The 72,089-nt window shown below is 38.5% G+C and overlaps 3 protein-coding genes and 1 pseudogene across 9 annotated transcripts in view; 2 read left to right on the top strand and 2 right to left on the bottom strand.

Moving 5' to 3' along the window:
• Positions 1-5,945, top strand: part of LOC148876719 (uncharacterized) — a 21,883-nt gene extending 15,938 nt beyond the window's left edge. Inside the window, exon 2 of the mRNA XM_088965580.1 lies at positions 5,736-5,945. Coding sequence (XP_088821706.1) covers positions 5,736-5,742 — 7 coding nt within the window. The 3' untranslated portion in view covers positions 5,743-5,945. The remainder of the gene's footprint in view (positions 1-5,735) is intronic.
• Positions 5,946-14,708: 8,763 nt separating this feature from the next.
• On the top strand, positions 14,709-17,559 carry LOC148876718 (F-box protein FBW2-like). Of its 4 annotated transcripts, none has more exons than XM_088965496.1 (3): positions 14,709-15,195; positions 16,184-16,497; positions 16,715-17,559. In XM_088965496.1, exons 2-3 carry the CDS (start codon positions 16,193-16,195, stop codon positions 17,358-17,360), a joined length of 951 nt encoding a protein of 316 aa, XP_088821622.1. In that variant the 5' UTR covers positions 14,709-15,195; positions 16,184-16,192; the 3' UTR covers positions 17,361-17,559. The 4 variants fall into 4 exon arrangements, with proteins under 4 accessions (XP_088821622.1, XP_088821631.1, XP_088821616.1 ...); XM_088965505.1 differs by having other exon boundaries at positions 14,808-15,136; XM_088965490.1 differs by having other exon boundaries at positions 14,808-15,830.
• A 5,125-nt stretch (positions 17,560-22,684) lies between these two features.
• On the bottom strand, positions 22,685-55,314 carry LOC148876717 (ATP synthase subunit B). Of its 4 annotated transcripts, none has more exons than XM_088965464.1 (14): positions 55,004-55,314; positions 52,534-52,599; positions 52,405-52,453; positions 45,058-45,203; positions 40,654-40,755; positions 40,248-40,340; positions 40,058-40,167; positions 39,871-39,952; positions 26,454-26,546; positions 24,882-24,946; positions 24,450-24,462; positions 24,274-24,354; positions 23,275-23,383; positions 22,685-23,181 (listed from the first exon to the last, which is right to left on the bottom strand). In XM_088965464.1, the coding sequence occupies exons 1-14, from the start codon at positions 55,121-55,123 to the stop codon at positions 23,060-23,062; spliced, it is 1,251 nt and encodes a 416-aa protein (XP_088821590.1). In that variant the 5' UTR covers positions 55,124-55,314; the 3' UTR covers positions 22,685-23,059. The 4 variants fall into 4 exon arrangements, with proteins under 4 accessions (XP_088821590.1, XP_088821575.1, XP_088821584.1 ...); XM_088965449.1 differs by having other exon boundaries at positions 26,439-26,546; positions 55,004-55,312; XM_088965458.1 differs by having other exon boundaries at positions 26,439-26,546; positions 40,058-40,161; positions 55,004-55,312.
• Positions 55,315-60,930: 5,616 nt separating this feature from the next.
• LOC148876716 (1-Cys peroxiredoxin PER1 pseudogene) lies at positions 60,931-61,359 on the bottom strand (annotated as a pseudogene).
• Positions 61,360-72,089: the final 10,730 nt, after the last annotated feature.

The raw sequence follows: 72,089 nt of genomic DNA, 5'->3' as shown, positions 1-72,089 counted from the left end.
CAGCCAAAAAGGGGCAAGACTATGTGGAGATGCTTAAGGTCCGTTGTGTGATGGTCATTGTGGGAAGAAAGGAACTTAAGGATTTTCTCAGAAAAGGAGAGAAGGGCTGAAAACCTGATGGAGTTGATTCATGTGAGGGTGGTACAGTGGCTGAAATCTTCAGAGTTGTTTATAGACTTTACAGTGGATGATCTTCTGAGAAAATGGGGAGAGATTTCCAAGTGTACCCAGGTCAAAATAGGCCAGAGTGTGTCCTGGATTCCCCCTCCCTTTGACTTTGTAAAACTGAACTTTGATGGTAGTAGTAGAGGGAACCCAGGGATGTTAGGAATTGGGGGTGTGTTTAGGGACGAGAATGGGACTGTTTTTGCTTTGCTCTCAGGCCCAATTGGGATGGGTGATTCTCTCATAGCTGAAATCTATGCTGTTGTGGAAGGTGTCCTAAGAGCTAAGGAAATGAACATTAGAAGACTTGTAATTGAAGGGGACTCGAAGGTGGTAGTAGGGTGGTTGAAAGAAGACAAGGCTGGGTTATGGGCTTACAGAAATGAAAAGAAAAAGTACAGGTGGATGGTTAAGGACATGGATGCCAAACTCAGCTGGGTGAAGAGATGCTAACTCCTTTGCAGATGGGTTAGCTAAGCAGGGGGTGGTTAGGGAATCTATTTTCTGGGCTCAGTTATAACTATAGTTTGTATGGGGCTTCTAGCCTCAATAGGGAGTTAAGAAAGTTTAGCTCTCCCTTTGTGTACCTTATTGTCAGATTATTTTATTAATGAAATTGTTTTTTTTTTATCAATAACACAATTCATTAATTCATTAATTATCACAATACTTACAGAGAGGAAGACACATTTCTCATCTTCCAGCTACACCAAGAGCCCCAAAAGAGGAAACAAGAGAGAAAGAGAGAACAGAAAAAGAAGAAAAAGATGTGAAATAAATCACATCTCTGCCCAGAACATGACATCCCTGTCCACCCCTTGTTTAGCTAGCCCATCAGCAAAAGAATTAGCTGACCTATTTACCCAAGTGATTTTAACTTCCATTTCTCGAACCAGCCATCTTAATTTTCTCTTCAAATTACTATAACTCCATAAGCCGTTGTCTTCTTTGTTCAGCCACCCAACTACCACCTCCGAGTCCCCTTCAATCATGAGTTTTCTAATTTTCATCTCCCTAGCTTTCTGACACCTTTCAAAACTGTGTGGATCTCAGCTCTGAGAGAGTCACCCACACCAATTGGGTCTGAAAACATGGCAAAAACAACCCCATTCTCATCCCTGAAGACATCCCTAATCCCTGATTGTCCGGGGTTCCCTTTACTACTACCATCAAAGTTTAGTTTCATGAAACCCACAGGTGGGGGAGTCCAAGACACACTTCTCCCTACTTTAATCTGGGTACAGCTAGCAATCTTGCCCCACTTCCTTAGCAAGTCATCTACTGAATATTCTGTGAGCAGCTCTAGTGACTTCATCCACTGAATAACACTTATGTGGATCAGGGCCTTCAATTCTTAAGCCCCTCTCTTTACATCAGAGAAGATTTTGGAATTTTTTTCTTTCCACAAAGACCAGCATACTGCTGCCCTCAGTCCTCTCCACATAGTCCTTCCCCTTTTTGTATGCCACCTGAAGAAAGGAGCACAATGGCCTTGCAAATTTGATGGCGGGATCCAAGTACACCCCAAAAGAGATAAAGCCCACTCCCAAATAGACTTTGCAAATTGGTAAGACACCAGAAGATGAAAACCGGTCTCCCCATCAGCATTACAAAGAACACACCAATGAGGGGACAAACAAGTATTGGGTCTCTTCTTTTGGAGCAGATCGTCAGTGTTGAATCTTTCCAAAAAGGCTTCCCACAAAAACTATCAACCTTAGGAGGAATTGGTCTACACCAAACCTCATTATCAGGGAAGGTGGGGGGGAGGGTTACAGGATTTGAGGGCTGGCAAAGCACTTTAAAAGAAGAGGCACAGGAGAAAAAGCCAGTAGGGGTGGGGGTCCAGATTCTAGAGTCATCCTTAGAAGGGTCCAAGAAAACATTATCAAGAAAAGGAGGAGACTCGAAATACTGTCTAGGTTGGAGTCTCGCACAGCCCTTTTCAGACCCAAATTCCAACCAAAAATAGATAAAGAAGAGGAAGGAGGACACTGGCTTATTCTTAAAATCAGAAAGTGCATACAAGGAAGGAAATTGGTCCTTAAGAGGTGCATTCCCCATTGGCTTATTCTTAAAATCAGAAAGTGCATACAAAGAAGGAGGTGCATTAATGAAATTGTTGTTATTGATAAAAAAAAGATGCCAGGGTTTGAGGATGTATCACAGGCGGTGGAGGTAGGTTGATTTTGGTCATCAGCAATCCAGGCCAACTCCAATTTCCTTTGCGGCTCCAAATCTAAGTATCACAATTCCTCTATCTTCCACTATAGAAGAAATATCTCCCATGCCCTCCATTGTTGAGCCTTCTCCCCCATTGGATGATCTTGATCTTGTAATTGCAGCCCGTAAAGGGAAGCACCATTGTACCTCATCTATAGCCCATTGTATTTCTCAGTTTTTGTCTTATGATCATTTATCTCCATCCTATAAGTCCTTTTTGGCCTCTATTGCTGCTATTCCCATTCCCATAACAGTGTAGGAAGCGTTGTCAGTACCTAAGTGGAAGGATGCAATTAGGGCTGCAAGTCGGGCCGAGTTAGGTTGGTTGAATCCAACCCTAGTCCAACCCTAAGTTCTAAACCCCAACCCAACCCAACCCAACCTTCTTCCCATCCCTTAAAACCTCATAAATTTCTCGATTTTAGATCTTAACTCAACTTTCACTACATATATTAATCCTATGTTTCATTAGTATTTGTTTGTTGACATTTTTTTTTGTACACGGGTTTTCATCAGCACCGGTCGGTTTCGGGTTGTACAAATTCATAAACCGATGGTTTGGTCGGTTTCGGTTTTCTTGTGTGAAAAATGAAACCGACCCGACCCGAACCGACTTAGTTCCTACTTAACTAAAAACTGAAATATCTGAAAATGTATATTCCAATATCTATATCTAAAAAATATATATTATGAAATGTCAGATATATATTTCCAAAAAATATATATTCCAATATATTTGTATGTATATTTTTGTTTATATATATATATATATTTCTAAAATACATATTTCAGTTTTAAATATATTTCCAGAAAACTAGGTGGCCATGGGGGGCATGGATGAACTTAGAGCCGAAACCGACCCAAACCAACCCAACCCAACTCAAACCGACCAGGTCGGTTTTGCTTAACACTGGGTCGATTTCGGTTTCCATCTCAGGTAACCCGACCAGGTTGGGTTGGTTGGAAAAACCTCAGTAAATCGACCCAACCCGACCCGTGAACAACCCTATTAGAAATAATGAGTTATGGCTTACAATATATCTTTCTTGGGTAGCAAACAACATAGAGGAGATGAATAAAATTTTCGGAAAAACATAAAATAATATTATTAAGGTTTTAGCCTTTCTGATTAGGATTAAGTGAAGTGATTATCTTAAAAGGTACTATGTAGTGGGGGCTATACAAATATCATGCATCTAAACACATCAATACATATAACATATATTTATATATGGCATGTACTATAGAGTCGGGTTCAGTTTGGGTCTGGTTGGCTATGGGGTTAACCCTAACCCAACTCGAAGTAAAGTCGGGTTCATGAATTTCAACCCTAACTCTAACCTGAACATCAACCCAACCTAACCCAACCCAATTTTTTTGGGTTGGGTTCGGGCTAACATAACCCAAGTTGCAGCCTTAGATGCAGTGCAGGTAAAGATGAATGCTCTTCTAAAGAACAATACATGGGAGTTAGTTGAGCAGCCTAAAGGAAAGAAACTAGTTGGGTTCAGATGGGTGTTTACAGCAAAACATAATGTTAATGGCTTTGCTGAAAGATATAATGTCAGATTAGTTGCCAAGGGGTTTCCACAGACATATGGCATAGACTATTTGGAGACCTTTGTACTAGTGGCCAAGATGAATACTATTAGAGCCCTACTACCCCTTGTAGAAAATTTCTCATGGCCATTGTTTCAGATGGATGTCAAAAATGCCTTCCTCAATGGTGATTTGCAAGAGGAGGGGAGAAGGTCTGCTACCTGAATAAAGCATTATATGGACTGAAACAGTCTCCAAGAGTGTGGTTTGACAGATTTAGATAGGCCCATGATAAATTTGGCTCTATTCAAGCTGAATCAGATCACACCCTTTTCATTAAGAAAAATGATTCCTCCTTGACCTTACTTGTATATGTGGATGATATTGTGGTGATAGGGAGTGATACTCGTGAGATTGACCCTCTTAAGCAATTGCTTCACCAAGAATTTGAGGTCAAAGATTTGGGAGAACTACAATATTTCTTGGGCATTGATGTAGCACGGTCTAAATACGGGATTTTCGTTTCCCAAAGTATTTTCTCGACTTTTTGGAAGAAACTAGGAAGATAGGTGTTAAACCTACTGAGACACCTATTGAACAAAATCATAAGATAAGTGTAGAAGGTGGAGAGCCCCTTAAAGACAAGGTTATGTTTCAACAGTTGGTTGGGAAACTCTTTTATCTTTGCCTCACACAACCGGGCATTTCTTATGCGGTCAGTGTTGTTAGCCAATATATGCATTCCCCCAGAACCACTCATCTTGCAATTGAGAGGATCCTTGCTTATTTGAAGAGATGTCCAGGTGGAGGCATACTCTTCAAAGATAATGGTCACATGAAAATAAAAGTCTACACAGATGTTGATTGGGCTGGGCATGTTGATGATAGGAGATCCACCTCTAGGTATTGTGCTTTTGTAGGACGAAATCTTGTCTCTTAGAAAAGCAAGAAGCAAAATGTTGCTCGTTCTAGTGCCAAAGCTGAATATATAGCTATGGCGAATGGTGTGGCTTAGGATTATGGCTGAGATTATTTGAGGAATTGGGTTTTACTTGTGAGAGGCCCCTGATGCTATACTATGATAATTAGGTTGCTATTAACATTGCCTATAATCCAGTTCAACATGACAGAACTAAGCATATTGAAGTGGATTGACACTTTATCAGAAAGAGTTGCCCCTGACATGCAGCTTGCTGATTTTTTCACTAAGGCAGTGCCAAAGACCAAGTTGGAGGCAGATTTACGCAAATTGGGAATGATTGATATCTACTTTCAACTTAATGGAAGGGATTATGAGGCCATTTGTTAACATCGGAAGTGGCTGAACTGAATGAGCTTTGTCTTTTTGTGGCTGAAATATTAAAATAAAAAAATTAAAAGTAAAATATTCAAGGATATAGTAATCAATCCAACTTTAGCTTCAGCCATTAAGGAGCCCAGTCTCCTTAAAAACTTATTCACTAAAAGACAGCCATTTCAGCTGTTATCAAACTACCTCTACAAGGACATGAATAGTCTTACCAAGTGAGAAGAGGATAAAAAATTAATAATTTCTAGCACTTTTGCCTAAGTGTCCTCTCAGATTGAAAAGTCCATGTTTTTACCACTGCACCAAGCAAATGGCCCTTTTGCTTAAAAGTTAGGTATACCATACAGGTTGCCATGCATCCTAATGAAATTTCTCACATCAGACAATTTTATTTAGTTTCTCATAGCAACTCTGCATTCTATTTGTAATGGTTAACTTGGTTTTGCTTGATACACTGCACAGTTTGAATAATGGAATTTTCTTTCTGCAACCTTTACAGGGACTAGGGTGATGAATCAGTTTGGGTGGACATTTGCTGGTAAGTTTAGGACTGACATTAGAATATAAGATGAAAGCATGGAAAATTACGTTATTGTGATGTGTTTGTTTTGGTGATACACATTAGTGTAAATTGTCTCTTTGTAGTCTTGTAGTACTGATCTGCAGTGCAAATCAAGTTTTTTACATCACTGAATTTCATTCTTGTTAATGGTCTTGATGTCTTGATGTCTCGATGTCCTATTGCATAACCAAGAGTTCTTTTTTTTTTTTTTATCAGCGAGTTATTTTTTTTCTTCTGAATTGTTAATGGATTGGAAGTAAATGTGTCTTTTCGTACCTTTTAGTAGCAGAGGAAGGATGTAAATTAAATAGCACAATAATTATGGTTTTTAGTAGATTTTGAAATTTATCAAGAATCACTTGGAGAGGCAATTTGGATTTTGGAGTGTCGTTTTATTTCAGTCTTACGATTTGTTGAAGTCCAAATTTATGTGTTAGAAATTAGAATAGGAGTTAACCAAATCTAAGTCTGAGTTGCAAATTGATTTTAGAGGTTATGGTTTAACATATGTCTGTCTTGCTTCCATGAGCCAATTGATTTCGGATTTCTTGGTTACTGAGAATTAGTACTGTTATCTCAGTGGCTTCAGCAGTTTGAACTAGAGGAAGAGGAAGAAGAAGAAGAAGAAGAAGAAAAGGAACAGTCGAATTTGATAGCCTAACCCTATCAGTCTACCCTAATATGAATTAGCCTCTAATTAGTTGTACAAAGACTAAACTTCACCCCCCCCCCCCCCACTTAAGTATGGGATATGAAGTCTCTATTAAAACTTCCACATAAGCACATAACTTAACAGAAATAAAATGACTAATCTACCCTTATTCAGCTAGCTCTAACACTCCCTCTCAATCTGGAGAATATATGTCATATAATCCCAGTTTGTTACATATATAGTTCACTCTCTCTGAGCTTAAGCCTTTTGTAAACAAATTTGCCCATTGATCACCTCAACTCACATGTTCTGTGCTTATCTCTCTAGTAAGGACCTTCTCCCTCACAAAGTAGCAATTAATCTTTATGTGCTTTGTTCTCTCATGAAAAACATGGTTAGATGAGATGTGAAGTGCAGCTTGATTGTCACAGTACAATTTCATAGGTCTTTCCATAGAGAACCCGATTTCTTGTAGGAGATTCCTTAGCCATACTAATTCACATGTAGTGTGTGCCATGGCTCTGTATTCGGCTTCAACACTGCTCATTGCCACAATCATCTGTTTCTTATTCTTCCATGTCACAAGATTTCCTCCAAGAAATGTGCAGTAATCTGTAGTAGATCTTCTATCAGACACAGAGCCTGTCCAATCTGCATCTGTTTACCCAATTACCTCAAGTCTTCCTCCTGGTTTGTATAATAACCCATGGCCTGGAGCTCCCTTTAGGTACCTTACAATTCTAAGAACTGCATCCCAGTGAAGTATCCGAGGGTTCTGCATAAATTGGCTCATCACACAAATTGCAAAGGAGATGTTTGGTCTTGTGATAGTCAAATAGTTTAGCTTTCCCACTAACCGTCTATACCTTCTAGGATAATCAAATATTTCCCCTGTATCACTGCTCAACTTAGCATTTGGCTCCATGGGAGTTTCAGTTGGTTTTACACTTAATAGTCCTGTTTCATCCAGCAGATCAAGAACATATTTTTTTTTGTACAGGTTTACACATTGTTTTGATTTAGCAACTTCTATACCCAAGAAATACCTCAATGTCCTAATGTCTTTTGTTTGAAAATAGTTTTATAGAAAGACTTTTAGTTTATCGATTCCCTATTTGCTACTATTAATTATGACAATATCATTCACATAGACCACTAATAAAATCTTTCTGGCTTCTGAATCATAGCTGAACACCGAGTGGTCAACCTGACATTGTGTCATTCCAAAATTCTTCACCACTTCACTAAACTTCTCAAACCAAGCACACGACGATTGTTTCAACCCATAAATTGCTTTTTTCAATCTGCACACCTTACCATCCTCCCCCTGAGTAACAATGTCAGGTGGTTGCTCCATATATACCTCCTCCATAAGGTCACCATGAAGGAAGACATTTTAATGTCAAGTTGAAACAATGGCCAATCATACATAATTGCCAGGGGAATTAAGACACGAACAGAGCCAATCTTAGCCACTGGAGAGGTCTCCATTATAGTCCACCCCATACAATTGTGAATAACCTTTATCAACAAGTCAGATGCTCTACACTACCATCCGGCAAGTATTTAACAGTATACTCATTTACAACCCACAACATGCTTATCGGGAGGAAAAGTAGAGAGCTCCCACGTTTGAGTATGCTAAAGGATAGAGAGTTTCTCCTCCATTGCCTGTCACTACCCAAGTGAGTTAAGAGCCTCTTGAACATTCTTAGGTATAAAAATAGATGATAATAGTGAAAAAAAATAGATGATAACAGTGAAACAAACTAGCGATGTGAAGCGGAAAGGCGAAAGACTTAAACAAAATTGAAAATGGGATGGTGGGTATAACTATGTTTACCTTTTCGTAAATCAATGGGAAGATCAAGTCCTAAGGGTTCTGGGACAGGAGCAACAACAGGATCCACAGACAAGGTAGAAGTTGGAGGAGGAGCTGGTGTCTGTCAATGAATATACACATGCCGAGAGGAGGAGCTGGTGTCAGTAGGGATCTGCACTGGAGGAGGTGAAGGGTCAACCCCAATTAGAACAACCGGAACGGGATCACGGACTGTAAGAGGAAGAGGAAGCAAAGGTGGAAACATCAATGCTTCAGGTCCCGAGAAGAAGGGGACAGACTCAAAAAAGGTGACATAAGACAGATATAACACTTATGAGTAATGGAATTGTAACACTTTTGCTCTTTTTGAGTCTGAGAGTAGCCAAGAAAGACACTTAATAGAATGTGCATCCAGTTTGTCTATCCCAGGGCTTAGATTGTGAACAAAGAACACACAACCAAAGATGCAGAGTGTTAATGGAAAGGGAGACAAGGTGGGGAACAAAATAAAAAAGGGAGACCGACCATGAAGAATGAAGGAGGGCACCCGATTAATAAAGAAACACGCAGTAAGTACAACATCACTCCAAAATAGTTTAGGAACACTCATATGATGAAGAATAGACCGAGTAGTTTCAAGGAGATGACGGTTCTTTCGTTCAGCCACCCCATTTTGTTGAAGAGTGGATGCACATGAAGTTTGATGAATGATGTCATGCTGTTCTAAATACTGTTGAAAGGAAGTAAGAAAGTATTCACGACCATTATCTGGATGAAGAACTTTGATTGGAACACCAAATTGTATACGTATTTCAGTATGAATTTTTTGAAAAATGGAAAATAATTCACTCATTTCTTTCATTAAATAAATCCATGTCATCCTTGAACAATCATCAATAAAAGTGACAAAATACTTGTAACCATTATAAGACTATTTTAATCGGACCCTAAACATCTGGATGAACCAAAGCAAAAAGACTCAATATACGACTATCAACTCTAGGACTAAAGGGAACCCGACGATATCTCCCATACTGACACGACTCACACTGTAAAGATAACAAATGACTCAAAGACGAAACCAGTATCTTGAGTGCCTTGAGATATGGATGTTCTAGTCGACAATGCCATTGTAGAGGAGTGAGTGGAGTTTGAAGTGCAACTGACGGTCCACCACCATCAAGGTAATACAATCTACCAGCCTCATGCCCCCCACCAATCTTCTTCCCCGTCTTGAGATCCTGAAAAACACAAGGAATGGAAAAATGTAATAAAACAATTAAGAGTCTTGGTTAATTTACTAACATACATAAAATTGAATGGAAACTTAGGGACATATATAATAGATGATAAAGAAAGAGAAACTATATCAACATTACCAACACCACACAGATGGGAGAAGAGGAACCGTTGGTAAGGGTAACGGTTTGAGATGTGAAAGTTTCAGAGAGGGAAGAGAACACATCTGGAGTCCCGGTCATGTGATCAGAGGCTCTAGAGTCAATAATCCAAGAAGAGGGTTTGGATGCCAGACAAGCTATACCTGAGTGGGCAAGGGTGGTTGTAGTATGCTGTGAAGTAGACTGGAGGAACCTCTCATACTCGGTGCGTGGTACACTCACCATCTCCTTCCCGGAAACATATGTAGATGTGGAAGGTGTTAGGTCTGCCTGTTGGTTATCACTGACATCAACCCCACTAGCTACTGTATGATTAGCCTATGTAGAAGGGCCATGGAGATCATAACAGAAATTCATGAATGTCCGTCCCTACTACAATGGGTAAATTTCCTTGTAGAGTTACTTTTTCCTTTACCACGACCTCCCTTTGAGTCACGACCACCATCACGGCCAAATACGGAACCACCACGACCTCCTCGGGAAGCATGTCCTCCCCCTCTAGTACCACATCCACCTTCTTTGCTATCACAAATGCTGATTTGTCAGACTGTGTGGGATTCTCTGTAGATCCCAAAGAAATCCTACGAAACTGTGCAAAAACTTCCTCAAGTGTAGGAAGAGTAGAGCCTCCCAATATTTGGGCCATAACTGGTTCATATTCTGATTTCAACCCCACTAAGAACCTAGTGACATCTAGTTGTTACTAAACCTTAATATCTAGAGTGAGGGGATGATAGACATTGAGTTCATTTCTGAGGTTCTTCATACTGGCATAATACTCTTCTAGGGTTTTATTCCCTTGTTGCATATTAAAATACTCCTGATAGAGCTGATATACCCTTGTAGTATTATCCTGTCCAAAATAAAGCTTCTTGGCATGTTCTCATTTGTCCTTAATTGTATTTAAGAACATAAATTTGGCACTTATTTTGGGTTCCATACTATTCCATAACCATGTCATGATTTGGGCATTTTTCTGTTCCCAGTCATCAAACCCTGGAGAGTCAACTGATGGTTTATCTTCCTTCACGTGTTTCACCTTCCTCTTTGCCTTGAGGAAAACTTCTGCCACTGACTTGGCCCATGGCACATAATTCTCACTATTAAGTTTAATGGAGGTCATCTGCACACCCAAATAATTGGAGGGGATTATCACACTCGGTTTCTGATCACTAGAACCACCTCTCGTTGCTGTCAGTATGTCTCCCCCACTGCTATCTCTAATGATGAACTGTCAGTCACCAACCAAATACTATAGCAGCCAAGGCAACATTACATCAGTCTCTAAACTCTACGTTCACAAGAAGTCACAATCAGTCACCACTGTGCACAAACTATCATTCAGATTAAGAACAAAAGGTAAACCAACATTCAGATAACACTAACAAGGCAGAAAAATTGACGTAGGCAATTCGACCATTCCTTCCAGCCCCAAAAAAAAAAACAACTTTTGTTCTTGCTCACACCACTACTGATTACATGGAGCCATAAATCACCACTACAGTAATTCAACAATTTTTTTTTAAAGGTCACTACCAGTTCAAAGACATCAACGACAACCACTACAGTAACCCTTACACCATTCGGTCACTGTAAACACAACTTGTTTTTGGGCCTTTTGCCAAGAATCAAGGCTACAAATAACCTAGTTCTTTAAGTTTTGATCAGTCCGAGCAGATTTTTGAGGGTTTTCCAACCTAAAAACACCAATAACACAAAAAAAAAAAAGGATAACCAACCTTGATGGAGAGATTCAGTCGACCATCCACTTATTTCTGGAGTTATTCTCTTGAAATGCAATCAAGTTCTGAGCAGAGAAAGAGAGGCCAAAGTGTTCTCAGACCTAGGTCGAGTCCGTGTTCTCCATTTGCAGTCCAGAGAGAAGAAAAAGAAGTCACAAACAGAAAGGAGCAGCAGTCACGAGCAGAGATTTAAAGAGCAACGTCCTTCTCTGATACCATGTTATCTCAGTGGCTTCAGCAGCTTGAACCAGAGGAAGAAGAAGAATAAGAAGAAAATGAACAGTCGAATCTGATAGTTTAAACCCTATCAGTTGACCCTAATATGAGTTAATCTCTAATTAGTTGTACAAAGACTAAACTGCCCCCCCCCCCCCCTTAAGTATGTGACAGGAAGTCTCTATTAAAACTGCCACATAAACACATAACTTAATAGAAATAAAATGACTAATCTATGCTTATTCGGCTAGCTCTAACAGGTACCTTAAGAAACAACTGACGAAAATGCAACAAGGCTCACTTGACATCCCGGGACTCTCGTCTCAAAAGTATGAGGCACAATTTTATAATCAAAAGATCCAACTTATTATTTCTGTTTATTTAGGTAACTGTTCTTTTATTATATAGTTAACAAATAAAGGACTCTCAAGTGGTTTATGCTGTGTTGTCACAAAATATTGTGGACCTCACATTTCTTTTCATAGCAAGGAGCGAATGTCGCAAGTTTTTGCTTGATTGAAAAAGATACTTTATCGAGTCTGTATCGCAAAAAGTACATGGTTTTTACATTGTGATTACGCCATATTTTTAGAAGACATGATAAAATGATTTTCATTGACAATCTCTATCACCGTTGCTATCCCAGTTCCCAAGAAGGAGCTTTCTTTTCTTTATATTTTCATATGACCGACACCCTTGCATCTCCCTCTACCACACCATTGGCTTCTGTTTCTATCAGCAAAATCAAACCAAGGACCATTCTGCTTCTATACTGTATAGTGGAGACGGCTATTCCTCTTTACTCTCTCCTCTATCTTGGCCTTGAATGGGCCAACTTTGCTTCTACATGCACCATACCATGAGCAATAATGAGCCTTCTCCTGGAACGTTGATATTGAGTCGCGTTTCAAAGAGAGGATGGTCAGAGAAAAGCGAGGTGACACCATGGGCTTTGCGTGGTATGTAAATCATTATTTGTCCAATGAGACTAATTCATATGTAATCCCTCAAATGGTTTTTTCTTTTCTGTATTACTTCTACCTCTGCCAAAAGTTTAAAGAGATCTTACATATTTTGTTCCCAACAATTCTCACTTATTAAGGCTCATTTTGGAAGGAGTACAAATACAAATATGTAGAGTGCAAATACATACAGAATAGTATAAAATATAAGGTTTTGCGCTCTAAATATTCGTATTTGTACTCCTTCCAAACTGAGCTAAATAAAAAATGACAACAAAAATTTAGCACAGGATCAGGATGGCCCATTAGGGATAGTGCAGAAAATAAGTCTGTATAATCCTACTTAAATCCATCTTTTCATGAGTGAACAGAAATACATTAAATCGTTTTGGCAACTAATCCTTCCTGGTTTCAACCGCTCTAATAGCCTAATGGCTCCATCAGTTCTAGTGCTACGAAATCTTTCAGCTGGTCTAACATCTGACGATCAATAACATTACAAGGCAATTCTACCCAATTTTCCACTGGCTGATGGTAAGGGTGGATGATCGGTCAGGCAACGTTTGGGCCCTTTTTGGTTTTTTTTTTTTTTTTGTAAAAGAAACAATTCATTAGGGAAAAAACAGAATACGAGGACCAAATAAAAAGACTAACAAAAACCACAGCATAAGATTCATCCAAACCATCCTCGACTGATACTATTTTGAATACCTTCATGGTTCATACAACCAGGGAGGAGCCGCTCCATACAAGCCATTCCTTGTCTCCCCAGTCCCCAACCTCTGAGTCTTTTAAAAACCGATATGTTTACAATCATCACTGCCATTCTTATTTAAGGAAATCTCTTAATGGAGTCTTAAAATTTGTTTTTGGATAGATAATGGAGTCTCAAGTAAGGAACTTCCCTACACAACCCCGTCTATTTGTAATATCATATGACGAATCCTGTCGCAAAGTCTAAGACTCTGCACGAGACATGGAACCCATAGGATTTTCGCTCCTAAATGGCTAAATCATATATATATATATATATATATATATATATATTCTCTTTGGTATTAAAACTCAATAGTACTTAAAAAAAACCCCACACTTATCCCCAACAGCCAGCACAGTGATCTCACAACATTCCATTTTGATAAATGGTTGACCCTAACTCACAAGTGCTTGTCTTAGATGACAAAGCGTGGCCATTTACAAAATAAGAATACTTTTGGTCTTTTCACTGGTGATGTCCTTGATCTATCAAAGAATGAGATGTCCCAAATCAATAATAATACCCTTTCCTAATGACTCCTGTTACTGAGAAAGCTAGGATTGGACGAAATGTATCTTTACCCTGTTCAATTTATGACATGGCCCTGATGAGTTTGCTCCCAACTTCCTCAAAGCTTGTATTGACTTGCTCAACAAATTTTATGCGTTTATTCTATGTCAGATGTACGATGAATAAATAAAAATTGATTATTTTATGGACCACGTTAACAGGGCACTTTCAAGAGTCTAAGGGTTAACCTTTTGGGGTTTCTGGATTTGGGGGAGTCCCCCATAGGCTAGTCAATTCAGGTTCTTATGAACTAAAAAATACTCCAAATCAAGGGTTTTTGGTTGTGAGTGTTCATCTCTGTTTGCTTTGGCATGAAATGAACTGAAATCGTTTTCTAAATTCATCTATTAATAATCTATAGTTTTCTAAACCATTTGCAATTTTGCACCAAAGTAAATTATTGGGGGCTCAATAGCTGAAATACTGTCTGAAAATTTTTTTAAACATTATTTTTTAAACCATTTGCAATTTTGCACCAAAGTAAATTAATGGGGGCTCAATAGCTGAAATACTCTGTCTGAAATTTTGGAAACAAACGGAATATTAATAGATAAATAGAGGGAGTGTCTCAGGGTCAGCACAACACATGGACCAAGTAAACGAAGGCAAGAAAAATGAGCTGGATGGGAAGTTAATATCGTCTCTGTTATAAAGTATTTCTGAAAACCATCTTCCACACCAAACAGAACCCATTTCTGAACCAAGTACCACCAACTAATTAACCTTCGTAGTTAAGATATTGCAGTCATCACGGTGCAGTAAATCGTACCGCCTCTGATCTACCGACTCGTGTCGGTGTACCCCGTGTTGGGAACCCATGGGTAACCGATTACCAAGAACTTTCTTCCCTCGCTCAATTTTTTCATCACGGAAATAGGAATAAACCCTATTCAGAAGAGAAGAGAAAAGAAAAGAAATAAAATAAAATACAGAATTGGTTTAACAAAGGGAACTGTTTTAACCACCATTACTCCTCTTTATTTTCTTTTGATTATGATTATATTTTATTGTTTTACAGGGAGACTGGTAGAGTAAACTCAAGGTTCCCCATTTGTCATCATCTCCTTTAATTTTCTCTTTCTTACATTTTTCTTCTTTGGGTCTTGTTGCTTTTGGTCTTGTTTTTTCTTTTGTTGTTGTTCAGAGTTTAGCTGTGGGTTGGTGCATCTCTCTCTCTCTCTCCCCACCCCCCCTTTTCATCTCAGGCGGATAAACCGGTGAGTTTTGCAGATCCAAAGAACCACAGCCGGGTGAAAAAAAGCTGTTCGGTTTTTTGGTATGCCGAATTAATGATGCATTTCTTCATTTCTTTCTGGGTGCCAAAGATTTTTTCTGTATTCTTTCTGAAGGTCATCTTTGAAGGTGTTGAGCAACAGAAATAACATTTGCTTTGTGGTGTTGAAGAACGAAAAGACATTTTATTTTCCTCCTTTTCTCTTCAATGCCACTAACTTATGATGTTGGTGTTGTTGTTCCTGTTGCTTGCTTGCTACAATTGCATTTATTACTGTATAAATGTTCTCTTCATCTTTTTTCTTTCCCTTCTAATCTTGGTTGGAATTGATCGATAAGGGCGTTTATTATTGCTTTCTTGTATGTATATATGTATGTACTTCTGGTTTCTTGCTCAGTTTTCTTGTCCAGACAGACCACAGATTTTGACTGGCAGAGTAGTAGGGTTCAGTTTTTCCAACTATTCTCTTATGTTCCCCTCCATAGGCGTGAACTCCCATCTGGGCTCTTGTTTATTGCGAAAGAAAAGTCTTTATTTTCTTTAAAGCAGATTCATTTCTCTTGTACGTAGTATTAATTGTGATGCTGGGACTAAGGAGAAGGAGAAGAAAGGGGGTTTTGGTTTCCTCCCCTGTTTTGTGTTTCCCAGGTTTCTTGATCTGTTCTTCAGACTCATTGGTTTGTATCTCATGCATAGACTTCCAGTTTTTTTTCTTCCTTTTTCTTGTATTTTTCTTTTCTTCTTTTACATGTTCTATGAAACATCTTATTATTTTTTTTTCTCGTGGATCCTTGATGATTGGAGTACGTTGAAGTTCCTGTTCTTTTGGGAACATAGATCCTTTCTTCATCTGTAATAGTATTTGATTAATGATGAATCTTCTCTGTTTAGGTTATTTCTTGAATATGAATAGTGATTTGTTAACAATTTTCTTTTTATTGATCTTTTTTTTCTGTTTTTAATTACTTGAGCAAAGGGGCTTGTTAGGAGTGTTGCATGTCGGTTCTTGACATTTCCCTTTGTTTTGAAGGAAAATTCGATGGAGGAAGGCGAGTTCCGGAGCTGGGATGAACTAATACCGGACGCGCTGGGGCTAATCTTCAAGAACCTTTCTCTTCAAGAGACACTGACTGTGATTCCAAGGGTTTGCAGATCCTGGAACAGAGCAGTAATGGGGCCTTACTGCTGGCAGGAGATCGACATTAAGGAGTGGAGCCTCCATTGCCAACCTGAGCAGCTGGATCGAATGCTTAAAATGTTGATCAGAAGAAGCTGTGGTTCTCTCCGCAAGCTCTGTGTATCCGGCCTTCCCAATGAACGCATTTTGTCCTTTATCGCGGACCAGTAAGCGGACCACTTCTGTGAACTCATCCTGCTGATCTTTTTTAAGTCCTCTACTTATTCAAAAATCAAGTGATTCCTTTTCAACTCCCAGGATTAGGCAGAGATTTTAGATGAACCCATTAGCCCAATTTTGGTTTCTTCTTCTCTTATTATTTTCTTTTGCTAGCTTAATCCATGGATTTGTTGATTTGGGTTTTGTTCTAATCCGTTTTGCAAGTGCCGGCTCCCTTCAAACCTTGCAGCTGCCGAGAAGTGAAATAAGTGATTCAATGGTGGAACAGGTAGCAGATAGGCTGTCTACAATTTCGTTTCTGGACCTCAGCTACTGTGGGAAGATTGGTGCCCGTGCTCTGGAGGCGATTGGGAAGCACTGTAAATTGCTGGTGGGGTTGAGACGGGTCATGCACCCATTGGAGGTTGAAGACAGATTCTCACAAGATGACGAGGCCCATGCCATTGCCACTACAATGCCCAAGCTCAAGCACCTTGAGATGGCCTACCTTCTCATCACTACAGAAGGTGTGCTTGAGATCCTCTCAAACTGCCGGGAGCTTGAATTCCTGGACATCAGAGGGTGTTGGGATGTGAAACTTGATGAGAAATTCCTCAAAGAAAAGTACTCCGGATTGAAGGTTCTGGGACCCCTGATCGTTGATTGTTACGAGAGGACTTGCTGGGATGTTTGCTCGGATTACTCAGACTCTTCTAGTTACTTGGACTGGGACTTTGTTGCTGGTGAACTGTATGATGGAGAGAGCTCTGATGGGGTTTGGGATGATGAGCAAAGGTTTGAGGAGTTGGAGCTGAGGTTCTACCAAGGATTTGAGGAAGATGCTGCTTTTGAATGGCCCCAGTCTCCTTGATTGCTCTTGCCTCTTGCTGCTGCTTCCATTTTCCAGTGGAAGGTTAGAGAGATTCTACCAATGCAATTTACCCCTAAATCTACTCTACTTGCAATCACTGTCACTATTACTTAGCTGCCACTTCTACTTTTGCTTGGGACCTTTATTGATAGGTTTTAAGGATGTAAGCGTTGCCATATAAAAGTGCGTGCTTTGTATCTTTGATTCTCTTCTCAATTTCCCATTAAAAACAGGTTTATTCAATTAACCAAGGCAAAATATCATCACCCAACAGTCTTCTCCGTTGAACGAGCCTCAACCTGCTTTACTTATTGAGCTAGACAATAAATAAACAAAGGAATAAAGTCAAGTGGGAATCCATTAATGGTTATTGTTATTTCATGTTGGATCTAGCTAGCATTTGCATTTCATGATGTATATTTTGGCCGGTTTTGCCTTGAAGTTTTTAATCTCTCCTGTTTTGCCCAGGTTGTGTAAATATAGTCATCACTCAATCACTCGCTCTGATGTGTGATTCCTTCTTTTAGCTCTTGATAAGATTCCCAAAGAGAAAAAGTGATCTCGTGTTTAGTCTCTATTCTCTAATGGTGGATGGTGGTGGTGGTGGGTCCTTCTCCCTATATTATGATTTCATACATATTTCATATAAATATATATTTTTTTGCACCAGAGCTCTTATCCAGTCCCCTCTGCTTGAAATTGAAATTAAATTGGACTTAGGTAGGGTGGTTAGGGGTAATTTGGGTTGAAAAATGATCAACTGGTCTTGTAATAACCTTTTTTTTTTTAAATACTGGAATGGAATATTTTCAAACATATAGAATTTGTTGCGTCAAATGTAGTTCTTGAACTACAACTTGTGTTTGAGTTTGAACCTTTGGTGTCCATTGTCCAACTCGCTTTAAATGGTCTAGGCTTTATGATAGGTCTAATTTAATTGCTACTCAAGTCATTCACCTTGGGTAATTTCTGTCGTGTCAACCAACTGCAACCAGGTGGTAGACGCCTAGACCGAAACAAACTCCTGATAAATATTTATTTCTGATGTGTCCCATTCACTTTCAGATATTTACTCTCAGGATATGTTTCAATCAAGGATACTCCTGGAATAGGTGATGTTTAGAAAATAAGGTAGAAGAAAACCTCCAAGTACATTTCAGTTTCAACTTACAAAGACGGAAAATTATTTCAGTTGTGGACCAGTGGGACCACAGTTGGGAAAACCTGTAGACCCTGTTTCCTTTTTGGTAAGTTATTTATTCGAGTAATTATATTTTTTCATGTTCTTTTATTTCTTATGTAAATAAGAAATTATTATTTTAATTATAAAAATTTATTATTAAAAGAGATATTTTTGAACCATTTAAGTATTGATAAATTTTCCTCTAAAAGTTATTTAGGAGAGAATTGGATCAACTGAATATGATGGCTGTGGAACCAATAATAAGTTTCCACGCCATTAATAAATTCATGGGCCTCACTGTGATAGGTGTGGGGCCTATGTGTTTTTTATTACTGATGTGGAATTTTATCATTGGTTTCACAGCATGCGGAACCGTTATTGTGTTTAATCAAATCGTGTTCTAGGAAATGGGTGATTAAACTTTTCTTAATGGTCATATAAATCTAAAAAAAAAGGTCTTTTTTCAAAATCCAAACAAAAAAAAAAGAACGCCCCCTTAATATTTTTAATTTACTGTCATATTAATTAATGGATAAGTTCTGGTAAAGACGGTGAAATAGTATCCAGTTCCCACCGAGTTGGGAGTTGGGACGGCCTCTCTTCTTCCATGCAACAAGTTGGCCCAGATGGAATACGAAAGATCGGACATTTTCTTTTTTTCTTTTTTTTTTTTTTTGATACACTTTTCAGGACATTTCATACTACCTCCTCCCTTACTACCACACCCACAATGACAATCTGTTTTCTGGGTTGTCTGCCTATTGTAATTTTTTATAAGTACTGACTGTACTTTCCATTGTAAAAATTAAGGCTGTCTGGTTGCCGTGCAAAATTATTTGCATTGATGCAAAATAATGATAATGCAAATTCTGATTTTTCTTTTTTTTTTTTTTTTAATTTTACCTTATTTTATTTAACTGCAATGCAAATGAAGAAAAATAAAGTCTAACAAGTCAAATCTAAAATAAAATTAAACAAAAAAAAATTGTATTATTTTCATTTGCACTTCCTTACATTTTTATTAGTGCAAATAAAATTGCACTTCAACCAAATGCAGTCCAAGGTACAAAGGTTTTCTCATTTTCTATTGTAAGACTTAAATGGGGTTAGGTAAACATACCCCGAGGCTCTGGAAATGACTTAAACATATTCCCTAGGGGTTTAAAGTGTACTTAAACATATCTGAACTTAAAAGCATACTATGTTATTAAAAATGCACCATCACGTGATGGGCTTGTTTTCTACACCCACTTCCTGTATCATCTTCACCACCCTTCCAATGCCATGAAGGGTCGTTTGGTGGGGAACAAACTGGTGCAGAGGAAGCGGATATTAAGGAGTAAGAACCTTGTAAATTTCCTCCTTGAAGCACAAGTTTGGGATTGAGCACATGTTTATCCAATGGTGGTTCAGACCCACTCCACCAAGTCTTTTTCTCCAAATCCGGGGTCAACATTGGAGTCTGAAACACTGAAGCTGTATATGTCGCCATTCTCATTCACAAGAAGCGTGTAAGAAACAACAAATCATTCAGACAAAGAGATAACAAAGATGTGGAGAAAAAAAGAACAAAAGGAAATTATTTTTCTTGAATGGATCATAAGCAAACCCGTGTAACCACTAACCAACACAAGTTAAACCAGTAATTATTAGTCCAAGCTTAAAGCAAACCCCAATCCAGAAGATAGGCCGCTGTAAAAAGAGCTTTCAAATGAAAAGCAATTATTAGATGAACGTGGACAGTGGACACAGCCTCTGGGGACAGTTGCTTGAATTCTCTCCTCTCCTCCCTCAACCAATTCTTTTGGTACCGGACAAAGCCTCTAACAATCACCGCTACATCAGATCAACCAATCTCTACATCAGGAACAAGTGCACAAAGTCAGCATTGCCACTTGTGCCATGTTAGAAAAGAGTATGGCTTCTTTCTTTATTGGATACAACTAAGTTGTCACACTTACAAGCGAAGAAGGAATTTGTCTGGGTATTTTTTTCAGCATCTCTTTCGCTACAAATGTCTTCTGCCTAATCTTGGATTCTGCGTGGGTTTCCTGTCTGTCAAAATGGTAACGAGGTACGTTTAAGTCTTGTGATAAAATTCAGGGTATGTTTAAATCAATTTCTCAAATATAAGAACAAATGTTTAAGGTGGTATTTGGAATCATTGCTGTTTGTTGATAAAAAAAAACACTGACGTTTTTGAAAAAAAGCACAATGATCCCAAGTCTCTGACCCTTTTTCCTTTAATCTTTTCGATATTTCTGGGGCTTCTTCCAGCACTAGTTCCAATCTATTTGAAAAGAAATGTAAGTAGATGAGGCAGCAAAGAGTTAATATCTGTCTCCTTAAATTCTGGTTTCTTTGAAAGAGAGCGGTCATGATAGAGTGGCCAATCTACAGATTCAACATATGGCTAATCCGAAGGGTGTCCAATATAATAGATTGACTACAAGCAAGGTTTTTGAATTGCCGTTGATTCAGACAGTTGGACCGTCCAGCCTGGGAATCGTTCAAGCAACCGGTTCCGTTTTATTTCAAACTTGATTTTAGAAAAAAAAATGTTGAAAAAGTTGACAACCCATTGATCTAGGTGGTCGAACTATTGACCCGTCAACTCATTTAACGGTTTTGACCATTTTTTATTTTTAATTTATTTGTCAAAACGGGCTATCTATTCAAATTGCACAATCAGATCATTGACCCAGAAACTAGTGGCCAGAACGGTTTTATTTCTGATCATTTTTTAAAACGTTGATCACAAGTGTCCTCTACATGAATGATCATCTCTATGGCCACCTGTATTGGAGCTTAGATAAATTGTATCAGCAATTTGAAGTTGTAATCTTTTAGGGATTTTGGGTTGAAACCTGCAAGATGAATTGGAGCAAGGGTTTTTTGTTAGTCGAATTATTTAGAAATCGGCAATGTGGTAATTTGGTTGGACTAGGTTGCTAGAAAGATCAGTTTCCTCAACCTCAAGCGATGAATCAGGGGTGTCCAAAGAGAAGCGCAGAACCCAAGCTGTAGACTACAGAAGTAGGTGTAAGATGAGAGCTTGAGGGGGGGGATAATAAAAGAGTAAAGAGGCCATGATTAGCACCAGGACAACTGTATTCTGCAGCCTTTGGGTAACATCTATGACATCCACGCTTTGATTTGTCATTTGGGCCCTCCTAAGTCCTAACACCAAGTCTGAAATCTATGGGTGCGGGGTGCACGTTCCTCTTGCAATGTCAAGACAAAAGGAAGTGTCGGAGGGAAGGGGTGGTCGGGACTGCAACCAACCAAAACCACCAACCCCACCCTCAGGCCTCACCAACTTGGCACTTGCTCTGATTTCTGAACAGTTTCTACCGGTTTCCTATTAACGACGTGTGGCCACACACACCACTCTGTTGATCCATCAACACCTTTCACTCTGGGCTGATCGTGGATCGTGATCTGATGGCAAGTTCCCAATCCATTTCTCTTGAGTATTCCTAAAATGACACTTATGCCCCTCTGGATTTAAACTCGTTGTCTTTTTATAACTCTGCAACCACCCCCCCCCCCCTAGTACAAAAAATCACTATTCTGCTATTCTGCTACCTTTAAAGGTATGGCTGGAGGAAGTTGATGGTCCTTGGGACAAAATAACTAGAATTTTGAAAAAATAGAAAGTGAAAATATATCAAACAAAACAAACATATCAGTATTGCAAAAAGCATGTTTGCAAGGCAAAGGGACTTTTTGTAGCTGGGGAGCCCAGCAGAAACTTTATTGCAACCCCTCCCTGCCCACTTCTGTGCATGAGGGGTCGGTTCGCAGTTCGCTTACCAACACAAAGGTCGGTCGGCTTGGGTCTCATGGCTAATAAAGGCCTGACAATTTTTGTCCTTTGAGAAAACTCCATTCCATATTGTCAAACTCTTTGAGCAAACTTCATTAATGTTGAATGAAGAAGAGATTATTACCCTCGAAGCCATGGCTGTCTAGTATAAGTATATGGGTCAGAAGTGTAACACGTATTCTCATCCCATTAATAGTTTGCTCATTGCAGCAGCAATGGAATAAAAACAACACGAATGAACTGTTAAGGTTGTCCCCGCAACAGTGACAGATGAAAACTGGACCGTGGCTACTCATAATAATGGAGTAAATGTTGGACCTGCGTAACGGAATGATCAAATCATTCACCAAGTAACTTCCCAAGTTAAACCAGACTACTCACCCAAAGATTTAAGTGAGCAACAGATGTTGCGAAATACACACCATAAATTACATATACTTGATTAGTGATTTGGTGGCTCAATAGGCTACGCTTGCATCATAGGGCAACTTGAGCAAACATCACCAAGGGCGCCCTCTATTAATGGGGTTAAATACTTAAAAGTTTCATAGCTGATACGTCTTTCAAATGCTATATCTTCATTTGACTAAGATTTTAGACATTCGGAAACCAGTGGATAGGATGATTGCCAAGTCTTTAGATGAAGACTTCATGAGATTGAAAGCTAGGTTTTGCTTTGCCATGAAACTATGGGAGTCTATTTAGACTTGCAGAGCTAGAGCCTAATAAATTTGATCTGTAAAATTCCTCATCCGAAATTATAGGTGGTATACTCCACGCTCCAAGAGAATGTCCTGACAGCTTCCCACCTATACAAAGTACATTTAAAACTACAAAGGTTAAACCAGGGAAATTACATGTTTTATCATTTACTTCAAATCTTAATGCAAAGGAATACTTACCTTCTCTTGTGGCCTCTTCACATCTTCTCCAATAATTTGAAGAGAGCTCTGGATCCAAGAGTTTGGATAGATGTTTATACTTCTCTTCAGCCTCGCTTATGCATTTTGCCTACCAGAAATATTTATATAAAATAAGGTTAGGAGAAGTTTAGAATCCAGCTTCTACAAATAAATGCAAATACACATGATCTCTGGTACTCTAGGTTTCTTTCAGTTCCCCAGGAAAAAAAAATAGTCCTATCCATGCTGGTTAGAGACCCACGCTTTGTTCCACCATGTCCTTAATTTTCAGAGACAGGAGTTCGATAAATTTATAACGCTCACAAACTTGCTCTAAATTTTACAGGCAACAGGATTATTCAGAGAGGGATTCAAAGATTATTGTGATTGTCTGAAAGGAACTTCGGAGGCACCTTGAAACATAAAAAATATCATATGGTGAATGTTGTAGGATAAGTCATGAATTGAAGTTTGAGTTTGAGTTTGTTCATGTTTATAGGGAAGCCAATCAGGAGGATCATTGTGATTGTCTGAAAGGACCATTGAGTTTGAGTTTGCTTTGCTGACTTTTGGGGAAGTGCTACCCCACCAAAAGTATCATTGGTGAATGTGATAGGAACATTGTAATTGTTTGAAAGGAACTCTAGAGGCACCTTGGAACATCAAAATATCATTGGTGAATGATGTAGGATAAGTCATGAATCGAAGTTTGAGTTTATTAATGCTTATGGGGAAGCCAATAAGGCTGCTGACTGGCTTGCCAACATTTGTCATAGCTAATAGCTTCAGTTCAAGTTTATCTAGTAATAGTGCTTTATTGTATATTTGCTTTGCTGACTTTTGGGGAAGTGCTACCTCACCACCACCCCCTGGCTTTGTGTAACCCCTTGTTCACCCAACAAAGAAGAGGAATTAATGACATCCAACTAACACCAACAACAAAACGTTTCTAGTCATAAGGAAATGATGGCTAGTCACACAATCATTTTCATTACTCACCAGCATAGTTGGTGCTGCTGAAGCTCCGTAGATTCGAACAAACATGCGCAGAATATTGAAATTATTCTCTGTCACATCATCCTACATAAAATGACATCATCCTTCAAATAAGAAGAAAGGTTGTCCTAAAAGAAAAGGAGATCAGAAGGTAACATTGTGTAAATACGTTGACACACCTCATAGTCAAACCTACAGCATCACCATTGTTTTCTCGTTATAAGCCATATTTCACATTTCCCAGAAGAAAGAAAACAAAGAAAGGATTAGAAAATGAGGTACATTACTGAGAAATGGTAAGATTAGTTATTCAACAGAACACACAAATTTTAAAAGAAAATGTTTATTTAGATATTTATCTTGCAGCATCCATGCTATACCACAGCATGCATGAAGACAATACATATATGTGCATTGCAAATGCTTATGTCCATGAAGAAATGCAATCATGCCAAATCCAGAAATGAATAAGTATCAGTCCAAGCACACCACAAGAATATGCATGCACCAAAAAAAAAAAAAAAAGCAACATTAATAATACAAGGGACAGACAGGGGAAGCAATGTCAGAAAAAAATAAAGACAAGGAAAGCAAAGAAGGAATGTACTCACAAGTCATCAGAAACTTCAACAAGGAATTCTGAGATTGATAAAAATTCCATATGCAAGTCATTAACCTAAAAAGAAATTTCAAAGAAAGACATTATTATCAACAACAGTAGTCTGGCAGAATGCATCCATCTAAATAGAAATATATATATTTCATAAATATCCATGCGATTCAACAATAGAGGCATAATTATGCTCCAAGATGAAGAGTGGGAACAACTAGTTAAACCTGTTGACTCCAGATTTTAATGGAAACCATCTACAACCCATAATTGCAACAAGATGAGAGAGTCATACAAATAAGGATGTTTAAATAATGAAGCAAAATTTACACTTTAAGAGGAATGCAAAGGGGAAAAAAGAACTACAGCTATTTGATAGTGCAGGCAATGACCAATAGATATGCATTACTTGGGACCATTATCTTGATTTTAGTTCTGGAGATCAAGTTGAAAAGAATATAGCTTGATATATTCATGGAACTCAACACAGTGTTGCATGGATGCAAATATGGACACAGGAATCAAAATATGATGCATGTTCAAGAGTCTGACTTGGCAAGATGAGAAAACATGAACTCGCAGACATATCAATGGAAAAGTATATACTGTTAAAATAGTAAACATTTTTTGAATTCTAACATTATATACCTGTAAAGGTCCAAAATGTTGCCTTTGCTACCAAGTAATGTTTCATACAAAAAAATAGCATTTATCTTGTACATAAGTTGTTCATTTATGTCAAATAAACTAAAAGATAAATAGGAAATTTTACATAAAAGTGTCTTCGAGAATCACTGTCAGACTCCAAGATGTGTCTGACATGGAAACATCATCCATTTAGGAGAGTTCATGCAACACTAAGAACCACAAGATGTTGCACTTGTCTGCTTCTGATACACTTATTGGTTTTATTTTGGTATGTGATGAATTCACTGAGAATTCACCACATGCACTATTGCTCTAAGCCAAATCTAAATCACTCTAATAACACTCATTAAGCAGTGTCTTCCATTTCTTGGAGGCAAAGACTTCCACCCTGTGAAGACACATGACAGAAGCAGAAACAGCCTGGTTTCAGTTTATACATCAACAGTTACAAGACAGTAACACATGTCACTGAATCATTAACGTTGCATAATCATTTTATTACATTTCAATTGAAAGAAAAATGACAAGCCATATAAAATAAAGGACTTCAAAAGAAAAATCTTAGTAGTTTGATGTTATGGTCTGTTTGATTTGCAGGAATAGGGGTCTGGAATTGGAATGGTTCCAATTCCAACCATTTGGTTGGGTGGAACCGGAATCCCATTCCCATTCCTGGTTGAATGGCACTCCCACAGGCAGGAGGAATAGACCTTTCCAATTCGAACTGAACCAAATGGATCCTTAGGGTAATGATGTCATATCTGTTAGCAGGAAAGCTTGCAAGAATCTTTATAGGCATAATTTTCATGAATAAACATTAAGATACATTGCAAGAGGACGGGGAGATTCAATTATCTTATCATGGGACCTTTACTAATAGTTTTTAATACATCTAATCAGCCAAGCTTACCAAAAGGAAAATTACCGGTTTTCCTCTCAACTTATATAACAAAAGATTCAGAACTCGATAGTCAAAAGATTTCAAATGAATTGCTCTCATCACATCTTCAATTGACACCTGAAAAGAAATGTATATTTTTAAGTCAGTACCTCACCAGCATAATCTTGGGTAAATATCATATTTAAAATAAATATTTCTTTGCATTGAATGTGCATCTCACACAATGTATTACATAATTCTTTTTAACACTAAAGCTGAAAACTTTATGGTTCCTGAGTTATATACCTCAAGACTTAATATATTATTGCTAGTATAGTGAATTTAAACAATTCAGAAAATTTTTGTGTATCACTGAGAAAAATATCCACGTATCATCTACAGCACCCATAAGAAGCGGTCTGTTGCATGTTGAACAGGATAGAAGGGCTAGGCCTCTAGGGGCAGGCAAAAATAGGACATGGGTTGAAGTAGTAAGAAATGATCTAAGCACTCATAATTTAACAATGGATATAGCACTAAACAGAATAGAATGGTTAAACAGGATTCATGTAGCCAACCCCAAATAGTTGAGATAAGGTTTAATTGATGATGATTATTACGTAATCATGAAAGATTTCATTGACAATCAATAAAAGCTTATGTGTAACTTCCAAAAGGGAGCATCAATTCTGCTTCTCTTTTTCTTGAATTTCAAACAAAATTTCACATGCTTGGCAGACCTTGAATTATGAAAGCTGATCAATAATCAGTCTGATTCTGATTAGGATGAATTTTATTTATTTATTTTTTTTTTATCAGTAGATTCGGATGAATTTTATTCAAATCCTAGATTGGTTTATATTTTCTCATTTCCCTTACAGGTACTGATGGTGTTTTACAAAGAACCTGCATCACCAAACAGCTTTCCTTAGATAATTTTTCCTTAAGACTAAGAGTTCATATGGCACATATCCACAATCGGATACTACCTAATGCTTGCTACAGATAGAAGCATCGTATCTGCTATACACTGGTCCAGGAGCATCTGCAATAGCTTTTTCCAGAATCTGTTATTTCAATATGTACTATCTCACTAACTCAAAAGGTCAACAGGTGAGTTCGGGGTTCAAAAAGGGAGGGGAATGGAAGTCATTTATGCCTTGCCACATCACTAGAGACGAATGCTGTATTTTCCAACTCATGTTTCGAATGGATTGTCTTTGCCCTTCTAGACTGCATGAGGTGCAGTCCTGTTTGGTATTCACATATCTAATAAAAAATGGTTCTTGCAATTATTCAGAGAATTTATAAGGACAAGCAAGAAGATTGCCAATGGGGTTGCCACACTGCTTAGAAGGATTTATAATGATATTTGTCTGCAGACCCTAGTTTCTTACTGTTATAATTCGGCCTGCCTTTGAGTTCTGTTAGTCTGATAACAGCCAAGAAGAAATAGGAAGAAAGAAGGAAGAAAGAGAGAGAGAAAGGAGGAGAAAAGGAGAGAAGAAAAGTCTGGTTCGAATTAGGGAAAAGTGCCTCTCCCATTCTGCCAGACATGTTTTTATATTATTAATATAATGGAAAGGACATATGTGCCCTTATTTAAGTGAGGGACACTAGTTCTAATATAATTGTAGAGAACACTGATGTGGGCCCCACAGCTGTGGTCCCACTCTGTGCGTAGGGTAGAATATGCCCTAGTCATCCTAGGGTTAGCTGATGGTCAATCTGTTATTCCAGTTGTTATTTATATTTCGGTTTTATATTGTTTTATGTGTTATGTAAATACCAAGGGCAGATTTGTCCTTTCATGTAACTAGCATAACCTATAAATACTAAATAGAAGTGGCGGCGGTGGAACATTCAATTCTATCCTTCCTTTTAATTCTCGTGTTCTACTGCTCTCTCTCTACTCTTTCTCCTCTCTCCTCTATACCTTTTTCTCCTTTTTTGAACCTGAAATCTATTAGGGTTCAAGACTGATAGCAGTCTTGAACATCTACTTGGTATCAGAGCAAGGTTAGGGTTTCTCATGTGAGTTTAGTCCAGTCGACCACATGAGAATTCCCTAGGGCTGGAAGCTGAGAAAGTGGAGTTCGTGGACTGATTCTTGGAGATTGCCAGAGGGTTTAGCAGTTGTTGAAGACGTGTCACGGTTGCAGAGTGTTGGTGATCAGGAAGAATCAGAGAAGACTAGGGTTCGGGTAACCTTGGAAGGCAGCAAGCAGTTTTTTTCTTGTAAGTTATCTATTTTCTAAGAGAAGTACTATCAGAGAGGATAGGTTGGACCTATCTGGAAAGGGCGGCCGAACCATTCTAGGGTTTTCTCCCTTCTATTCTCTAGGGTTTTACAGCAAACCCTATTGTTGGGCCGAACTGCCTTAGGGTTCTTTTCTCCCACTCAAGGGTTTGAAAGTGATCTTGCAGCAAACCCTAATAAGCTTGCGGCAAGCCCTAATGTTAGATTGAACCCTGCGATTTACCTGGAGCTGTCCTCAAGTTTTGTTAGCATTGATCAGCTTTTAGGGTTTCATATTAACCCTACTGCAAGTCTATCTGTACGGTATTGATTGGAATGTGCAACTGAAATGTTTTCTTTAAGGACTGATTAAAACCCTAATTCTACCAAGCATATCAGACCTGCTTCTAAGCTGATTTTTTTAGATCCTTTTGGGGCTTTCGAACTCTCTTAAGGGGTGAGAACTGTACGGACTGCTGCTGTTGTGTTTGCTAGTTGGTTTCAGATCAGATTTTTACCTGTTTTGTGCACATACACTGTGAATACAGATTGGTCCTACACTGTTTTGATTCTGATTGGTAGTCCAAGTGCTGTTTTTTGAGACTTGACCGAGTTGGAGTTTAAAAATCAGGCAGAAGACAGTTTTGGGAACAAAAATTATGGTAGGGTTTCTGAGACAGGTGGTCAAATTACAACCGTAAAGTTTGATGGATCAAACTATTTGGAATGGGCCCAATCAGCCGTGATGGCTATTGGGGGAAGAGGTAAATTAGGGTACCTCTTAGGAGATGTGAAAGAACCCCCCGAGGGAGAACCTACGTATACCAAGTGGATCCAAGAAAACTACTTGTTATGACATGGCTATGTAATTCTATACAGCCTCATATTAGCCAAAATTACTTGTGGGCAAAAACAACTACGGAGATAATGGGATGAGATGAAAGAAACTTATTCCCAACCCCTTAATGTTGCCAAAGCATATGAATTGAAATGTGAAGTGAAAAACCTTAAACAAGGAGAGAAACCGATATCAGTATACTTCTCTACCTTGCAGTCTCTGTGGCGTGAGATTAATCACTTAGAGACTCTTGAGTGGGAGAGTCCCAAAGACGCACAAATATATAGAAAGCAGGTCGAGACAAACCGGGTGTTTGAGTTTCTGGCGGGCCTAAATTCAGATTATGATATTGTGCGGCAACAGATTTTGATTAGAGACAGTGTGACTCTCTCTCAAGCATACTCCTTAGTACATAGTGAAGAGACCAGAAGGAAAGTTATGATGCAACCTCAGCCTCTCACACCAGCCTTTGCAGCTGTCAAACCCAAATCAGGGGGTGATTCAGAGAAGGACAGGAGGAAGGAAGACAAAAAGGATGTGGTATGTGAACATTGTAAGAAACCCAAACATACAAAAGAAACATGTTGGAAAATGCATCATCACTTAGTTGCGGCAAAGTTGAGAAGTAAGAATGGCAATGCTCATGTGGCCGTGAACATTGATTCAGCATCCTCATCTGGCACAAGAGGAACACCTTTAGAGACCTTAGCTACAGTTTGGGCTGCCCTAATATAGTTAGAAAAGGAAGTTGGAAGTTCAGCTCAGCCACCGCCGTCACCATCAACTCCTACAACATTTGCCTTCGCACATTCAGGTACTCGAGCCTCAGCCGAACATGCCTCAGCTCCAGGTACTACTGAACCTTGTTGGGTAATAGATTTAGGTGCATCCAACCACATGACTAGCTTGCCTTCACTGTTTACCACCTACCATTTGTCTTCGGGTAGGGATAAAGTATCTATTGCTGATGGCTCCCTGGTCCCTATTTCTGGGAAGGGTGACATTAATTTATCAGATATTATCTCTCTATCATCTGTTTTGCATGTTCCTAAGCTTGATACTAATCTTCTTTCAGTCAGTAGTATTACCAAGCATATGAACTACTCAATAACCTTCTTCCCTGACCGATGTGTTTTTCAGGACTTGGAGACGAAGAAGGTGATTGGGACTAGCCATGAGATGAATGGGATCTATCTGCTCGGGGAGAGGTCTCGTCAGGAAGAGTTAGTAGAGAAGATGCCTTTTGTTTCTCAGAGTGTGAATTCGGTTATACTTTGGCATAACCGATTGGGTCATTTATCCTTTCAATCCCTAAAGTTTCCTGCTTTATTTGAGTCTATTGAGTTGTCTCAGTTGTAGTGTGAAAGTTGTGAGTTTGCTAAACATTGTAGAAAGTCTTATTTATTGAGTAATAAAAGGAGTAATAATTCTTTTGATATTGTGCATACTGATATTTGGGGGCCCTATCACATCCCTTCCATGGGTGGGTACAGATATTTCTTGTTATTTGTTGATGATCATACCCAATTTTCTTGGGTTTATCTCATGCGTTCATGAGATGAGGTTCCTACCCTGATCCAAAACTTTCACCAAATGATCCTAACCCAATTTGATGCCAAGATCAACGTTCTTAGATCCGATAACATTGGCATCTTACCTTCTTAATCATGGGGTTATACACCAGATCTCTTGCCCTCATACACTTCAGCAAAATGGAGTTGTAGAAATGAAGAATAGGCATATCTTGGAGGTGGCTAGAAGTCTTATGTTTACCTCCAATGTCCCTATTCGCTTCTGGGGTAATGCTGTATATCTTATTAATAGGGTTCCTTCCTGGGTCCTTGATATGAGATCTCCATTTTCCCTTCTATACCCAAGTGAGGAATTGTTTTCTATTCCCCTTAAAACATTCGGTTGTACCTGCTTTGTTCAGCTTCTCGGACCCCATCACTCCAAGTTCGAACCCAAGGCCTCCAAATGCATTTTCCTTGGTTATGCACAAACTCAAAAGGGTTATTGTTGCTATGATCCTGTCTCAGGGAGGAAGTTTGTCTCCATGGATGTCACTTTCTTTGAGGAGACACCCTATTATCCTCGGGTTTCTCCTCAGGGGGAGAGCAGTGAGAGTGGGGGTTTGAGTCCTTTTCTTCAGGGGGAGAGCAGTGAGAGTGGGGCAGTTCCTTTACCTATTCCATTGGGCGATGAGAGATGCAATGGTGAGGGTGGTCAGAGGGATCAAGAGTTGAGGGTCTATCACAGGCAATGCAGGCAGGTTGATCCCGGCCATCAGCAGTCCAAGCTAGCTCCAATCTCATCTGCAGCTCCAAGTCCAATTATTACAGTCCCAGGGCCCACAAAGACTTCCTCTATTGTTGCCATTTCACCTCTTGCAGATGACCTTGACCTTCCGATTGCAATCCGTAAAGGGAAGCGACATTATACCACATCTACAACCCACTGTATTTCCCAGTTTTTATCCTATGACCGCCTATCTCCTACCTACAGGTCCTACCTTAGTTCCATTGCCAATGTCCCTATTCCAAGAACAGTGCAAGAAGCCCTATCCGTCCCGGAATGGAAAGATGCAATGCAGGTTGAGATGGATGACCTATTGAAAAATAACACCTGGGAGCTAGTTGATCTACCCAAAGGAAAGAAACCAGTTGGCTGTAGATGAGTATTTACCGTGAAGCACAATGTAGATGGATCCATTGAGAGGTAATAAAGCTCGGTTAGTTGCAAAAGAGTTCACCCAGACTTATGGTATAGATTACTTGGAGACCTTTGCCTCGACAGCCAAGATGACCACCATTCGAGTCCTATTATCCCTTGCAACAAGTCACACTTGGCCTTTATACCAAATGAACATAAAAAATGCTTTTCTGAATGGAGACCTGCAGGAAGAGGTTTACATGCGTTTGCCTCCTTTGGATTCTATGATGCAGAAACAGGTAAGAAGGTCTGCTGGTTCAACAAGGCTTTGTATGGTTTGAAGCAGTCACCTAGGGCTTGGTTCGATAGATTTTGAATACCCTTGTGAAGTTCGGTTACGTACAGGCCCAGTCAGATCATACTTTATTCATCAAGAGGGTAGAGTCCTCCTTGACACTACTTGCAGTATATGTTGATGATATTGTGGTGACAGGGAATGATAGCCATGAGGTTGAGTCCCTTAAAAAGCTCCTTCATCAAGAATTTGAGGTGAAAGACCTTGGTGTACTTCGGTATTTTTTGGGTATTGAGGTTGCTAGATCCAAACAGGGGATCTTTATCTCTTAGAGGAAATATGTCCTACACTTGTTGGCAGAAACTGGAAAGTTAGGTGTCAAGCCTACGGATACACCCATTGAACAGAACCACAGGATTAGTGCAGAGAGTGGAGAGCCTCTTGAAGACAAGGTTATGTTCCAGCGATTGGTAGGAAAGCTCCTATATCTCTGCCTCACTCGGCCATATATTACTTATGTTGTTAGTGTTGTCAGCTAGTACATGCATTCTCCTAGAACTACACATCTTCTTGCGGCAGAAAGGATATTAGCATACTTGAAGAGATGCCCGGGTAGGGGTATACTGTTCAAGAACAATAACCACATGAAGGTGGAGGTCTATACGGATGCCGATTGGGCTAGGAGTGTTGATGACAGAAGGTCTACCTCAGGATATTGTGCTCTTGTGGGAGGTAATCTGGTCTCTTGGAGAAGTAAGAAACAAAGTGTTGTCTCCCGATCTAGTGCTGAAGTAGAATACAGGTCAATGGCTAACGGAGTGGCTGAAATCCTATGGCTGAGATCTCTACTTGAAGAGTTGGGTATTGAGTATGAGAAGCCCCTGATGTTGTATTGCGATAATCAAGCAGCTATTAATATAACACATAATCTAGTGCAGCATGACAAAACCAAACACATTGAAGTTGACCGACATTTTGTACGAGAGAGGGCCTCATCTCAAGAAGTATGCCTCCCTTACATCACATCTAGCATGCAACTAGCAGATATCCTCACTAAAGTCGTATCAAGAAAGAAGCTAGAGGCGGATCTATCCAAGTTGGGGATGATAAACATTTATTCCCAACTTGAGGGGGAGTGTAGAAAACACTGATGTGGGCCTCACAGTTGTGGTCCCACTCTGTCCATAGGGTAGAATGTGCCCTAGTCATCCTAGGGTTAGCTGATGGTCAATCTGTTATTCCAGTTGTTATTTATATTTCCACTTGTTATTTATATTTCAGTTTTATATTGTTTTATGTGTTATGTAAACACCAAGGGCAGATTTGTCCTTTCATGTAACTAGCATAACCTATAAATACTAAATAGAAGTGGCGGCAGCAGAATATTCAGATTTTGTCCTTCCTTTCAATTCTTATGTTCTACTACTCTCTCTACTCTTTCTCCTCTCTCCTCTATACCCTTTTCTCCTTTTTCGAACCTGAAATCTATTAGGGTTCAAGACTAATAGCAGTCTTGAACATCTACTATAATATTACAGATCAGCAACCTCAACATAAGTATAAAGACAGAAATACCCCTACACTAACACTCCCCCTCAATCTGGTGAGTATATATCGTATAATCCCAGCTTGTTACATGTATAGTCCACTCTTCCCCGACTCAACCCTTTTGTGAATAAGTCTGCCCACTGGTTTCCTGTGTTAACGTATGCAGTGTCTATCACTCCATTCAGCACTTTCTCTCTCACAAAGTGACACCTGATTGTCACAATAGAGCTTCATTGGAGTATTAATGTTGTATCCTATCTCCTGTAGAAGGTTCCTTAGTCACATTAATTCACAAGTAGTATGTGCCATATCTTTATATTTTTCCTTTGCACTGCTTCTTGCCACGACTGTCTACTTCTTACTTTTCCATGTCACCAGATTACCCCCTAGAAAAGTGCAATAACCTGTGGTAGACCGCTTATCAGACATAGAACTAGCCCAGTCAGCATCAATATACCCTTCTATTTCAAGTTTTCCACCACTTTTGTATATCAAACCACGACTAGGGGCCCCTTTTAAATACCTCACAATTCTTAGGACCGCATTCCAATGAGGAACCAGAGGTTTCTGCATGAACTAACTTACCACACTAACTGTAAATGAAATATCTGGCCGAGTAATGGTTAGGTAGTTCAGTTTACCTACAAGTCGTCGGTATCTGCCAGGGTCTTCAAACACTTCACCCATATCACTGCTCAACCTAGTATTTGTTTCTATAGGTGTTTCAATTGGTTTAGCAACTAACAAACTTGTTTCTTCCAGCAAATCAAGCACATATTTTCTCTGACACAAATTAATACCGTACTTAGATCTTGCTACTTCTATCCCCAAGAAATATTTCAATTTACCAAGGTCCTTTGTTTGAAAATGTTCCTGTAGAAAAGTCTTCAACCTATCAATGCCCATTTTATCATTCCCGGTAATAACAATATCATCTACATACACCACCAATAGTATTTTTCCTGCCGGAGAGTCATGACTGAAGACGAAATGATCAACTTGGCACTGTTTCATACCAAACTTCTTTACCACCTCACTGAACCTACCAAACCATGCTCGAGGAGACTGTTTAAGCCCATATATAGCCTTCTTTAGTCTGCATACCTTACCATCCTCTCCCTGAGCAACATACCCTGGTAGTTGCTCCATGTAGACCTCATCGAGTAAATCACTATGCAAAAAGGCATTCTTGATATCAAGCTGATATAGGGGCCAATCATATATAGCTGCAAGAGAGATCACAACACGAACCGACCCTATCTTAGCAACTGGGGAGAAGGTCTCTGTGTAGTCAATACCATAGGTTTGGGAGTACCCTTTTGCAACCAATTGAGCTTTCAGGTGCTCAATACTACCATTAGGCAAATTCTTAACAGTATAAACCCACTTACAATCGACAGCCTGCTTCCCAGGAGGAAGAGCGGTGAGGTCCCAAGTATGATTATGAAGTAGAGCTGAGAGCTCTTCTTCCATTGCACGGCACCACCCTAGAGAGGCAAGGATTTCCTGGACATCCATAGGAACAATAACTGAGGATAACAAAGAGATAAAATGGCGATGGGAGGCGGAAAGGTGAGTGAGTGAAACAGGATTAGAAATAGGATGAAGGGTGCAAGTGCGTTTACCTTTCCGCAAGGCAATGGGAATATCAAGATCAGATACTAGGTTAGGGGCTGGTGTGGAGACAATTGCCGGATCTGTCGACGGTGATGGAGCTAGAGGAGTAGCAGCTGGTACACGTGGGCGATGTGTATACACTTGACGGATAGGTGGGCGTTCAACAGGTGGTGGCACTGAAGGCAAGGACTTGGTCACGGCTGGAACAAGGGGAACAGAATCGGCAACTGGAAGTGGAAGAGGGGCAGGTGATGAGGAAGAAGCATCATCGAACTCCAAGAAAAGCAGAGTAGACTCAAAGAAGGTAACATCAGCACACACAAAGGAACGTCGAGAACTAGGATGGTAACACTTATACCCTTTCTGGGTCCAAGAATATCCAAGGAAGATGCACTTAAGGGATCATGCATCTAACTTGTCATTCCCGGGGCCCAGATTATGGACGAAGCAGACACTCCAAAAGAGGAAACGGAGACAAGGTGGGAAACAAGGTAGTAAATAGGGAATGACCATCAAGGATAGACGTGGGCATCCGATTAATCAAGAAGCAAGAAGTAAGCACCGCATCACTCCAAAAGGGTTTGGGAACATTCATGTGATGCATGAGGGATTGTGCTGTTTCCAAGAGATGACGATTCTTTCTCTCAGCCACCCCATTTTGTTGTGGGGTGTAGGTATACATGAGGTTTGATGTATAATGCCATGTTGGTTCAAGTATTCTTGAAATGCTGAAGATAAATATTCACTGCCATTATCAGAACGAAAAATTTTAATGTGAACACCAAATTGATTGCGAATCTCAGCATAAAATTTCTGGAAGATGGTAAACAATTCATTTCTTTCTTTCATTAAATAGAGCCACGTCATCCTTGAAAAATCATCAACAAGAATGACAAAATATCTATATCCATTGTATGGCATCACTTTATAAGGACCCCAAACATCTGAGTGAATCAAAGTAAAAGGACTCGACACACGGTTATCAACCCTAGAACTAAAGGGAACACAATGGTGTTTCCCAAACTGACACGACTCACAATCTAAAACAGAAAGTTGACTCAACGAAGGAACCAAAGATTTCAAAACTTTTAGTGAAGGATGACCAAATCGACAATGCCACTGGAGAGGAGAGAGAGATGACTGGAGAGCTGTTGATGTTCTTTCACCACCATCAAGATAATACAATCCACTAGCTTCATGCCCTCCACCAATCTTCATCCCCATCTTGAGATCCTGAAAAACACACATAGAAGGGTAAAAGGTAATGGAACAATTAAGTGACTTTGTCAGTTTATTAACAGACATAGGTTAAACGGAAATTTAGGGACATACAAAACTGAGGATAAGAATACAAGGTCCAGGTCAACATTACCAACACCACAAATGGAGGATGTGGAACCATTAGCAAGGATAACAGATTGTGATGTTGAGCAATGAGAGAGGGAAGAAAACACACCTGGAGTTCCAATCATGTGATCGGAGGCCCCAGAGTCAATAATCCAGGGATTGGGTGTGGATGCCAAACAAGCCATACCTGAGTGTGCGAAAGTAGTTGTGTTCTGATGAGATGTGGATTGGACAAACCTCTCATACTCATCACGGGGAACACTCACCATCTCCTTCCCGGGACCATCTGTGGATGTAGGAGGCATCTGATCAGTTGAACGATTCTCCTGTCTGAAACTAAAACTAGTGTCACTAGTCATGGCATGATTGGCCCAGGTTGAGGATGGACCATGCAAGTCATAGCAATAATTAATGGTATGTCCATCTATACCACAATGAGTACACTTTCTCGGACCCGAGCCACGTCCTCTACCACAGGCTCCCCCTGAATCTCTACCTCCAGTACGACCACCACCACTGTTATATGTAGGTCCACCACCACCACTCCGGCCATTTACCGGACCACTGCTACCACCATAGCCAAACTAAGCTCCTCGAGCTCCACCTCTAACACCACGACCCCTTGACATTGCAAAGGCTGATCTATCTGAGATATTAGAGTTCTCAGTAGATCCAATAGAAGTCCTCCAAAGTCGAACGAACACCTCTTCTAAAGAAAGGAGAGTTGACCCTCCTAGTATCTGAGCCCGTACTGGTTCATACTCAGATTTCAGCCCCACCAAAAATCGAGTCAGTCAAGATGTTCTCTATGTTGTTGCTGAATTTTGACATCAGAAGTAAGGGGGTGATAAGCATTCAACTCATTACGGATGTTTCTCATACTAGCATAGTATTCCTCAAGACTTTGATTGCCCTATTGCAGATTAAAGTATTCCTGATACAGCCGATATACTCTAGTTGTATTGTCTTGACCATAATACAACTTCTCAACATGGTCCACACATCTTTGGCAGTGTCGAGAAACATGAAATTTACGCTAATCTTGGGTTCCATACTATTCCATAACCACGTGATAATCTGTGCATCCTCTTGTTCCCAGTCTTCATACTCATGAGAATCAGTGGAGGGTTTCTCCTCCTTTATGTGTTTCACCTTCTTTGGCTTCAGAAAAACTTCTACATATTTAGCCCAAGATACATAATTCTCTCCATTCAGTTTAATGGAGGTCATTTGAACATTCAGGTAGTCAACAAGTATCACCACATTAGATTTGCTATCACTGTTATCTCCCATTGCTGAATTCTGTTATCACTGAATTCAACACACTGCACACTACTTGATCACACTGATTTCAGCACTTGTTATTGTTGAAGGTTGCACTCTTTACACCACAAACCCTACCCTACGACTACCTGAAATCTCACCACTATATGGGCACCACTCCTCCTTCAAATTACACAAAAATATAGCATAAACCCTAGCACACTACAGTCTGAAATCCCATCATACGATCTGAAACATACTTCCTATTTAATTCATAACAGAAAATATGCATAAAAATCTCTTACCTCGTCACTTGAAAGACAAACCACACGAGAAGAAAATCAGTCCACACAAGACACCCACTGCACCACACGAATCAGCCCTCTTCTCTTCATCGATTAGGGGAGGGCTTCTTAGAAACCACAACAACCAATCACACAAGACACAACTGGAGGCATAGAAACCTCCAAGGGAAGAGGGCGACCACTCCTTTTCAGCCCTTTCCCTTATCTCCAATCGATGGCAAAGAAATCAAGGGAAAACCCTAGATTGAGTGCACAGAGAACAAAAATCTGGGCAGATCCGAGTTGCTTAGTTGTGCTCTAATACCATGTTATAATTCGGCTTGCCTTTGAATTCTGTTAGTCTGATAACAGCCAAGAAGAAAGAGGAAAAAAGGAGGAGGAAAGAGAGAGAGAAAGGAGGAGAAAAGGAGAGAAGAAAAGTCTGGTTCGAATTAGGGAAAAGTGCCTCTCCCATTCGGCCAGACATGTTTTTATATTATTAGTGTAATGGAAAAGACACATGTGCCCTTATTTAAGTGAGGGACACTAGTTCTAATATAATATTACAGATCAGCAAACTCAACATAAGTATAAAGACAGAAATACCCCTACACTAACACTTACTCCTAAAAGGTTGCAAGATAAGAGCAGGATCAGTTTCAAAAGGAATTGGAAAGAGATGGTGAATATGATCAATTTTCTGTCACTTTTGCATCTCTTTATTTCTTTTTTTTTTCTTTTGATGATGCTTTCTCATCTTCTTTATACACGAATACATTAAAATATTCAATATCTATGCAATGATAAAAACTCCAAGATGACAAGCATGAAAACTTGGATTTCAGTCTGAGAGCAGCCACTTTATGAGTTGGGGGTTAAGTTCCATATCCAGTTAAGGCCAACCAAGACCCCAGATTACCAGGACCAGTATTGACTAATGACCTTTTATTACCATATATTCATGAAATATTTTTCATTATAAATTAAAAAAAAAAAAACACTTACATCTCATACTGAATCAATGAATTGAAATTTTCTGCAAACCAACACCATATTGTTTGAGATGTGGCTACTTGAATTCAGTACTCTAAATGCACAATCAACAAATCGGAAGCAGGAGAGCAGCACATTTAACTGACATTTTGTCTGAAAATAAAATGCAGATAAGTTGGGTATTAAGTTTGTGTAATTCCAGCCTGTAGAAATTACATAGATTCTCTGTTTTCTAGTATAGATCCTCTGTGCACACATACAACGCCAAGGAGTTTTCTTCTAAACAAGAAAAAGGAAGAAAATAGAAAACAAACATGTTTATTTCAATAACTTCATCAAGCAATCTTAGCAGTAAAATAAATGAAAATACAAGAAGACACAGGTACCTCCTCGCTGCCTAGAAGTGCATGACAGAGCTTCCTCTCCAGTGCCCAATACTCTTTTCCACAATTGAGCTCTGCTCTTATCCTGAAACCTTCAGGTAAAACAAAAATAACATTGTCATATCTTCAAATGTTTCAAAAGAATGCATCTTTCCTGCCAAAGAGGGATGTGGGCATTAAAACAAAAGACCTCTCTGTCAAAAGTCCATGCTGTTCAATTAGAAGAACAAGGGGTCTGAATGGATCAATTATAAAATTTTCCAGCAAGCTATTTGTGATCCCCTGCTTCCTTTCCTGCATCTTAGAAATGGTAGAGCTAACATTCAGTTAGAGAAAAAATATATTATAACATATACTTGTGGAGCTTTCAGTGTTACTACCTTGTAAATATTACTAAGGTGTTTGGGTCCTCCTTCCATATCTACAAGTCCCTCTGGAGAAGAATGCAAAATTTTCTCATTAAAACTGTCAAGCTGTATCAAGAAAAAGACGAGACAAGTAAGAAATAGAAGATACTAAAATAAAATAAAATAAAATAAAGCCTGGACACTGGTAACTCAGGCCAGATTTCTTGAAGATTACACCCTTCTCTTTTATCGACTTTGCACATTGCAGTATCAAATATGAAAAATGCATAGCATTTAAACCATGTGTATTTCACATGGCTCAAACATCATAAGTTGCAAGATTAAAGCTCTAGGACCACTACACAACTTCAGGCTATAAAAGTTATTTAGTGACTAACAAGAAGTGATTGCTGACTATTACAAGTTTAGATCCTCTTACCTGATAAATATAGCTTTCCGTAAACGAAAGGACAGGAAGGTATCTGAATATTGATCTTGGTCTGCTCACATCCATTTCATGAAACATAAAATAAGACCTGCACTGCTAATTGGTCATGCAGTAATTAAATTACTGAAGCAACATTAAAGCTTTTCCAACCAAGATAAGAAATACAACCATATCCTGTTATTATATCCAAAATTTTGCTTACAAGAGACAAAAAAGGAATCACATATAAAACCTCTAGAAAAAATTGCTTGTACAGAGTACACGGAAATAACAAAAGCATAAATGATGAATGAAGCTATCTGTATTGAGGAAGACTCCATAGAACAAGGTTTACAACACCTAGGGGTCAAATGGATTGGATCATGATCTGATCCAAATTCGAACCTGATCCTATTTTGTCAGATACGGATATCCTCCTGTCGGGTTTTCAGATTGGATCATATTGAACAATAGGATCTGAATAAAAATTGGATTGGATTCAGTTCACCCCCTATCCAGTCCGAAAGAATGCAATATGTTATTTATTTATATATAAATATGTTTATATTGCATTTTTGTAAATTATTATATTATTTTTCCTTTTGTAAAAAGACATGTATATATATGATGAAAATAGTTGAAAAAGATACAAGTATTTTTTTTGTTTTTCTTTATACAAACTATTATGTTTTTTTCCTTACAATAATTTATTAATTTTTTCAGAAATTAAATCAGATTAGATAAGATTCAGATATCTGACATCCTTAATGGATTCAGATTCAAATCAACATTTGTGAGACCAATTGATCTTCAGATCGGATCAGATATACCCCGGTTTAAATCTGATCCGATCCGTTTGCATCCCTAACAACACTGGGTAATTGGGATATAGTCACCATTCCAAGGAATCCCAGACATTTGGCTGCAGTTGTCATATCGATGCTTTTTCGTCAAAAGAAAAGGTTCTCAGGTTGTAGCTCAATTTTATTAGATGTTTAACAATAATTCTTATTTACTTCACTTATTGTCAAAATATTGTTTTGGAATTTGGGGTCATTGGTCAAAATATTGTTTGGAGCCATTGAAACATAGATTAACTCATAACAAATAACTCAGATGGAATTTTGAGCATTTTGCATCATATTGAAATTATGATTTGTTGATAATACATAACTGATCAAATCATTGGAATTTGCGTTCAATGCAGCAATCAAGCCACTCACCAACACATCCATGGGACATGTAGCAAATTATGAGAAAATGGATTGTTACTTCAATTTTGCAAGATGATTAATAATACATTCAATCTTATTTACCAAAAAATAATAATTATACATTCAATCTTGTAATGCAAGATCCAAGCCACACCTAAGTGAAAGAAACAAATTTTTTTTGAAATATTCATGAATGATGCAAATCAAGTACAATCTGATATAGGACAAAAGAGTATTGTCAATGGGGTAAGACAATGACTAGTAATTTTGGCTTCTCTGGTCAAAGACTACTTAGTTCTCAAGCATTGCCTAGTTGAGCATAAAAGGATATTTTCTAAATTTAAGATAATGATGCAATCATACAAGCTAATATAGACTACAAAAATGCAATAAAGAAATTATATAGAACATTTACTTTACAGTCTTTATTTTGCAAACATAAAAAGAAAGTGCTGGATGGGATACAGTTTGAGTCCCTTTCAGCGGAGGAAGCTAGAGACTTGGAGAAGCCCTTTTCAGAGGAAGAAGTGTTGGAGGTGGTAAAAGGGTTGGAGGGTGATAAGGCCCCGGGGCCTGATGGTTTCACACTCTTATTCTATAAGAAGTGCTGGGGTATCATGGAACAAGATGTAATGGAGGTGATTAAGGAATTCCATGAAAGAGGTGCTCTCGAAAGAAGTCTTAATCACACTTTCATCACCCTAATTCCAAAGAAGAAAGGTGCAGTAAAGTTAAATGATTTCAGACCAATCAGCCTCTTAAGCAGTGTCTACAAGATATTAACTAAGCTCTTGGCTAATGGGATGGCATAAGTGATTTCAAGCTTGATTGCTGAAACCCAAGGTGCTTTCGTGGGGGAAAGACTAATAGTTGATGGAGTCCTCATAGCAAATGAATTAATAGATTCAAGGAAGAAAAGTGGTTGTGTGGGACTGTTATGTAAAGTAGACATGGAGAAGGCATGACCATTTAAATTGAAATTTCCTTGATTATATGTTGAGAAGGATGAATTTTGGAGTAAAATGGAGAAATTGGATAAAAGTATGTCTTTCTTCTTCCTCATTTTCGGTTCTCATAAATGGAACCTCATTTGGGCATTTTGGAAGCACTAGGGGTCTTCAACAGGGAGATCCCCTCTCCCCTCTCTTATTTACATGTGTAACAGAAGCCCTCTTCAGAATGGTAGAGAGAGCAAGGGAGGGAGGATTGCTGGAAGGCTTCCATGTAGGGAATGGGGAAGTAGAGGTTCCTCTTCTGAAATTTGCAGATGACACACTCTTTTTCTGTGATGCATCTTGGGAACAATTTTGGAATGTTAAGGCAATCTTAAGATGGTTCGACAGGTGGTTTCAGGCTTACACATCAACATCCAAAAGAGTGAGATATTGGCAGTTGGGGAAGTGGCAAACCTGGATTCTTGGGCGGATGATTGAGGATGTAAAGTGGGTATAAACTCCCTTCAAAATACCTGGGTACGCCTTTGGGTGAAAGCTGTAAATCTAAAACCATTTGGGAACCTATTATTGAGAAAGGTTGATAGGAAACTGGCCTCTTGGAAATCCAAGTACTTGTCAAAAGGGGGGAAAGTCACCTTAATTAAGAGTGCCTAATCTTCCCTCCCTGTCTACTATTTGTCTTTATTTTAATTCCAGCTAAATGGGCTGCAGATATAGAAAAAAGGACGAGAGGTTTCCCGTGGAGGGGTTGGAAGGAGGACTCTAAGTGTCATTTGGTAAACTGGAAGAGACTCTGCTCACCCAGGGAACAAGGAGGTTTAGGGATAAGATCATTGAAAGATGTCAACTCAGCCTTGCTAGGGAAATGGCTGTGGAGATTCAACGAGCACTCTGACAATTAATCCTCAGTTCTTGAAGGGCATTAAATATGGAGTGGGAAATGGTCACAGGGCGCTGTTTTGGAAGGATTACTGGTGCAGTGAGGGCCCTCTATCGACCTTATTTACTAATCTGTTTGAGATAGCTGTAAATAAGGATGCTTCCGTGGCTGACTATATAGAGAGGCGAAATGGTTTTGTTACATGCTGTTCAGGAGGAACTTGAATGACTGGGAAGTGGAGTCTCTAGTCGACCTGTTGCAGATTTTGTATGATGGCCAAGGTCCTGGGTTCAGGGGAGGACAAAAGGAAATGGTTGTTTGAGAAGTCAGGCTTTTTTTCATTAAAGGCCTTTTTTAGACCTCTCACTTTCCGAGCAACAGGATCTAGATCAAGCCTGTTCCTTCAAAACTAGCTTTTTTTGTTTGGTCTGCGTGCTAGATAAGATTTTAGCCAAGGAGAATTTATCTAGAAGAGTTTCAGAAGTGACAGATCTGGAATGCACATTCTGTAATGGAAATGTGTAAAGTACTAGTCATTTATTACTGCACTGTGACTTCACTTACTGGCTTTGGACAAGACTGCTAGAGACTTTTGGGGTTAATATGTTTCCCAAATGATGTGAAGGGCTTCCTAGAGGCTTGGTTCCTAGGAGGCCTCAGCAAGGCTGGAAAAGTAGCATGGAGTATCCTCCCCGCTGCTGTTTTCTGGGTAGTATGGGGTAATAGAAATTTGAGAATTTTTGAAGGAAGAAATCAAAATTAGAGGTGCTCAACAGGATTATGGGGATGGTGTTTTCATGGCTGACAAACCATCCACTCTTTAAAAACAGTCAAACTTGTTCTTTTTTTGAGCCTGATTTCCTTTTTGTAAGAAGATCATAGTTTTTTTGTTGGGTTGTTTTCAGAGGCTGGCTTTTCTGAGTTTTTCTGTCTATTTCTGCTGTACAGTCTCTCATTGTACAGGGCCCTTTTGTATTCTGCCCTTTTGTTATTAATGAAATACTTCACCTTACAAATCAAAAAAAATAAAATAAAATAAAAAGAAAGTCTGGATGGGCATCTGGTCTGGCCTCTTTGTTTGTGGCAACTTAACATCAACACATAATTGATTGGAAGAAAACATAAAAGAACCCTTCCTTTGTTGTTCTCTTAGTTTATGTTCTATTTTTTGTTTTATGTGATACTACAAATGTTTAGGGTCAGTCACATCTCTTTTTTGTTTTTTCTTATCTATCTAGAGTTCTTCTAGGTCTTATCCCCTCCCTGGGCAGCTGGGCTGTAGATGGTTGTACTATTTCTTCCCTCTTGTCAAACTTCACACATAATTAACAAAAACATCACTACTATAAGACAAGGAATAGCTCACAAAATCTTCAAGGGTAGAATTTGCTCGCTCAATTGCATCTAGCCCAACCATGGCAATCTCTTCAGTGTTGGCCCTCAGTGAACCAAGATCAATCTTGTTATCAAGGCAAAGTTGTGAAGGCTGCTGTGCACAGTTCTGTTCATAACCTGCAATGCATGTAAAGCTTAATTCCTTCTTATAGAACTTGTCCTCAAGAATTTTCTAGCAAGGAATATCTCAGAATTCAGTCCCAAGATACATGGAAACCTAGGGAACATTTATTCTGTTAAATTGGAAACATCTCTAATGCTGAAGGAAAGGAGCAAGTTGGAAATCCAAATTGGAAATCCTAATGCTGAAGAATTCATATGATATTTCAAGATTTGTGAGGATATTATAGACACCAATGACAGATTTAGTTTGTTAGATTCCTCAGTGGAAACAGCAAGAGTTCTGAACAAGAAAATCTGGATAACCCACCGGTACAAAACAATAATGCCTTTACTACATTCAGCTACTGCTACAAAATGTTAAGCATAATAGCACACCTCCATACTATATTTTTATGACAAATATTTAGTTTGTTAGATTCCTCCATGGAAACAACAAGATTTTTGAACAAGAAAATCCAGATAGCCCACCATTACAAAACAATAATGCCTTTACTGCATGCAGCTACTGCCACAAAATGTTAAGCATAATAGAAGAACGCCACACTGTATTTTTATGACAAATATAGACACTAATGACATATTTAGTCTGTTAGATTCCTCCATGGAAACAGCAAGAGTTCTGAACAAGAAAAACCAGAAAACCCACCATTACAAATATCTTTACTGCATGCAGCTTACTGCTACAAAATGTTAAGCACAACAGCACAACTCTGTACTATACTTTTATGGCAAATTTCAGTTTTTCTGTTGAAATGAATGACAAAAAGGAACAAATTGCAAGATGTCTATATCAGTGTTTCCAGAGACATTTGAGGTGTGAACCTCAAAACACACCTCAAGGAGGGGAATAGCTGAAGTTCCCTGTGCCCAAGGTGCAAGTATGAAGTCCAACATGTTCAATTGCTCATGAAGCATGAAGGAGACATGAATGAGATGAGGCTTAATCCTCACGTGAGATCCAGACCCTCTTCACACTTCAAGTCCAAGGCATGGGCTTCATGAACATTTCGAATATTCTTGTCAAACAATGTATATCAAATTCAAAATAAAATGTTGAAATTCAGTTTATTTTTCTTTCATTCCTAGTCCAATAGTATTAGTGTAATTTAGCACCACTAACACAGTAAAACTCAAAGAAAAAAGAACACTCAATATATTTCATTTAATTATTCATCTACTAAAACAGACACACTTTTGAGGTTTTTTTTTTTTTTTTTGAGGCAGACACCTTTTCAACAACTCAAGTCTGAGGCCTAAGCTTCATGAACATGTCAAATATTCTTATGAAAATTTTAAAAAATCAAAACAAAATGTTGAAATTTAGCTGTAAGCAATTCACAGATCTTAATTCCAGCAGGATTAGTGTACCTAGTTGGCCCAATAAAACATAAAAGGTCTAGAATAAAATAAGAGAACAACTTATGTATTCCATATTGTTCTAATGGTTAATTAACTATGCAAGTGTGCTGTGAACAATAGAGAGCAGCTGTGAACAATAGAGAGCAGAAGAGATCAAAGGGAAAGAATGACAGTTTTGCCCTTATGAAGTTTGGACAGAACATAAACAAATATAAACATAAAGGAAAGGACATTAATACCCCTAACTTCATTTTATTTAACTCATGATTACTCATTTATTAATATTATCCTGTTCATGATGGTACACCTCACATGTTATTCGAGTGAAATGCCTTGCCTCATGCTTCAGCATTTTACAAATTGGTCTAAATCATATTGACAAAGTAGTTTTGTTCTTTCTTCGACAATCATGGCAAATATCAAATACCACTGTCTTTTCGCAAAGGATATGCCCCATTTGACAAAAGCAATATGTGCAGTAGTCATAAGCAAATTCAGAAAAAAAAAAAAAAAGCATAATATCATTGCAACATATCCATAGATATTAACAAAGTCAATAAGTTACAACTTATGAATCAACTACCAGAATGTTAGTTATTCTAGGATATACAAGCCAACAAATTTTTATGGCTCATGTCACATTTCAAGTTGAATTATGACTGTGAAGATATATCTTGATGTACACTATTAGAGTAGTCCTTGTTGTACAGTATCATAATCTTATTATTTTATTTATTCTTTTTATCTTTCAGCCCTGTAAGGGCATTCTTTTAACTGTACATATATTTTATCTCTTTAGTATAAAAGAGACTCTTTGGGGTGGGGGTCGACTATTCTTGACACCCCTAAATTCTGTTTTCTTCTTGCTCTCAATTCGGTTCACATGGTATCAGAGCAGGTTGCCCTTTGATCTTTTTTTCTCTCTGATCCACCTTGTTCTCTTGATCCATTGAGAACTGCATCTCTACCAATTGGCCCTAGACTGTTGGATCTTTCCAGGAACCACTTTTCTGTTTTCTGCGCATCCAGAGAGAGAGATTTTATTGGATCTCTCTCGTTTGACATCCATAGATCCGCGAAGTTTTGAGAGAGGTCTGGACTTCTCTTCTAGGCGGCTGCGCCCAGACTTTCCTTTTCTGAACTGTGTGTTCAGTTTTCTTTTTCTATTGGATCTTGAACAATCTCCGGTGAAAGTAAGGGGTTTTTTTCTCAGTTTTTGACTCTCTTGGATTCGTTTACAGCTTATTTCACTCATTTTTTATCAAGTTTTACTTCAGTTTAGTTCCTTTAAACTTCAGCGGAACCCTATTTTGTGCTACTTTCTTGATGTAATGGCTTCAGACAGAGGTGATATCATTCCTGTGAAGATGAACGAGCAGAACTATGGGATGTGGAAGTTCCGTTTTGACTTTTAGTTGAAGAGAAAATTTAGAAGGATATCTGAATGGAACGGTCACTAAACCAGCTGAGACTGAGGTCAAGGCTTTACAATAATAGAAGTTGGATAATGGTAAGCTTGTTTCTTGGATTCTGAGTTCTATTTATTATCATATATCTGTAAATATGAGGAGAATGAAAACAGCCTATGGAGATGTACATGTATTTGGAAAAAGTTTATCAACAGTCCAACATATCTAAACAGTATCAGATAGAATCAGAAATATTTTTCTATAGCTAAGGAGATAGGAGGATACAGGAATATTATTCTGGTTTTCTTGATTTATGGGCTGAATATGAGATTGTTCACATTGAACCTTTGGATCTAGTAGAGCGTGAAATATCTTCAGAAACACTTTGAGAAGAGAAAGGTGACTCAGTTCTTAATGAGGTTAGACCTGAATATGAGATAATTGGATCCAACATTCTGAGTAGAACACTTCCAGATATGGATTCTGTTTTAGGGGAACTTCTGAGGGAAGAGACTAGACTTCTCATTGCAGCCGGGTTTGATGGGAAGATGGCTGAAGTTGGGGCTGAAACAGCCTTTGTTGCTCGTAGGGGTAAGAAGCCAACCTCCAAGGACTTCTCCAAAACCCAGTGTTATGAGTGTAAGGGTTTTGGACACATAATGTGTGTACCTATTGCAAGCAACATGGTCACATCATTCTAGATTGTCCAGTCCGATCAGCTAAGGGTTCTCAGAAAAAGACTCAGCCTCAGACCTATCAGGCAACAGATGGACAAGCAATAGACATTGTATCCACCAAGGGTGATTCTTCAGTGAAAGGTGATTCAACAGGTGTCATGGATGAAGAAAAGGTTCAGCAATTGGTATCTTCTACTATTTCCTCTGCTTTCTCTTCTATTGGCTTGTCTGGTAAGTTCTCTGCATATTGTTCTTCCCCTTCACATGCTTGGATTATAGATTCAGGTGCCACCAACCATATGACAGGAGCCTACCTCAATCACCCAAATCCTTCCACTGAAACTCACCATAAACGTATTATTATTATTATTGTCAATGGTGAAAAGTTAGACATCATTGGTAACAATGGTCTGTCCCTCAGTACCCAACCTTACTACTAATCTTATTTCTGTTGGCCAACATGTTGATGAAGGAAATGTTCTCACCTTTTCTCATGATGGTTGCTTGATACAAGACCGGTACATTGGGAAGGTGAAAGGGAAGGGGCGTAGGCTAGGCCGTCTATTTGCGTTGGAGTTCGAGAATTCTCAATCAGGGGTATCCTCAGCTTTACTTAGTTCTTCTTTGTTTAATTCTCTGTTGAGTTATAGAAATAACATTTGGGATTTATGACATAAACGATTAGGTCATCCATATTCCCCAAAATTAAAATTTTTGTTTGACTCTAGTTTGATTGAGAATAAAATTCCTCCTGTTCATACTTTTGATGTTTCTTGCACTACATGTTGTTTGAGTAAAAGTCATGTTACCATTTCTTCATACATCTGAACATGCCACTAAAACTTTTGAGATAATACAAAGTGATGTTTGGTCTGCTTCTATTACCTTACGATTGGGATATAGATATTTCATATTATTTATAGAAGATTGTACCAGATAGACTTGGATTTATTTTTTGTGACACAAATCAAAAGTCTTTGGTGCATTTAAATTGTTTCATACTATGGTGCAAAATCGATTCAAGTGCAATGTGACTATCCTCCGCTCAGATTTAGGGGGAGAATATAGAGATGAAGACTTTCTGGCATACTTAAGGAGTTATGGAATTCAATCTCAACGCAACTACCCAGACACTCCACAACAGAATGGAGTGGCTGAACGGAAGAATGGACATATTCTCAGTGTTGTACGGACATTATTATAGGAGTCTCATACTCCAACTTCGTTTTGGGTAGAAGCAGCCAGTACAACCGTGTATTTGATCAATTTTCTTCCCTCATCTGTTCTAGGCAACACTTCTCCCTTCCAAAAACTTTTTGGTCATCCCCCAGATTTCTCTAGTCTTCATGTTTTTGGTTGTCTTTGTTTTGTTCATCTTCCTGTTCATGAACGATCTAAATTAACTGCTCAGTCTGCTATGTGTGCCTTTGTGGGATATAGTCCTAACCACAAAGTATTTTTGTGCTATGATCTTGATATTCGTTGTATTTGGATTTCTCGGAATGTTGTGTTTTTTGAACATATCTCCTTCTTTGTCGGGGTTGCTAGATTGCCCACTCCTTTCATCTCTGTTTTACAAGACTTTGATTCAAATGACACTACTACTTCCTCAACTGAGAGAGATTTTCTCGTCTTCACTCGCAAGTGGCTACGTGTCTTGGCTCTTGTGCCTACAACCCCCCCATTCCACTCGGTTCAGAGCATCCATCTCTAATATCCTCTATAAGTGATACCTTGACCCAAGTTCAGTTATTCCACTTCGTCATTCTACTCATATTTCTCAACCACCTGACCGCTATGGTTTTCCTTCAAACCATAGTTCCTTTTTGTTGTACTTTCTTCCATAGATATCCCTAGGTCTTATCAACAAGCCATTAGAAGTTCTTAGCGGAAAGAAGCCATGGATGCTGAAATTCAAGCCCTCCATGAGAATGATACTTGGGATCTTGTGCTAGCTCCTCCAGATACTTCTATTGTTGGAAGCCGTTGGGTCTATATTATCAAACTGAAGTCAAATGATTCCCTCGAGTGATATAAGGCTCGGTTAGTTGCCCAAGGATACAGTCAGGAATATGGGCTAAGATCACCACAGTTCGGACTCTTATGGCCATATCTGTTGTTTATTCTTGGACTATTTACTAATTAGATGTGAAGAATGCTTTTCTTCATGGTGAACTGAAGGAGATAGTCTACATGAAACCTCTGCTTGGATATTGTAGTGATCCTTCATGTGTCTGTCGCCTAAAGAAGTCTCTATATGGTCTGAAGCAAGAACCCAAGGTTTGGTTTGAGCGCTTCTGGGATGTTGTTGTTGCAACTGGGTATAATCAAAGTTCCTCTGACTACTCCCTCTTTGTTAAGAGAAGACCCCAAGGTATCACTATCCTCCTATTGTATATTGATGACATGCTTTAACTAGGGATGATCATGATGGCATTTGTGAGCTGAAGTCCTTACTTCATAACTCATTTCACATGAAGGACTTGGGTCCTCTTACTTCTTGGGTTTGGAGGTTCATTGTAGCAGTCGAGGGTATTTTATTTGTCAACAAAAATACGCCTCCGATCTCGTCAAATTAGTTGGAATCACTTATGAGAAACATGTTGATACCCCTTGGAGCTGAATGTCAAGTTATCTAAATTCGAAGGCCTCATCCTTCTTGATGCTACCTAGAACCGTCAGCTTATTGGCTCTTTGATCTATTTTACTATGACCAGGCCTGATATTTCACATGTTGTTCAGGTCATCAATCAATTTGTCTCTACCCCGTGGCAACCTCATATGACTATTGTTCGCCACATCATCCGTTATGTTAGAGGCACAACCTCTTAGGGACTGTTTTTCTCTTCTCATCATCTATACAGTTGAGGGTTTATGTTGATGTCGATTGGACTGGTTGCCTTGACACTCATCGATCCACTACTAGGTGGTGCGTCTTCATGGGTGACTCTCTCATCTCCAGGAAGTGCAAGAAACAGAAAACCGTCTCTAAGTCTTCTACTGAAGCCGAGTATAGAGCTATATCTTCTGCATGTAGTGAGATTGTTTGGCTAAAGTCCCTTTTCATGGATCTTGGTAGTCTTCTTCCTACTCCTATCACTCTATATGCCAACAACACCAACGCCATCAAGATCGCATCTAATCCAGTCTTTCATGAGAGGACTAAACATATCGAGATGGATTGTCACTTTATTAGAAACTTTCTTGTTGCAGGCTCTATATCTCTTTCTCATGTAGCCTCTCACATGCAGATTGTCGACATCTTCACCAAGACCATGACTAAAAGTCGACATCTCATTCTTGCGGACAAACTGATGTTGATGTTTGCACATCAAATTGAGGGGGAGTGTGAAGATATATCTTGATGTACACTATTAGAGTAGTCCTTGTTGTATAGTATTGAATTCTTATTATTTTATTTGTTCCTTTTATCTTTCAACCCTGTAAGGGCATTCTTGTAACTGTACATATATTTTATCTCTTTAATATAAAAGAGACTCTTTGGGGTGGGGGTCAACTATTCTTGACACCCCTAATTCTGTTTTCTTCTTGCTCTCAATTCGGTTCATAATGACTAATATCAATTGCATGCTTAACCAATTTCATATCCACTTATATCATTGTCAAATTTTGATTATTTGGAAAATTGGATAGGTATCAGTTGTAGGCTTAAAAGGCCTAAAAGTGTAATGCAATTTTCCCCTATATCAATGTATACTAGTCAGCTAGGTCCAGTTGTTTTCTACATACTTTCTCCAGTAAGCCAAAGCACTGCTTCCTCAAAAACTTCAGCTGAAATCTGCCAAGGAAACAATAACAAAAAATGGTGAATCTTACAGTCATGTTAGTAGTAGAAACAAATTCTAAACCTTAACTCACCTTTGCCAAGAGCTCTGACATCAAATGGCACTTTTGATACATGTTGAGCATGCCAGATGGTTGTACCTTCAGAATATCAAATGACAAATACAAGATCAATAAAGAACAGTCTCTCTTGCTTTTGTTTTATGATGAGAATGTTTACAGATGAAAGAATGGATGTCAAAGACCAAATATGAGCTAGAAAGAACCAAAAAAAGAATAGCACAAGAAGGAAAAAAAGAACACGACAGTCGGGAGATAGGTTGTTGTTATATGTGCATGTGTAGGAGCAATCTTTCCAGCCTAGAAGGACCGAGGATCAACTTATGCTAAGATGTAAAAGAACATTGCATGTGCATGGAAGTGCAAGATTTCCTCCAACCAAACAGATGTCAATGTGTCATAAGATCATAAACCTCATAAGGCTATGTTTGGAAGCAGTGTAAAACATCATCAATGTAAAAGTACATCGATGAGGTTTTACACCGAATCGTAAAAAAGTTACCATTGAGCTTCGAAAAGAGTGGAGAAAAGTGTTGAATTTTTACATTGATTTTATCGATGTAGTAGGGGTGGCCATGAGCCGAGCTTCTCACGAGCTATTCGAGCTCGGCTCGTCTCGGTTTAAACCAAGCTTCGAGCCAAACTCGAGCTTGACATAGGCTCGTTTGCAAATTGAGCCAAGCTCGAGCCCAGTGAAGCTCGGCTCGTGAGGCTCGCGAGCCTAGTATAATAAATAAATAATTTTTTATTATACATATACATATAAATATTATAATAAATAATTCTTATTCTATGATAGTATTTTATATATAATATTTTTATTTTTTACGTATAATGGTAAATAATTTTTATAATTCTTATCTTTTGTATGTAAAATAAAAACATTATTTATATGTATATTTTTTATTTTATATGTATAATAATAAATGGTTTTTATAATTCTTAATTTTTTGTATGTAAAATAAAAAATATATTTTTATATGTATACTTTTTATTTTTTAGAAAAAAACTTGGCTTGCAGTCAAGCTCGAGCTGAGCTCGAACTTGAGAGCTTTGATCTGAACCGAGCTCGAGCTCAAATTTCTAACTCGAATCAAGCTCGAGCTCGAGCCTAACACAGTTTCAGCAAGCCAAGCTCAAATAGCCAAGTATTCAGCTCGAATCCACCCCTACGATGTAGTATCTACATCTATTATTGATGTAAAACTTTACTTTGAGGTTTTACATCGATTTATGATGTAAAACTCCACTCCATCCAAATGCTAACAAAACTGAACCAGCATAAACTTTTACATCGATGACGTTTTCCATTGCTTCCAAACACAGTGTAAGGGGGTTAAACCACCAGGGACAACCCAACTGCAACCAAACACTCTTTCCATCTCCCAAAGGTGCCACGTTAGCAGGGAATAAAAAGACTTCACACCTTGACTACATTACCTTGCTTATTTTCAGGGTGTTTGGTTCCATTGGCGTTTATTCAATAAACGCTGCTACATAGGCACCACTTCAGCAGTTTCCCTCTCTTGCTCTTTTGTACAGATCGAGAATGGCAAAAGTGGACTTTGGTTTTTGTGCACGCCTACCGTTTGGGGGAGTTATTTTTTAAAGCTTCCACAAACAGTTAGGCATTTTTTCATTGTTACGCTGATGTGGAGCCTAGTGGCACCTAGTTGTCATAAACGGTTGTAATTATTACCTTTCTCAGTTTTGCAAGCAAATAAAGTACAAACGTTGAATGAAAAAAAGTAAATGGAACCAAACACATACTTTGTCAATCTAATTTTCATGTTACTTCCAATTGGATTAACTCTACAACTTCATTTCAATAAGTGTCTAATCTGGTAATGATGTTCAACTTACCTTCAGTTCAAATATTCTCCAACAAAAGTGCAATAGAAATGTGATCAATCCACTACTTTATAAAACTCGTTTGAAATCTTTACAAAATAATTTGTTATTAAGAGTAGGTTACTAGCAAGCCACTAAGATCATCATCACCATGATCCATGCCTTATCACAACTATATGGGGTCGGCTACATGAATCATGTTTTGCCAATCCGTTCTATTTAACTTCAAGCTACTAAGATACGGTCCCTAAATGTTTATATAGAAACCCGTACTCCAGTTCCAAATAGATGAACCCATTATAATGTAATTAGCAAGAAAACACATACAGACAAGTTACAATTTAGGCTTTAGCAGACCCTAAGAAGGTCACGTTACACAAAGGCAGTAGTTAGTTACAGATTTGGATTCCGTGCTTAGAGATTCAATATGTTATCAGAAAATCACGATACACCCCACCCTTACTGGATAGAAAGAATAATTACAAAAGATAATGTAGAAATTAGAAGAAAGGTGAGCATTATTCAAAGAAGGTGGCTCTCCATGTATGGATAGATAGACGAATAGAGATAATAATGCTTAAAAAAAAAAAAAAGCAAATAGCAAATAACCCGTTGGAGATAAAGAGGGGAATACCATAAAGAGCATGAAATCGGCCAGGAAGCGATCGGAATCATGATGGCTTGAGGAGAGACCACGCGTTTGCATGAAGGCCAGCATTCTCTGTACCTCTTCCAGTTTCTTTAGAGCTTCCATTCTCTCGTCAAATACGAAATGACGCACCCAGTCTGGAACACAGATATAGAAGTGATATACAATTCCAGAGGATTCTCTCTCAATCTGAGGCTGTTTGGCGGGAAGTTACGGTATATAGTGCCCTGCTCTTCTCACTTCGTCTGCGTCGAGGTCCGGTTCAAATAAAACCTGATTTTAATCCATGTTAAATGAAATAATTAATAGGGAAAATTCCACTTTAGTAACCGGAGTAGTAAAAATGTCCAATTGTTCCCTACCGTTAACCGACCGTTAATTATTTATCACGTGATCATCGTATCATATTATATGTATAATTTTTAAAAATATCAAATTTTGAAATTATCTTTAATTTTTGAAAATTTTTCTGTTTTCGTTCTTGTACAGAAAGTTTTTTGTTTTTTATTCCACTCCCCTGCTAACTTTTATCAGAGAAAAGCGCAAAGCCCCAACTTGACCATGAGTCGTAGAAGGAGCAGGTTATGACCATTATATAATGATATTCTCCCTTGAAGGTCGTCTTTTTCAAGTATGCTTTTAAGGCCATAAAGGCCAATTCGAGTATTCTTTTAAGGCCGTACAGGTTTTCGGGTTCACCCCGATTGGTGTTTCAAGGAAAGGATTCAGTATGCATTGTCACACGGAAGAAAGTCCTGGACAAGCTTAAGCTTTTGGATCAGACTAGCGTTACACACCTTTTCGCCATTACCAGTAGCGAAGTAGCTGAGTTCTTGTTCAAACGTGGATGTGAGATGCCTTTGGATGTATTGAACAGGTGGATCGTTTTGGGCATTGATGAAGAAGTTGGTCTTGGAGTAGCTGTTTGGTGCGTCTCCCGGGAGATGTTCCCAATCCTACATGGTGAGATGTGCATGTTAGGTCAGAGTAGGCGCTTTGGTGAGGAGCAGATCCCAATCCTACAATTTCTGCTAGAGATCAAATCAGCCAACCCCCCCCCCCCCCACCACCCTAAGATTGTCCCAATGGAACATCACTTGATGATAGTGTTAGAAATGACTGAAATTGTCGTGGGGTGCAGTTTGTGGAGGACTGATTTGAACTCTTTCCGCTATAGGTCTGGGATTCCGAGGCCACTCAAATTGAAGTGAGAGTTGTCAAGGAAAATACAGTTTTCAAAAGCTGAGTTTGGTTTGAAGGAAGAGGTAGGGAAAGGAAAGAAAAGGTAAGAAAACCTTTTTCTACTTTTTCCTTCAAACCAAATATAGCAAAAGTGTTGACCAAAGAGGGGCTTGACGATCATTTGACAGCCATAAGTGAGTATGATTGAGTCACCAAGTATGTACCAGGGCTACATGGCATAAACTCTTCTGCAGATTGATTGAAGATAAATTTGTCATTTTTTGGTGGTGGTGGTGTCGGCTATGCAATTGGCCCCATACCGACTGCCAATTAAAGGATTTTTTTTAATCTAAACACGATGAAAGCTGATACTAAAGTTTATGGCCCCATACCTGCATCATTTGGTAGGCTCAAAGAGCTCAAAAAGCTTTCAGGTAAGCATCGTGTTTGGCTTCTTCATCGTTTCTCTTCTTATTTTGTTTAGATCGGTGACAAACTCCCATTTTCGGTGGTTGTGGCTGTTCTGATGTAGAGTATTTGAGGGTGAAGAACATGGTTTTTAAAATTGAACCGGTCAGGGATCCAGTTATCAGTTTGAACGGTCTGACTGTTTGACCTGAATTGTCAGTCTGTTTTAACAAAAAAATTAAAAATTGAAAAATAATCAAAACCGTTCAAACAGCTAACTAGCGGTTTGCTGATCAAAATCAACAGTTTTGAAGAAAAACAAAATCGATCATGTGATTGATTCCCAATTTTTTTGGTCCAACCGTCTGATCCGGTCCGGTTTTAAAAACCATGGTGAAGAATCATCCTCTATCATTCTTGTAGATTTTGACGGAAAAGTGCTTATATTCTCTTCTACATAGCCATGTTTTCATTGGGGTTTTTCTCTGTTTTTTGTTCAGCCATGATATCGGAAGTGACTGACAAGTGAAGAGAATCATCGTTTCTGGGCGAGGTTTCTTCAAGTATGGAATTTAAGCGGTTAGTGGGCAGAAACGATGATTCCAGTTTAGTTGAAGGAACCTCGCCCAGAAACCTTAAACTGGAATTTCTGGGCGAGGTTTCTTCCACAGGAAACCTTGTGCCATCCCGAGCGCTGCACATCGTGGGCAGAGATAAGAAAGTAAAGTTGAGCTTCCTATACCCAGCCAGCACTGGGCGTAACATCGAGGAGATAGTGACGGTGGTGGACTCCTTGCAGAACGCAGCGAAGCATAAGGTGGTGACCCCAACGAACTAGAAGTAGGGGGATCCCATCATTAGTGAGGCATGCAGGCGCAACCTCGACCATAGCGGCTGTTGTCCGGTGCTCGCCGCTTGGCTCTTCGTTGTACATGCTAGGTCAGCACTACAGGTACCGTCAGCTGTGCCCCGTCGTCAGACGGGCCGATGGTACCGGATGACTCCCAGAAATGCGTCAACTCACTTCAGAGCTCGCTGCAATCGTAACATAAACATTCCACAGCCCAACTCCACATGCGACACCATTCTCTGTTTCTGTGGCATTCGGCTCCATCAGATTACCTTGCTGAGTTGCCCCGTTGCATTCAACCTTACCTCCCATGGGAACGCAACTCCGACGGCTGCCATCAAGAATTTGGAACGGAATTGCGGTGTTCAACGAAAGAGACGATGAACAGTGGTAGTGAACAGTAAAAATTAACTTAAGGGGATGTCATACACTTAACGGTGAGCTAACGCTGGGTACTAGATTCTGGCAAAATGAAAATTCGAGTACTTGATTGTTCATTTTAAAATTCGGGTACTAAATTGTCACTCAGCCTAAACTACAACGTACCTATCTGAAATTTTTCCTTTAAATAAATACTAAACAACTTCTAATAGATTAATTTCTTAATATAATTTTTCTAAATTTTTTAATAATTATTTAGTTGAATAATAATAATGGACTATTATTTAAATAGTTTTGGAGATATTTTTTCTATATTAATTTCCTATTTTTTTTAATTATTATTTATTTAAAAGTATTAATTTATTAGTTAAAGAGTTTTCCTAAATTATTTGATAATCGTTACCTATAATTATTGATTCTTTGTAAATTATGTCAATTAATAATATCTTTTATGAATAAATAATTATTGTAAAATTTTAATAAAAGTTTATTAAATTACAATGATTAATGCAAATTACACTAAACATTCAAAATGTGAACATTTATTAATTAACAAATTGTTAGTTTTCACTAATGGTTGGTTAATCGATTTTAAATGACAAACTCCCTAACTCAACTAGATCAGTGTGGCTAGCCAAACAACTGAATTTCCTAGTGAATATTCCTAATTTCGATTAAATTAATAATCTAATATCTAACAAATATTTGGGGCATGAGGAGAGAGTGCACCTCGACCACCACATGCATGCACACACGCACATAGGTCTAGGGCCCTTGCCCTATATTTGTTTATTTTCTTTTTGACTTTTCTTTAAAGTTTTAATGTTTTAACCAAGAATCCATTTCATAACGTTCTCTTTGTAACTGCCCACTCTCCTATTGCGTGGGAGAACTCCCAAAGTTGGTGGGAAGTTGTTAAGAGATGTTTTTGTCCTAGGTTTTCTTAATAGCCAAGACATCTACATTTACTTTGGCCTTTCTACTATGAGTTCTTGCTCTTTTTTCCTGGATGCAACTTTTGCTCTCCCCCACTATGTTTTTCCTCCTTCACTGGTTGAATCATTTTGGGTGCACATAATATATTGGTTTCGCTGCTTTGTGAGTGCACACAACGCCAAGGCTGAGAGCTGTTTTATCCCAGAGGTCAACCACCTCTAACTAATTAATTTAATCATGTTTTTTTTTGTTTTTAGTTGGTTTTTTTGGCATGTAATATAGATTAAGAGTTGTTTTAAGAGGAATTTTAGGTGGGAGAGATAGTTTAGGAGAAATTTTAGGAAGGGGTTGGCTAAGTGTTTGGGAACATGAGAGAGAGAGAGAGGGTAGTGGGACTCCAATGAAGAAGAGAAGGCTACCACGTGACTACATGGAAGGGTTAGGTTTTATGCAAGTTTCCATTTATGGATTGGGAGAGATTATAGGAAAAGATGAGAGAGAGAGAATGGGGCAAAAAAGGGAAGATTACCGGCAACTCCATGGGCTTCTAGAAGGAATCTTGCACCCCCTCTAGAATTGCTCAGTTTGGGTAGTGGGGCAAAGAGAGGGCATTTGACTTGGCAAGCATTTCTCCTTGTCCCCTCGCTTTCATTGTCAAGACACTCTACACCATCCCTGTATTGGGGTGGGTTCAAGGCGAAGCACCCATTCCCTGTTGGGGATGAGGAATCCCCAAATTTTTCCAACTCGAGGCAACCACCTAAAACAATCTAATTTGTGGATATTTTACAAATAGGATTATGAGACTTTGGTGGTATTTTAGGAATTGAATTACGACAATTTAGGGGTATTTTATAAATGGAAATGTGGGACCCTAGAATTATATGCAAAATCCGTCCCTTCCCTATTCCTGATTTGGAGCAAAAATATTTTTCTCATCCCCAATCTATCTCTTCACCATCCCTATCTAAAATTCAAGAAAAATTACCCCATTCAGGGTGGGGCAGGGTAGGGCCCTAATTTTATAGGGAAACTTGCCATCCCTATAATTCTGCCAATTTTCTATAACTAATTAAATAACAATAAATTATAATATTTTATGATAATTTCCAAAATCATTGAAATTGTTGCTGATTAGAAAAAAATGTACAGTAAATTAGTTATTTACAATAACAATAAATGAATGTGAGTTAATGTAAATTATTAACTTTTTAAGCCAAAAATATTTACTATTAGTCAATGTGATGTAATTATAGTAAATTAATGTAATTATGGTAAACTACATTAGTTTTAATTAAAAATAAATCATTTGTTGTTAATTGATATAAAGCCAAGAGTGGCTGAAGTCAACCAAGTGGTCTAGATCGGTGTGGATATATTTAATAAATTTTCTAAATTATTTCATAATTATTTAAATAAGGGAAAATTCTCGATAGGTACTATGTAGCTTGGGTAGAGTGCCAATTTAGTACCCAAACTTTAAAATGCAACAATCTACTACCTGAATTTTCATTTTGTGACAATGTAGCACCTATGGTTAATGGACCGTCATTTAATATCACATGACCTCATGTGCAATTTAAAATTTTTGAAAATATCAAAATTAACCTTAAAAAATACATTGTTCATCATCGATACTATAACTTTAAAATACACTATTCGCCGTTTTCGTCGTCGGCAATTAGAATAGAAGACAACAAGCACAGTCCCGTCCACTATGCCGTTGCACTTGGAGACCATACCACCCTCTCCCGACTCCTCTCTTCCCTTCCATCATTGGCCGATCCCTCCCAAATTCACACCAAGTTGGACTTGCTTGCCCAGGAAAGAGTAGCCGACCACATCTCTTCCATCCTCGACCGCCGTGATGTTATTCATCGTGAAACCCCTCTCCACCTCGTCGTCCGTCTCAACGACTCTTATGCCACACGTACCCTTGCTGCTGTCGGCGCCAATGTCTCCCTTCAGAATGCCTTTGGATGGAACCCCTTACAGGAAGCGGTGTCGCTGCAGCTCTGAGATCGCTCTCACTCTGCTCCACCTCCACCACCGTTTCGCCTGGTCTAAATGGCGCCGTAGACTCCCTCGCCTCGTTGCGGTTCTTCGAAGAATGCGAGACTTTTAGTCTCTATAGCTTCCCCCTCCCCTCTCTTTACTATAAAGTAAAAGAGCTGTAGCTCACAGTGTAGGCTTCAATGTCCTCGATCCAGTCCTTGTGGGGCTGAATGCTATCGCAAGAGAGGCCCAGTAGCTTCACTCCTTGCTTGCTAAATTCCTCTTCATAGGCTGCCATCCTACCCAACTCCGTCGTGCATACCGGAGTGAAGTCCCCTGGGTGAGAGAAGATAATGGCCCAGCCATCTCCTATGTAGTCGTGAAGCTTGAATTTTTCTTTTGCGGTTTCAACTTCCGGGTTTGGAACAGTGTCACCAATCATCAGTCCAGGCATTTTCAGCGCTGAGAGAGCATTCTTCCGATCTAGTATGAGCGATGACAACCGATTTTTTACTAGTTTCCTTATTTTGTGACCATTCTTTCCATGCCCATCAAACACCCCACAAAACCACAGGAAACCTTGTGCCATCCCGAGCGCTGCACATCGTGGGCAGAGATAAGAAAGTAAAGTTGAACTTCCTATACCCAGCCAGCACTGGGCGTAACATCAAGGAGATAGTGACGGTGGTGGACTCCTTGCAGAAGGCAGTGAAGCATAAGGTGGTGACCCCAACGAACTGGAAGTAGGGGGATCCCATCTTTAGTGAGGCATGCAGGCGCAACCTCGACCATAGCCGCTGTTGTCCGGTGCTCGCCGCTTGGCTCTTCGTTGTGCATGCTAGGTCAGCACTACAGGTACCGTCAGCTGTGCCCACGTCGTCAGACGGTCCGATGGTACCGGATGACTCCCAGAAATGCGTCAACTCACTTCAGAGCTCGCTGCAATCGTAACATAAACATTCCACAGCCCAACTCCACATGGGACACCATTCTCTGTTTCTGTGGCATTCGGCTCCATCAGATTACCTTGCTGAGTTGCCCCGTTGCATTCAACCTTACCTCCCATAGGAACGCAACTCCGACGGCTGCCATCAAGAATTTGGAAAGGAATTGCGGTGTTCAACGAAAGAGACGATGAACAGTAGCAGTGAAAAGTAAAAATTAGATGAAACTAGGGGCATTTGTGTCTTTTCCCAAGACACTTAACTGTGAGCGCGATTCTCGCAAAATGAAAATTCTTTTCCCAAGAAATTTTCCCTTTAAATAAATATGAAACAACTTCTAATAGATTAATTTCCTAATATAGTTTTCCTAAATTTTTTAATAATTATTTAGTTGAATAATAATAATGGACTATTATTTAAATAGTTTTGAAGAAATTTTTTCTATATTAATTTCCTATTTTTTTAATTATTATTTATTTAAAAGTATGAATTTATTAGTTAAAAAGCTTCCCTAAATTATTTGATAATCGTTACCTATAATTATTGATTCTTTGTAAATTATGCCAATTAATAATATCTTTTATGAATAAATAATTATTATAAAAATTTAATAAAAGTTTATTAAGTTACAATGATTAATGCAAATTACACTAAACATTCAAAATGTGAACATTTATTAATTAACAAATTGTTAGTTTTCACTAATGGTTGGTTAATCGATTTTAAATGACCAACTCCCTAACCCAATTAGATCAGTTTGGCTAGCCAAACAATCTCCAATCGAACTGAATTTCCTAGTCCTAATTTCGGCTAAATTAATAGTCTAATATCTAACAAATAACAGTAGTTTAATCTCCAATAATTATTGAAAATTTATAGCAAAAATACATAATTGTTGAAAATATATTTATATAAAAATACAATAAATAACTAATAAAATTAAAAAGCTTTAACACCTTTAATTTATTTAATCTACTTTCACTATTTCAATAATACTTATTTATATTTTATATTCTTCTTAAAGTTACTATAGAATTTTGTTACTTAATCTATTTTTTGTTTCTTAAATAATGTTTAAAATATGATTTTGTATTCATTTTTTATATTAGAAACATTTAAAATTTATTTAAATGTAGTATATATATATATATATAAACATAAATAATTATTAAAAAACAATATATAAAACATGAATAGGGACGAGGAAGAGACGTGAGGATGGAAAAAATATTTTTGCTCCAAATTAGGGACGGGGAAGGGACAATGTTGCATATAATTCCCCAAACCGATGGTAAATAAAAAAATGTTAGTAAATTTAATATTGACTTTTAAAATATCTCTAAGTTTTTCTTCATATTCTTTAATCCTAAAATCCCACAATTCCATTTAGAAAATACCTCCAAATTTTCATAATCTAATTCCTAAAATACCCCAAATTCCCACAATTCTATTGGTAAAATATCCAAAAATTAAATTATTTTTAGGTGGTTGCCTTGGGGCACGAAAAATTTGGGGATTCCCCATCCCCAACGGGGAATGGGTGCCTCGCCTCCAACCCGCCTTGCCACCAGGGATAGGGTAAAATGTCTTGATTATAGGGCAAGGGACATGGAATGGTGCTTTTGATAATTTTTTTTAAGTTATAACATAATTTTATTATTTAATCTATTTTTTGTTTTTCAAATAATATATAAGATATGATTTAGTTATCAATATTATTTAATTATTTATATAATACCATTATTTAAATTTTAAAAATTTAATATTTTACTAAATGTAATAATCCATGAAATTATAATTTATACTATTATTACATAATTTCGTTATTAATTTTGTAAAATACAAATTTATTATTAACTCAAAAGTTATGAAATAATTATTATTCTACTCTTAAGAATTTTTTTTTTAATTTATTACATAATTTTGTTATTTTAAATATTTAAAATTTATTTATGTTAAATATTTTATTATTTTAATATTTAAATAATATGTAAAATATTTAATCTTTTTTATTATTTAAACTTTATTTCTTTAAAGTTATTATGTAATTTTAAATATTTTGTTACATAATTATTTAGCTATTTTTAACATTTTGTGATTGAAATAATTTTTTGTTTATGTTTTTAAAATATTATTTAGTTATTAAATTGAATAATCCATAAAATTATAATTTATATTATTATTACATAGTTTCACTATGAACTTCATAAAAATATAAAATTATTAATAATATGAATATTATTAAACCTATTATAATTATTTTTTATATTTTTAATAAATATTTTAAAGTTATTAAAATAATTTTATTATAATATTTAAATATTTATTAAATGTTTTAATTGAAACTTTCTTTAGATAGATATAGATGAAAAGTAGGGAAGAGGATAAATAGGAATTAAAGATAATTTAGGAGATAAATAAAAATTAGAGAGAGAGAGAGAGAGATAATATAGGAAAAAGTGGGGATAGTTTCATAACAAAAAGGAGAAGAAAAAAAAAGAGATAAGCCATGTTAGGTGGCAACTCCTAGTGCTTCTAGAGAGAATCTTACACCCCAACTAATTGTTTGATTTAGGTAATAGATATTAGATATTAGATGGATGTCAAATGAAAATAGATAAAATTTAAAAAACCCGAGTCATTATCTAGTTGAGAGTCAAACTGACAAAAAAGAAATGATTTTGTTGTTAAGATGGAAATATAGTTGTATTGTAACTGAATAAACTTCGGTCTTTAGGGCTGCATTTGTTTCCCATGCAAAACAAAAACATATAGCTTTGCTTTCACTATAATAAACGAAATGGAGATTATATTGAAATGTGAAAAGATTATTCAAGTCATTTTAAAAGCATAATATTTTACGTCTTGGGCCATTAATGAACGTGTCATGTCATATCAGGTGGCCAGGTGCATGGCCATCTACAGCCTGCTTCCTCCAAAGGCCATGAACGCGACCACATCAAACTCTGTTAACATTTCCCGTGGTCAATATAAAGTGATTTAGATTTCGTTAAAACCACTCATTTCAAATTCATCATCTATTTTGTCCAAAACCATATCAGTTTTAGGCTACTCCAGAATCCAGATACTCCTAACCTAACTGCATTTGGTTGCACATCTATGTGGGAACAAATCATTTTTGTAACTTTCCAGATGTTTGGTCTCAACTTGAAAAATACAAGCTTAAAAGTGGTTCAGAAATACATAGGCGTCACAAGATTTGAACCGGTCGGGACCTGTTGTCAACATCACAGTTTTGGAGGATAGGTGGCACAACAAAACTTCCAAAACCGTGGTGCAGCCTTGTTTGTTAGTAGCAGATCCGGGCTCGATTTGAACCAAGAGGATCAGCTCCCTGTTTGGAAACCAGTCATTTTCCTTTATTTCATGGGTAAAACCAGTCTGACGCTGCACTGCTGACATTCTTAACGAATGGTATTTCCTAAGAAAACCATTCATTTTTCGTCATATTATGTGCAACCAAATGCAATCCTTAAATCCAAGTTCTCATCGGGTGGTACCTTGAACCCTCCCTCCCCATAAGAATCCAGCTATCTGTCCCACTCTAGCAAGTGAAACAAGCACACTGTCCAATACACATGACCAGGCTAAAATTAGCCACATCAGACCAGATGAACAGTAAAGATGCAACCAGAAATACAACTATTTTCCAACTACCACACCAGTAATAATAAAAAAAACTACAACACCAGCCTATAACCTAAAACATATTTATTTATCTAGTCATTAGAAATTTTTGTACCTCAAGGCTCAAGGTAAAAATGTGTCCATACAGAGAAAGCTTTGGCCAAACAGAAAGAACCAGTAACAATGTGTCCATACAGTAATTTTTTGAGGGCAAGGATTAAGGAAAACCTTAAACATTTAAAAGCTTTGGCCAAACAGAAAGAACCAGTAATAATGCGATATGATGAGATGAATGTTCAAATTCAAAACAAGATACAGACATGGATAATGCATTGCCTCCTGAAAATGCAAACCAACAAAAGCAGGCAAGATATCAAAAATGTTTTCACCTATGCTACTATCAGACATTGTTGTTAAGCATAAAGATTTTCTTGATTAATTTATATTCTCTTTTCGGCAATCATCTCTCAAGCAACCTCAACAATAGTTCAACTACTTTTCAAGCTTATAGAACCTTTATAAAGTATGTACAATCATTGAAAGATAAAATATTTTGTTGATTGATCCTCTTTGACTTCGCATACAAGACTTGTACGAATTGCAAGGGAAAATCAAAATGAAATTAAGATCCAAGGCCACAACAACCTAAGTTAAATCGATGCAAATATCAATTCCCAAGATGTCAATCCCAACTTCTTTTGTTTCAACAAAACTAGTACAACTTGTGGAACTTATTTCTCTTTTTCCCATTCCCCTTGGCAATTACACTAAAATAGTAAGAATAGCACTCACTAGGTACTGTCAGAACAGAACAGCATTAAACATTTTTACTAGTAACAGCAATGCAAAATACATATCCAGACAATTTTAGTAGTCTTAGAAACAATGCCATGATAAGAGAAAAACTAAAGGAAGAGAGATAAGAAGATACAGCAACAAGAATTGAACATGATTAGAACCACCATCTGCTTCTGTTTCACAAAACTTTCAATTGAATAGCTTCTCCACTCCACTCTCGCCTTCTAATTTTAGACCGGATCCAATGTCATTGCATTCAATATTCTTCTCTCTACTTAGATATCTTTCTTTTTTTTTGTGAAAGATAATCTTTCTATTCAAGTTGCTTGAGAATTCAATCCAGTTCACATCTTCTGGTCCACATAACTTGACACCATTTCAATTTTGTGGTAATTTGAAAATTAAACTCCTTGATCCCATGAATGTCTAGTATTCTGGTGATCCATATTATGTGATGTTGGACAAGTTGGGAAAATAGAACTGGAGAATTGTTTTAGGTTTTCAGAGGCCTCTGGTACACTTTTTTGCAGATGCCAGAAGCTTTTTGATGGATTAGGCTTTAGCTTTCAGTGAATTCAAAGTATCGAGACATGCATCTTGTTTTTTTATAAGCAGACACGGATCTTGTTTTCAATTGATACAATATTTTGAATGTAGAGGGCAGTGTACTGAAAGCCTTATTTGTGTGCAATTGGCAATAGAAATCATGTAATTTTATTATAAAGAAGGAAAAACCCCAGCATTCGAAGGATTTGAAATAAAAGAGACAAATAAAAACAACTCTAGGCTGACAAAAAACCAAAAACATGATGAGTCAGCTAGGCTGTTGGCAGATCTAGATATCCAATAGAACCAGTAGTTCATATTGTGAGCCAATGCCTTCACTTTCCCTATCAAGTGCCTTAAAGACCAAGGACCTTCTGCCCTCGAGGAGATCCATCCAACCACTACTTGATAGTCTCCTTCAATGTTCAGTTCTGGCTAGCCTGGTGCATATGCTAACTTTTGTCCTCAAGGAATCTCCTATACCTGCTGGTCCCTAATAACCTGGCAATATAAATCCTGTATGGTCTCTAATAATACCACAAATGCCTGAAGATCCTGGAATTCCAAGGCAACAGATACCGACTTTGTATTAACTTGCTGGTAGAAAACAATGTTTTCTCAGTGCACAGCCAGCCACCAGTAACCACCCTCTAAGGGCTCGTTTGTTTTCCGGTAAAGATGGAGGGGTAAGTCAGTGGGTCCCAAAGAAGTATAAGAACACTGCTTCTGGATGCCGCTATAATGGGGCCCATGGAAAACACTGTACTTGTAAGTACCTGGGCAATGTTTCCCCAGGAATCACTTGCCTGGGGAAACGTGTTACCCAGGTTATGCAAAACAAACAAGGCCTAAGAATGAAATCCATGGTGACTCCTTGGAATTCCTCCTTAGTCAGCATTTGTGGGCCACCATCACCATGATAAGCTTGATTATGGGATCAATATCTTGTTCCTTATTATAAATACCCGAATTTCTTTTTCATCACATACTCCATGGTACAGTATTCCTAGTACAGTGCCACAGCTTTTTCTCTTTTTATATCAAAGAAATGAGTTGGGAGGACAAATATCCAAAGGAGGGTCCTATTTGTATATCTTCAAACATTTTGTATATTAACAAAATTTTCTGATTACTCATAAAGAAAAGGCAAGGCAGTTTTTCAGAAACAACTCTAGGAAGAAGGGGCAAATGACAAGTCAATTCGTTTATTGTCTAGTGTAAGACAAAATCTTCTGTGAATCAGTTATCTTGGTTAGGAACTCAAAATCAATGCTCCTAAACCTTCAATCAACATAAAAGATATCAGACAGCAACGGTGGTTGATGTCTTACAATTAGTAAATAAGATGCATAATTTGAAGTAACATCATCCTAAGCACAGAACAAGAACAAAATCAACAAGGGATCTGTGCAATGGAAAGTAGAGTACAAGAAGCCTAACCCACATTTTCTCTTCATCCTAACTAGTTGGTTCTGTTTGAAAATTTGGACTCAGAACTCCATACAAGTTTAACAATACTTGGTCAAAAATCTGCAAAAGTAGAGTGCAAGAAGAAGCCTAAGCTGCATTTTCTCTTCATCCACCACCCAACTATGATGTTAGGAACTGCCTAACTCAGGGATTCTTTCGAGGGAGCCTGCCTCCAGAATGAGAGAGAGAGAGAGAGAGAGAGAGAGAGAGAGAGAGAGAGAGGAAGAGAGGTTGTATTCCCAATTCAATAATCCATTCTGTTATAACACTGCTGTTACAATTCTGTTATACCAGCCTCTCCACTTGTCCAGTCCACTTGTCTAGTTTGTTATTTAGTTTGTTCTAATGGTTGGCTGTTAATTCTGTTGTACCAGCCTCTCCACTTGTCCAGTCCACTTGTCTTGTTTGTTATTTAGTTTGTTCTAGTGGTTGGCTGTTAGTTATATTCTTTAAAGGCTGATGTGGCCTTTTCTTGTACACTTATATTCCCTTTATTTGTGTTTCAACAGTTCCTCCTCCCTTGAAAGCGACCTTGCCCTCAAGGTCTAGATGTGGAAATCTATTCTGTAAATCCAAGTAAGGTTCCCAAGTTGCATCCTCAATTGGGAGACCTGACCATACCACCGCTGCCTCTGGTTCGATGTGATTCCCTTTGCGTATCCACCTGAAACCTATTCCTTAGGTTCTTGGAAGATCCCTGAGAACTTCTGAAGTAGCTGCTGTAGTTGTGTGCGGCCCTCTTCAGATCTGCTTTCTTGGGCTAGAATGGAGCCGTTCTTGTGGGAGTCTATCTGCATTAAAACGATGTGGGCTGGGTCTGCTGCTTGTTTCCTTAGGGAGGCGAGGCTAATAGGTCCTGGACCCTTGGACAGCTGCCCTTGAATATGCACCTGTGAGCTGCCCATTTGGAAATCATGGTGAGGCGGGTCCAATCACATATCACCGGCCCTAGTTGCCTTAACCATTGGACTCTGAGAACTACATCTGCTCCACTGATTTACAGGGGGTGCAGATCCACCTCGAACTCATGTCCTTGTATCCTTATCTTTAATTTTGTGCACGTACTGTCACATACCAGGTTGCTCCCATTAGCTCTGTGCACCCGAAAGGCTGCACATGGTTGGACTGGAACCCCTAGTTGCCTGACCAAGGTTTGGGTGATGAAATTGAGGGTGCTGCCACTGTCTATCAGAACCGATACATGGCACCCTTGTATCAGTCCGGTTACCCGCATCGTTTGAGAAGAAGCAAGACCGGTCAAGGCTTGCAGGGATACTTCCGGGTATTCCTTTGTCCCCGGTACCCATTCTTGGTCATCCCTTGGCTCCTCAATGTCGGTTGATTGCTCGACATATTCAGTTTCAGGTTGCAGGAAGAAAACTTGCGGGACCTTACAGCGATGGCCCGGCCCGAACTTGTCTCCACATGCGTAGCAAAGGCCCTTTTCTCGTCGGGCTTGCATCTCAGCCTAGGTTAACCTCTTGGCTGAGCCAGGGCCTGAACCAGAGCTGGCATCCTTGCTTGTGATTCCTACTCCTAATCTGGGCTCTGCTTTACCCAAGATTCCAGGTTCTTGGTTGGTTACACCAAGTCTGATCGCAGCTCCCAGGGGTCGGCTGATCCTTCTTGCCCGGTTTATTTTGTCTTCATGTAATCGAGCTATTGCTGCTGCTTCAAGAACGGTGGTGGGCTGCATGGCTTTTACCTCCAGCTGCAATTCCTTCTTAAGTCCTCCAACAAAACTGTCGACAAGCGCGTTTTTTGGCCAGCCTTGCACGCGCACTGCCAATCTTTCAAACGCCATCTGATAATCTTGGACGGAACTAGTCTGTCGTAGCTTGGCGAGGCTTTCGTCATAATTCTCAAAGGTTGAGACCCCAAATCGCATGGTTAAGGCGTCGGTGAAGTCGGCCCATGTGGCCCTTGGGTGTCGTTATCGGTACCATTGGTACCAGACGATCGCCTTTCCTTGCAGGTGTGTAGAGAATAGTGGAACACGATCAGGGCCTTGTGTGCCATGGTAATTGAAGTATCTTTCTGTTCACAGAAGCCAAGAAGTGGGATCTCCTCCTGTGAAGATGGGAAACTCGATTCTTGTAGTTCTTGATCCACTTCGATGACTGGTGTCACTGCGTTCTTCCTGATTTTGCGCAGGTGGTGCCTGTGCCAGTTTTTCCAGCAAGGATGCAAAGCTTTCTTTGATTTCTTTGACATCGGCTGATATTCTTTGCATTTCTCCTTCCATGCAATCGACTCTGTTCTCCATTGTTGATGATCTTGTGCTTGGCATCTTGGCTCTGAATTGGCTCTGATACCAACTTGTTAGGAACTGCCTAACTTGGGGACTCTTTCGAGGGAGCCTGCCTCCAGAATGAGAGAGAGAGAGAGAGAGAGAGAAAGGAAGAGAGGTTGTATTCCCAATTCAATAATCCATTTTGTTATAACACTGCTGTTACAATTCTGTTATACCAGCCTCTCCACTTGTCCAGTCCACTTGTCTAGTTTGTTATTTAGTTTGTTCTAGTAGTTGGCTGTTAATTCTATTGTACCAGCCTCTCCACTTGTCCAATCCACTTGTCTAGTTTGTTATTTAGTTTGTTCTAGTGGTTGGTTGTTAGTTATATTCTTTAAAGGCTGACGTGTCCTTGCCTTGTACACTTATATTCCCTTTATTTGTGTCTCAACATATGATCAGTAAAACAACATAACCATGGTTATCAAGGCGACGCCTAGGCGACAAAGTGCCCTTGGAGGTTTGCCTTGCCCAGTCGCCAAGCAATTTTATATATTGTTTTATAAAATGCTTTTATATTGTTACTTTTTTGAGATTATAATTATAAAATAAACATTATTAAACAAAAATATTCATTTTTTGTGTTTATAAACTAATTTACTTTTATTATTTTCTTCTTCTTCTTCTCCTTCTTCTTCTTCTTCTTCTTTTCTTCTTTTCCTATAACAAAAATAGGGGTTCGGTCCCCTTTTTTTTTTTATTTTCTTTTCTTTCTTATTTTTTGTTGTGGATGCATTTGTGGGAAGAATTACCGCTGTCGGCAACAGCAGTGAGGGGGCCCACACAGCAGCTTATCTTGCCACGTCAGCTCTTCTTGCCAGCACGCCAATAGTTTACTTGTTCCAGTTCTATTCTTACTTATCTAGTTCTGTTCTTACTTATCCATTAGAGATAGGAACTGAGTTCTGTTAGAAGTCTGTTAGAAGTAGGAGTTTCGTTCTTACTTATCTAGTTCTGTTCTTACTTCTCTATTAGAGATAAGAACTGAGTTCTATTAAAAGTCTATTAGAAGTAAGAGTTTGATTTAAAGTTGGATTGTCCTAGCTTAGTCGAATGGAGTAAGGAGTCTCCTCTTGTAATCGCCTATTTAAGGAGCTGTGGTTTGGGAATAAAGTATTCAGTTTCCAGTCAAGAGAAGAGTGAGGAGAGTTCGGGTGGTCTCTTGGACAAATCACCCATTTGGTTTTCCACAATAGGGTTTGCACGCAAGGGAAGACGCAAGGGGGAGCAAGAGGTTCTCCCCGTGGACCGACCCGTGACGAGATCCTACGCGTGGGCCCATAACATTTTTCTTCTCATAAATATGTTGATTTTCCAGACTTAAACATGAATTTTATAATTTTCTTATGAAAATTATGGATAGTTAGTAAGGAAAGATGATTATGGAACCTAGGGAACTACCCTAGGATATGTATTTTTTACTTAAAAAAAATCCATTGCCTAGGCAACTAGGCGACAAGGCGCCCCCCTGTTGCCTAGCCTTGCCTTGGCACCTTGAAAACTATGAACATAACAAAGAACCAATGATTATTTTGAGTGTAATATGAACAGAAGTGGTTTCCATTCTCTAACGTATTATAAAGAAAAAGGATGCTGAACATAAGAATTAAGAAATATCCC

Source organism: Nelumbo lutea, chromosome 1, assembly GCF_056320005.1.
Source record: "Nelumbo lutea isolate HS-2025 chromosome 1, American lotus-T2T, whole genome shotgun sequence".
Lineage (NCBI taxonomy): Eukaryota > Viridiplantae > Streptophyta > Magnoliopsida > Proteales > Nelumbonaceae > Nelumbo > Nelumbo lutea.
Note: the sequence above shows the minus strand (reverse complement) of the source record. Positions and strands in the feature narration are given on the sequence as shown.

Coding starts and splice junctions, on each gene's coding strand:
- LOC148876718 (XM_088965490.1), top strand. CDS start 15,735: ATGCTGGGACTAAGGAGAAGGAGAAGAAAGGGGGTTTTGGTTTCCTCC. Junction 15,831..16,183: donor TCTGTTCTTCAGACTCATTG/GTTTGTATCTCA, acceptor TTTGTTTTGAAG/GAAAATTCGATGGAGGAAGG. Junction 16,498..16,714: donor TTGTCCTTTATCGCGGACCA/GTAAGCGGACCA, acceptor CCGTTTTGCAAG/TGCCGGCTCCCTTCAAACCT.
- LOC148876717 (XM_088965449.1), bottom strand. CDS start 55,123: ATGGAAGCTCTAAAGAAACTGGAAGAGGTACAGAGAATGCTGGCCTTC. Junction 40,168..40,247: donor ACCTTAGTAATATTTACAAG/GTAGTAACACTG, acceptor ACCATTTCTAAG/ATGCAGGAAAGGAAGCAGGG. Junction 24,947..26,438: donor AACCGGTAATTTTCCTTTTG/GTAAGCTTGGCT, acceptor ATTTCTTTTTAG/GTTAATGACTTGCATATGGA.